This window comes from Conger conger, chromosome 9 (genome assembly GCF_963514075.1).
Source record: "Conger conger chromosome 9, fConCon1.1, whole genome shotgun sequence".
NCBI lineage: Eukaryota > Metazoa > Chordata > Actinopteri > Anguilliformes > Congridae > Conger > Conger conger.
The window spans coordinates 28,212,631-28,270,379 of record NC_083768.1 but is presented as its reverse complement, the minus strand read 5'-3'; the positions used below and the strand labels follow the sequence as shown (position 1 = coordinate 28,270,379).

General features: G+C 41.2%; 3 protein-coding genes across 8 annotated transcripts; 2 read left to right on the top strand and 1 right to left on the bottom strand.

Annotated features, from left to right (window-relative positions):
• Positions 1 to 1,305: 1,305 nt before the first annotated feature.
• atg9b (autophagy related 9B) lies at positions 1,306 to 32,105 on the bottom strand. Of its 5 annotated transcripts, XM_061255491.1 has the most exons (17): positions 31,925 to 32,105; positions 27,280 to 27,318; positions 25,292 to 25,454; positions 23,624 to 23,769; positions 22,588 to 22,631; positions 21,625 to 21,689; positions 19,891 to 20,061; positions 12,750 to 12,891; positions 11,690 to 12,438; positions 10,923 to 11,076; positions 10,115 to 10,294; positions 9,142 to 9,390; positions 8,160 to 8,389; positions 7,550 to 7,652; positions 6,801 to 6,885; positions 6,330 to 6,498; positions 1,306 to 4,957 (listed from the first exon to the last, which is right to left on the bottom strand). In XM_061255491.1, exons 4-16 carry the CDS (start codon positions 23,730 to 23,732, stop codon positions 6,350 to 6,352), a joined length of 2,430 nt encoding a protein of 809 aa, XP_061111475.1. In that variant the 5' UTR covers positions 23,733 to 23,769; positions 25,292 to 25,454; positions 27,280 to 27,318; positions 31,925 to 32,105; the 3' UTR covers positions 1,306 to 4,957; positions 6,330 to 6,349. The 5 variants fall into 5 exon arrangements, with proteins under 5 accessions (XP_061111475.1, XP_061111473.1, XP_061111474.1 ...); XM_061255489.1 differs by lacking the exon at positions 25,292 to 25,454; XM_061255490.1 differs by lacking the exons at positions 25,292 to 25,454; positions 31,925 to 32,105 and adding an exon at positions 29,377 to 29,401.
• Positions 32,106 to 32,517: 412 nt separating this feature from the next.
• Positions 32,518 to 44,411, top strand: abcb8 (ATP-binding cassette, sub-family B (MDR/TAP), member 8). Its single transcript, XM_061254506.1, has 16 exons — positions 32,518 to 32,732; positions 33,112 to 33,454; positions 34,235 to 34,390; positions 34,641 to 34,735; positions 35,364 to 35,469; positions 36,255 to 36,416; positions 36,980 to 37,065; positions 37,499 to 37,596; positions 37,751 to 37,856; positions 39,619 to 39,652; positions 39,855 to 39,991; positions 40,359 to 40,453; positions 41,276 to 41,409; positions 42,053 to 42,200; positions 42,628 to 42,878; positions 43,640 to 44,411. Exons 1-16 carry the CDS (start codon positions 32,623 to 32,625, stop codon positions 43,721 to 43,723), a joined length of 2,145 nt encoding a protein of 714 aa, XP_061110490.1. The 5' UTR covers positions 32,518 to 32,622; the 3' UTR covers positions 43,724 to 44,411.
• Positions 44,412 to 44,934: 523 nt separating this feature from the next.
• Positions 44,935 to 57,318, top strand: cdk5 (cyclin dependent kinase 5). Of its 2 annotated transcripts, none has more exons than XM_061255306.1 (12): positions 44,935 to 45,081; positions 46,489 to 46,577; positions 46,677 to 46,744; positions 46,847 to 46,907; positions 47,773 to 47,829; positions 48,243 to 48,338; positions 49,690 to 49,764; positions 50,580 to 50,676; positions 51,419 to 51,490; positions 51,719 to 51,777; positions 53,794 to 53,874; positions 54,923 to 57,318. In XM_061255306.1, the coding sequence occupies exons 1-12, from the start codon at positions 45,045 to 45,047 to the stop codon at positions 55,007 to 55,009; spliced, it is 879 nt and encodes a 292-aa protein (XP_061111290.1). In that variant the 5' UTR covers positions 44,935 to 45,044; the 3' UTR covers positions 55,010 to 57,318. The 2 variants fall into 2 exon arrangements, with proteins under 2 accessions (XP_061111290.1, XP_061111289.1); XM_061255305.1 differs by lacking the exon at positions 44,935 to 45,081 and adding an exon at positions 46,271 to 46,373.
• Positions 57,319 to 57,749: the final 431 nt, after the last annotated feature.

The window sequence follows — 57,749 nt, the reverse complement described above, 5'->3', positions numbered from 1 at the left end:
GGTGGCACCCAGACTGCATAAGAGCAGAGAGAAGAAAAGGAATCACTAATCAAGCCCCGCACACGAGAGGAGCACCGCGCTTGATTCTGGCTGCCAATCACTGAACTGTGCCGTTTTTTTCTTTCATTAGACACAGAATAAGCCTATTTTGCACATTTTGCACAAATTTGATTGTGAATAAATACATTTACGTTGATCTTATGTCTGTGGTGTTGCCTGAATTCAGTAGAATTTGATGGAATGTTACGGGAGCAAGTTTGATAGACGGTAATTTGGAGACATGAAAAGTTTTTGCAACCATTCTAAAATAAAAATGTTCAATTTGAAGAAATGAAAGAACATGATTTGCAAGCATTTACAGATTTACAAGGAAAATGAAAACCCAAACCAGAACAACAAAAGCAAATCTTTAAATTTTTTTTATTTTAAACCAAATACAATATCTTTCAACACACTACATCCATTAAATACACACACAAAAGGATTTTGCTTTTTTTCCCTGTTAACCAACAGAAAACTCAATTGTAAGATGTTTCATAAAGCTGTCCTTGCATGAAACCAGTGTAAACCAAGCAGAACCCGCTGAACAGAGTCCTGCAATGGCATGGTTTGTTTTCAGCAGGTATTTCTTAAATAAACAAAAAATATATATATATTAAAAATAAATATGAATTCCCAAGCACTTAGCACCTTGGACCAGTCGTCTTGCTTTTTAAACTGGTTTATAGTGGATAAGAAGATATCGGAGTGGGTACAGGTAATGGGCAGGGTGGTACATTAGGATTAGGATTCACCTTTTGCTCATATACAAACACAGAGTTGAAGAGTGTGCAAAAGGGGGGCGTGCGTCAGTGGAGAGGCCATGGGACATAATGAGAGAGGACTTTTTTATGAAGGGATTAACAGTATTTTTATTAAGAGTGACCATGACAAAGGCAAGCTAGGCTCTCCTGACTTCTTGCTACAGGAGCTGTGCCCAAAGTGTAATGAGAGATTTTGATGTTGTGAGCCAACTGTGCAGCTGTTTGACGTGGGAAGAACACAGAAGCCTTGCCCTTGCCATGTCCCTATTAATATAACATTTGCTGAGCGTAATAGAGACATGTGTTATAGAGAGAAGCCCCTCCCACCCAAACACACACACACCTGGTACCACAACACATAGTTGCACACGCACACGCACACACACACACACACACTTACACTTACTAGAAAAGCCGCAAAATAAAAAAAAAATACAAAAACGGCTTGCATGTGCTATTTTCTTTTGTTACAATAACCCCCCCCCCCCCCCCCAACCACACACGCACACACACGCCAACAAAAAAAGTAAAATGCGAAACGCACTTAAAAACTGCAAATTGTTAGAGCATTCACAGGTTTATGAATCATAAGATGGAAGCTATTCTAGTCCCTAAGGCATTCAGAAAAAAGACTTCAAGCAGGAAAACACAGATTGACTCCACAGTACACGTTCTGAAGTACAGGGCTGCAGGCAAGGCTGTCAATCTCATCTGGGGAACAAACAGGACATTTTCTTTTTTGAAGGGGGACACTAAAAGAACCAGATGTTTTCCCAAAGTTGGGCGTGCCCCCCCCCCGCCCCTGTCCCCCCTGGGACCTACAGTACATCCTTCGCTGCAGGCAGGGAACCAGCCACATATCAGACACAAGGACTATGCTTTAGCTGCCTTTACCCATTCCAATGACCCACTGCTTCTGGAATTAATACACTTAATGCAAATGAATATCAATAGCAATACCCATCAACAGAGGAGCATATTATTTCGATGTAGTGTTGCGTGAAGGTTTATTGTCATTTTTGACCCTACATCCTGAAAAGACAACACTGTGTGGTTTTTACATTTTTTATATGTAGTCAGGGGTATTGCTCACCCCAGCTGGAGTTCTACGTACTCCACAAAAACCTCCAATGCACAATGCAGACTCTTGTTACTTGATTACTTCTTTTTTTTCTCAGTGCAAAACGCTCTGTAAGTGTTAGCTTAACACACAGTAAGCTCTATCTTAAACTCTCCTTACTACAGAAACCCAAACAAAAAAAATCTGTACAGTTCTATGTGGTTTACAGGCAGGTTATACATTCAGTATTATGTACAAACATTGTAATTAACACTTGCTATAGCTTCATAAAAAATAGAAAATGAAAGGGGATCATTTGTACAATGATAATGTTAACATTAGGAGAGATAATCACGATTTGTGTTGATCATCCATTTCTATTTTGTATTGCTTTACGACTGATAAAATGCATACAAGGATAGCTGGAAGGAAAATGCTTGTTACGTTGTTTGGGTCAGGGGATATGGGGTATGAGTGTGCGTACAAGAGGCGTCCATGGTATTTATGCCATACCAAATCATAAAGCATGAGCGCACAAATTGCCAAGTAGTTTGACTCATAACATAGATTATTTTGTAACATATAACAGTAATTAAATCCATCCGTATATGTTTACATATTTATACGTTTACATTGCCGATCAGGTTGTGAAATCTCAATAAAAAGATTCACCTTTCAGGCTTGTCTTTTTGTCATAATTGTTGGATTGCATTAATCGTTTTTGGTATAAATACATTAAGTTTAAATGAATGAACAAATGGGGCATATACATACATTGTGAAATATAAATAGAAAAATATAAATTTCAGTGGATGCCAATCATTGAGTTGAAAAATTTTGTTTCCTGGAGATTTTTCTTTCAATGTAAAGGATTAGCCATTTCTCTGAACTAAGAATAAATGGCAGAACAAATACTCCAGTAACAAAATCTGCAGGCTCAAAAGATACATAAATATAACATGCATGAACACAAATTCCTGGATTCTTCAGTTTTTATAGGGGGAAGCATAACACCTGCCAGATTTCTTTTGTTTAAATATGTTAATGAAAGCCATTGCAATAAAAATGGTTGCTAAAAATGAGAATTAGTCAAGCTTTCAAAGACACATAGGCCTATATGCTGTCAATTAATTTAATTAATGATTAACTTACATGAAAGCACCAGGAAACATTACAAACATGGACTAGGTTCCCGTATTTGTGTATTTTGGGAGAAGGGGGGGTTGTCTGTTTTGAAAGGGAAAACAAATTAAGTCAAGTCACAGACAGAAGATTATATCAAATCATCTGATAAACATGCGGTGTGTGACAAGACGGTTTTAAAAAGTACAAATATGCGTAATCACCCGGCATGACCATGTTGTGAAACACAGCCTCCGTAAGCAGTCAACTTGCCAACTGTGCTGTAATTGAACAGACATAAGGATTAAAGCAGAATAAATAAAACATACAAAAATAGAAATAATACCTTTGGCATTAATTACTTTACATACAAGCCACCCAGTGCGGGTAACCATGACGACCACCCTGTGGTCACCACCCTGTGACCACATGGTGAAGAAACTGAATGAACGACACCAGTCCTAATTCCATCATAACTTCCATCAGCCCAAGCCTGAAGAAGCAGTTGGAGGATTTTGTTCCAAGCTACTTTTACAAAAACCAAAAACATGAATGATGCATACTTAGAACAAGCAAAAAACAAAAAAATAAAACAAAAAAAACCCAAATCAAATCAACTTTCAAGAAGTAACACTGAAAATCTTGAATCAAAGTTATACCTACTCTCTATAATGACATTGCCATTAGCAGCAACTTCAGCAACCCCGATGGACAACACTGTCCAGTAGGCATCTGTCTAATCTAAAACACCCCCCAATCTGGCCCAACGAGGCCTTTGTCACACAGATACGTATCAGCCTCTCCATAGCTTTCTGTTGAGGTGGTGGAACTCAGCTAGAGGCATCCTGAAAGAAGAGGGAGAACGCAGGAAAAACAGACTTCAAGAGCCACTGCTCAAATGACGACATCGTGGAAATGCAGTGAAATGTCTACGTTTCTTCAATGGTTTGAACAGTTCAATTTCCTTGTGGTCCATTTCTGATGACTGTTCTTACTTTTTTGATTTTAGGTAGCACCTTGACTTGTCATCAGTAGAGAAGTTTAGGGTTCAAAGAATAGAAGTGGACTGATGATGGAAAAAGTTGATATCGATAATTCGGTTTCTGCTGGTGTCCTGACTGAGGGCGGTCGGCAAAATGCGCCAAAATTCTTCCAACACCAGGCAGCACGACGGTACTTGGCGTAAATTAAATGCAGTGTTTGATGAAAGGAACTTTGCTTACCCCTACTGGTGAACACAGAATGTACCTCAGACCACAAGCGCAGAGTAACCATGCAAAAACAAGCTTTTTGTGGAAGACGTTCTAGTGAGCGTCGTGCAGCTTCCTGCCTGGCAGTCTTGCGAGCGAGGATGTCCGCAAGACTCGTCAAGAACGGTGCGGGATAACCAAACTGAGCTCTCTCAACTGGGCAGATGTGCTCTCTTCCACCGATTCAACCGTCCACCCATCCCAAGAACTAACCAGAAGCAGTGAGAGACCGCCACGCATCCTTTCAGCAAGCTGGGGAAAAGGATATCATCTGCTGCGGCCAACAGCCGCCACACAGAGAGAGCACGATTGATCACAGCGTGCGGCCACACCGTCTGGATCGATTGGCTTCGCTTGCATCCATCGCTCAGTGCCAGATAAAAGAGCAGCGGTCTGCTGCTATACGCCGCTCACACGGGGCTGCAGTGCTTCTGAAGCGCTCGGCGGTTCCATCACAAACACGGGGAAGAAACCAAAGCAAAAAAAGTGGGGAGGGGGCAGGAAGACGTGTGGAGCCCCCGCAGCCCCCCGCTCAGCCTCCGGGACGGGGGTGACGTGGCGTGAGGAGGAGGCTGGGTTGGGCTGGGGTCTCCTGCAACCGCACACTGCACTCTTAACAGACTTGTCCGAAAGCCAACACTGGTAAGGTTCGAACAGATGATCTAAGGCCACGACGTTCAAGAAAAAAAAGAAAAAAAAAAAAGAAAAAAACTTATAAAAACCTGCGGACAAAAGAGAGATATGGTTCAGAATTTTAAAAAATGTTGTTATACAGGCAAGCTACAATGTCATCGAACTGGGGGATTATAAATCAGTAATTCAATATACTTGACTTTAACATGAGTGGTTATTTTTCATTAGTATACTGTTGTGCTCAGCATCTCAGTAGTTGGTGGCTGCGTACAATAATATACACTCAGTGAGCACTTTATTAGGTATTTATTAGACAAGTTTTTTTTTGACTCATTAAGTCTTCTACTGCTGTAGCCTATCCACTTAGAGGTTTGATGCTTTGTGTGTTCAGAGATACTCTTCTGCATACCACTGTTGTAATGTGTGGTTATTTACGTTACTGTCACCTTCTGCCCACAGAACTGCTGCTCACTGGATGTTTCTTGTTTTTCGCACTATTCTCTGCAAACTCTAGAGATGGTTGTGCATGAAAATCCCAGGAGATCAACAGTTTCTGAGATACTCAAACCACCCTGTCTGGCGCCAACAATCATTCCACAGTAAAAGTCACTTAGATCACATTTTTCCCCATTCTGATGGTTGATATGAACATTAACTGAAGCTCCTGACCCGTGTCTGCATGAATGTATTCACTGAAGTGCAGCCACACAATTGGCCGATTAGAAAACCACATGAATAAGTAGGTGTATCTAATAAAGTGCTCAGTCAGTGGATACAACATACAGGGGCGGATTGTCTCCTGCTTAGTCTAATCAACTGTATGTCGCTCTGGATAAGAGCGTCTGCCAAATGCCAATAATGTAATGTAATGTAATGTAATATTTTTCCAACCATTCAATAGATGCATTTTGATTATAGTCCACCAGGGGTCTCTGTAACCACAGGATTGGTATTCAGTCACTAAGCTTTCTTTCTATCTTGTGACGAATTATGTTAGGATGAATGAGGATGAGTCTCATTAATGATTCCAAGTATATCCTACTGCTTAGCCAGGATACAGAGAACTTGGGATGAGATCAGATCACCAGATCTTTCAGCCTGACATTATGAAACAGTACCTCAGTAGAACGCTTCTGAAGATGTAAATCCTTCAAATTACAAAAAATTACCAGAAAATTACCATCCTCAAAAAGACACAGTATAATCACAGCTGCATTTAGCACAGGGCTGATAATGGTATGAAAACAAACAGCAAATGAGTTCTGATCAGATGCATCACTTGAGAGGCAACATATCAGAAGTTGAGGTGACAGCCCTTCCTGTTATAAACAATGTAGCGCTGGAAACATTATTCCATTCCTGACCAAAGGAAACCAACACAATCAACCAAAACTTTACAACCTGCTGACAGGACACTGTGGAAAAGGCATATTAATGAAACACTGATCTCTCAGCACATACCCCAGGATGTTTAAGGCACTTCAACCACTGCTCCCTGCGTTCTGGTGTGGTGGAGACTGACTGTTGATCTCCTCTTCCTCCTCTTCCTCCTCCTCCTCTTCTTCTGTCCATCCTCTCAGGGGGGTGGGGACAGAGTGGCTACCCGTATGGAAGGGGTGCAGCTGAGCACCTGCGGGCGTGGCAGAAGGGAGGAAGTCAAGATCCGAGAGAGAAAAAATCTTCATGGTGACTTCTTCTGGATCTCATCAACATGCTCTGAGTTTTCAGTTTCACTAACATTGTCCAGCACAGCTGGATCTAATATAGCATGGACATAATACTGCACAGCTGTGCTAATAAAACAGACACTATATTGTTAAGTTTTACACAGCTAGTTGCACCTTCTTTGGGGACTGTGAAGCCTTGTTTGACCAACATTAGTAAGATGCTCTTTTCAGGGAAGGGGGGGGGGGGGGTGACTGGGTCACTGACCTGGATGGCTGCTCAGGTCCCTCATTGGCACAGGAGCCTGCCACTGTCCTGGAGCGCGCTGGGGCAGGGAGCTCTGCTGGTGGACCTGAGAGAGACCCGCACACGGGCAGCTAAGCTACAGTATCAAGGGTTGTGTAGTTCACAACTTTAGGTTTTGCTCGATGAGCTCAGACTCCCAGAAACCCCCAGTCCATACCATTACAACAATGACATGGTTTATTTATTTACAATTTAACCTTGGGATTCTCCCCAATCTCAGCTCAGCTACACTAAGGCCCAGGTCATCTTCGGTGCAGAGCAAATACTAAAATACATGCATAAAAAAATATGGCTAGACTGGCAATAAAATAGATTATTTTAATGACTTTTCTTCATACACAGGTCAGTGTGTGTTTTTTTTTCCTTCTCAATTAAAACTGCTCAAACATGTTGATCTTTGGGCACATTTTTCCTGCATTTTATGGTTTGCATGTCACATATATAAAAAAAACACACAAAAGGGAAAAATAATCTGAAAATGAAAATAAATATTTAAGCCCCATAAACTTTAAGCACACAAGTAGATGGCATGTACATTCGTAGTGTTACCTCGCTTCCTCAGTGTAGATGCTGTGTAAAATCCTCATGCAGTCATCTCACGCGTGCAAACAGCACACAGGCCTGCTGACCTCATGCACGTACATGTCCTGTAAATGCAACCTGGGTGCTCGTGGCATTCACTGCACTGCTCGGCCCTCACGTTTGCTCACCTCGTGCATGTAAATGGCGTGGAGGCTCATCTCAGCCGAGGCGAACTCCGAGTGCAGGGCGGAACTCGTCTGACTGCGGATCCGTGAGTCACTCACGCACATGCTGACCGAAAACAACAAACACCGCGTTTAAGGCTGTCAATCAAAGAACTGTTCAGCAGATACACGTTTAGACAGAACACTTTACATCTGCGCAGAGCATTTTAACCCTAAGAACTGCCTTCAATGATCCACATATGTGAACAGCAGACCAACTAGCTTGACTAACTAACCAGACTACCTGGTTGATAATAATAGTTTGGTTCGACTTTTACCATTAGGTTGCAGAATGAACGGTTTAATTGTAAAGGCTAATGCCTTTAGCCACAGGCTCCTTGGTAATCAAAGTCCAAATCCAGGTTGTAAGCTGGTATTTGGTGCAGAAAGCAGAGCAGCTTTCTGGTATTTTGAAAACCGCTATGATTTTAGCGACTACATTCTGATTTTAGCGACTTGAAACTGACTGCTTCATTAATTTCCTACAGGATCTCTGCTCTTGCCGACTGGCGCCATCACCAGTAGTGACTGCGTTAGTGCGCTCAGTTAAGAATGACAGGCACGTTGCGGGTACCTGTCCACCACGGTGCGGTCGCTGCAGTACATGGGGCTCTGGGAGTGGTTGGCCGGGAGGGAGCCGTGGGGGCGGGCGCGGCCGGGCAGCTGAGAGCCCGACAGGGAGGCCAGGACGCTGGCGGCGGCCGAGGCGGCCGTGCTGGGGGCGATGAAGCGGCGGTCACGCCCCGGCAGGCCTGACGCAGTCAGCACAGGGTGAGCCAGCACGCTCGCCAGGAGGCCGTCTGGCTGCACGCACACACCCACACAGACAGGGGTAAACACACGCGTGGACAAATGCAGGTACAATCACATTCAGATGCTGGTTACAGTGTCCGGTACGGGTCTGTACTTGATGATAAAGGTGAATTATAAAAACGTTCTTTGTTTTTTTTTTATGAGAAACTTTTAATGCCTGCTTCACTCACAATGACAGCAGATATTTCTGGAAACCAAAATGTTTTTTCAAACCACCTAATTATGTCCCTTCTACAAACTTGGCAGATATTTCACTGTGTCTCATGTGAGTAACACCTCGGGTTGGCTGTCAAATTCTGTCAAAAAAAGTGACACTACAAAGACTGGCTGCAATTCAATCAACGCTCGTCCTTAACTTTGACTAATAATTAAAAGCGAGAATTATTTTTTATCTTAAAAGCGTGAGGATTTCAGCAATCACGGGAACTAACTTGCCAGACAGAGTCTGTGCAAAAAAAAAAAGTGTAATGAATGATTGTGCTTAACTGCATGTCAAATTTAAGAGCAAGTGTGGCATGAATGCAGCATTCGCTTTGGAACCCAAGAGGAGCTCCATCAATCACAGAGTAAGTTCTTAATAAGAAACAGAACAACAGCGATGCTGATTGGTAGACCATTTCTGGCTAGTACTTCCGGGATCCCTCGGCAGCAGCCAGAAAGTATGCACCAATTACCACTGCCCTTGTTCCACCTGCCTTTACCATCGTGTTGTGCGATTGGCTGAAGTGGAAAGGGCGACTCACGCCGGCGGTGGCGGACTCGTTGGACAGCAGCGAGGTGCAGAGGGGGGCCTCGGACAGCAGCATCTGAGGGGAGGGCCCTCCCACCGCGTCCTGCTGCACCTTCTCCTTCAGGTGGCTGATGAAGACGGAGCTCTCCTGCGGGGGCTGCCAGCGCGGGTTCTTGATGGTGAAGTGCATGAGGGAGAGCTCCGTCTTGCCGTTCTCCGCCTGCTGGTAGACGGACGCCTCCGTCTGGCCCTCTGACATCCACTGAGGTGAGGGGGAGAGACTGGCGTTAAATCGAGCACCATTAGGGACGCTGAGGTGTGAGCTCGCCTGACGTGTTCCTGCCATTCTGACTCTGGGTAAGGCAAAGACTGCTGCGGGAGAAGGGTGTGCATATGTGCTTTTTGTGGAACTTACTCACAATTTACTAACAAAATGACATTTGTGGCTTAAGTGTTGTTTGTCTCCTGGCTTCAACGGTAGATTTGGAAGGAGGCAGGTACTTAAAATGACATTTGTGACACTTTACTGCCCTCTCAGCTCTGGTTGGAAGGAGGTGTAGGTGAGAGAAGTGTGTGTGTGCATGTGTGTGTGTGTGTGTGTGTGTGTGTGTGTGTGTGTGTGTGTGTGTGTGTGTGTGTGTGGACGTACGTTGTGATGGTTGGTGCCTTATATGCACCACACAGTGCATATAAGGAGCCTGTGCACACCACACAGACACTGTGTTCATATCTTCACAGAAAATCAGATCAGCATTTCATTTGTATTGCAGTCCCAAATGCTCTTACAACCCTACTGTGCAACATAAGCACAGGGAAACACCAGTATATGGATCAGTGCTCTGCAGAACTTAGTGAATTCAAAATGCAAAGTGGCAGCACTTCCATTGAGGTTAAAAGCAAACATTTCACAGACCAGCTTCATCTGTTTTCGCCTCTATTAGGCAAACAGCATCAGCTCATGCAGGAAGACTAGCGAAGAACACCACCTGGGGGTTGCCGTGGCGACGGATGTCCATCTGGGCAAAGGAGCAAATGTCACCCACTCCCAGCACCTCCACGGTGAAGTTCCTGAAGAAGTCGATGATCTCCAGGGACTTGTTCCGCAGGAGGAAGATGAGGATGAAGGGTGTGACGATGGGACTCAACAGCTCTTCCAGAATGAAGACCTGAGTGCCCACAAGTGTTCAAAAACGTCACACCCCAACTCAAACCCTACCAGGCAACACACTCTATAACTCCCAATAATAATAACAACCCATATATAGACATGGTGCCAAGTCTGTTAAAGAGGATCTTATTGATCTTGTTCTGGATCATGGATCTTTTTATTTGACAAAGGGATTTTGCATGCTTGTTACCTCATTTTTTATCAAAATCTAAATCAATTTCTCATTGGTAATCTTGTTTTTGACTCTTGAATATATTTGTTATTGCTAACATAACCTGTCAATTTGGTTTATAAACTAAACTTAAAGCCACAAACACCAAAGAACAACCAAGTAAGATAGAATACTACAAGCTGGGGCAGCAGAAACCAACATGGTGTAGGAAAATGTACTTGTGTATGTACGTCACAGAAATTGGCTACAAAGAAACCAGAAATGCGCATTAGTGGTGGATATGTGATCTGAGGATCTCACAGCCGATGACATCAGCCCTGGACTCGAGAATCAATTTCCCACAGTGAGATGAGCTGCTTCTTTTCGGGAAGTGCCACGTGGTTCAGCAGGGTTTTGGCACGGGCCTCTGCTCTGACCGCACGGGTGACTCACCAGTCGAACGGGTGTCTCTTACCGCTTTGTACTGGAAGAGCTGCGCCATCTCGTCTCTGGTCTCGCTCTTGTTGGCGTTGCCCTTCCAGTGGTCTGGCATGTAATGGATGTGCGCAAGCACACACTGCAGGAGCTGCTCCGGACACCACACCATGTGTTCGTCCGGGATGAAGGACCTGGGACACACACGCACATATGCACGATGACCAACCTACTTGGGGTCTATTATGTCAGCAATTATTTTTGCAGAGATGAGGGTCATTCCATGTCAACTCAACCAACTTGTGCACAATCTTAATGTTGTGTGTGTTGGTAGGTATCAAGGTGAAATGAAAACACCTTAATTTTGACCTTATAAACTAGTGTTTTTTTAAAAACGAGACACCAGATCTATGATCTACAGCCAAAATACCAGTTTCAAGGAATTTAGGCCTAATTTTTAAAGGGCGCTAACACGAAAACTGTTTGACTGATTGACCTCAAATTTTGATTGAGTATTTTAATTTCACCTTGATACCCACCAACACACAAAAAATTAAGAAAATTGGAGACGGTATGTGGTGCAAGTTGGTTCAGTCAGCATGGAATGACCCCGGTGGAATAGGCAATCTCATAACAGTAAATGACTTAAAAACACAGACGGAACATGGCGACAGAGCTTGCCGAACAGCATTAGACATGCCAGACACAGATAAAACCTTCCCAGAATCCCTGGGCTGCCAAAACACAAACATTCGGGATCACCTCTGCTTCCCTCATTGGTGTGAATCGCCCCCCTCCCCATCTCACCTGGTGATGGTGATGACCACGCCCAGGACGGTGATGGCGGTCAGGATGTGCTGCACGGTCAGCACGTCCTCATCATACACGGTCAGGGCGATGAGCACGGCCAGCACTGAGCCGGAGAAGAAGGCCACGTTCTTGGCCATCACAGCCAGCAGTGGCGAGGTGAAGGAGTTCATGTACTTGGAGACGGGCTTGTAGCCGCGGCCCAGCCGCCCGTGCAGCTCATGGTCCAGCTCGTTGAAGTGCCGCAGGTAGAGGCGTCCGTACAGCGACCAGCGCCGTGCCCCCAGGCTGCCCGGCTCCCGCCGGATCACCTCCGTGTAGCTGAAGAAGGCATACAGCACCTGCCACACCAGGATGAAGGGGCAGAGCAGCAGGTTGGCCAGGCCCATGAGGAGAATGACCCGGCTCAGCTGCTGGGCGAGCTCCAGCCGGTTCCCAGCCCGCTTGTACCTGGGGTGCAGGTTCCACTTGTTCTGGAAGAGCGAGCCAGGCCCCCAGAACAGGATGAGCTCAAAGTTGTACTTGAGGCCCTGCGTGAGGAACACCACGTCGCCCAACAGCGGGACCTGCAGCTGCACCGGCAGCAGGGACTTGTTGACCATGGCCACCATGTAGTTCTTGAAGCGCAGGATGCGGTGGTAGATGTCCAGCTCTGTCAGCTCCTTCTTGTGGATGCACATCTGCTGCTCGCGCTGCAGGCTGATCAGGCGGCCCTGCACCTCCTGCCAGGTGAAGTTGCACAGCTCGTCCTGCGGGGGGAACGTGAGGGGAGGCAGGTTAGCTCTGGTCAAGACCACCACATCAGCTCAAGGCCAAATCACCATAAATCATGAGCATGACTGCTAATGCTCCATGCTGAGACACTGATGTAAAAGCAGCAGCACTGGATAATATATTCAAAATCCTGGTGAAAGGCATGTTGAATGCATGTCAGAATTATCGTGGTAATATCTATAACAAAGTACATATCTACAACCCAACTGAGCACATCGGGGGGAGTCAGAGGCTGTCCACCGCCTGTCTCATTACCTGCAGCGCGGAGATAGCCGAATGGACTTACCATCCGTATCTTCAGGGCTTTGATGTAAAACTGGCGGATCTCCCAATAGCTAAGAATATTGCAGAAGACTTTGATGAGCCGGTAAACCCAGAAGGTGCCAGCCATTATGAGGAGGAAGATAATCCAGCTGTTCTCCTGGATCCTGGGAGAGAGAAGGAGCACAAGGAAGGAGAAGTAAGTTTCTTTCTTGATGGCCATTGCCAAGATTGCTTTTTATAAAAAAATAAAAAATAAAATACAGTTTTGTGATACAGTTTCATCGAATGTTTGAGATCTCTCCACAAATTTTCTAAAATATTGAAGTCAGGGGACTGTGGTGGTCATCCCAAAACCTTTCCATCTTTCCTGCAGGCACTTCATTGAAGGCCCAACAAGTAAATCACCTGGGTCTGGGCCTTAGTAATCACCTTTTCCTTTTTGTTTACAATTTATAAACAGTAAAAAATGAAAATAAATAGTTCAGGTTTGCAAATACAGATTAATTGTAACAGACATTTAAACCAGGGGTGCCCAAATTTTTGCACCCCACTGGATATACTATAATGGTGCATCACATTACATTTCAGCAGTACTGCCCCACAATGAGAAGCTGAAATTGACCCCTTAAACAGATACTGCCATTAGACTTGTTGTTTTCAGTCGGACCCGCAAATAGAGCAGTCAAGAATGACATAGTGATGAGACCCAACCAAGAGCCAGCAAACAAAACAAAAACAAGCAAACACACCTCCGGCCGCAGTGACCTCGCAGCACAGACACACAGCGCTCGGTTCAGTGGGGGGCGGGAGGGGCAGGAGCCACTGACAGGTGCCTAGTCATCACTGAGCGTATGTACTGGGAAGTGCAATTTAAACAGAAAGGAGAACCCAGCAGGCTCCCTCATCGGGGCCTAACGGTTGCACTGAAGCCTAAGCTAAAGAAGCAGTAGCTTCACCCATGCATCTGTCCACCCCGAGGCTCTACTTGAATGCTACATTAAGCCTGCTACAGGCCGAGCAAGCCGGTGCGCTCAGGTGCTTTTCCTCAGTACCTCCCCTAACGCTAATCGTGTCTGACAGGAGAAATGCTCAGCGTAAACTTTGGACAGCATATTAGCAGAAATAAAGTTAAAGTCTTAAAACAATATAGGGAAAAACAACTGAACAATTGACCATAGAATATATACAGTGCAGTCTGTATGGTTTGGTTTAGTGCAATTTCTCAGCTGCTTCTGAATTGCCAGGTGAATTCAATCACTTCCCAGGTGCAGGTATAAGAAAGCTTTTAGCATCTAGTCTTGATTCTAGGCTTTTGATCGCCTTTAGTCTGTTCTTGGCATTGTCAACATGGGGCTCAGATTTGTGCCAATGAGAGCCAAGGAATGAACAGTCAACTGCTCCTTTTGCTAGTTTTAGAGTTTCACGATTGGACTGAATTAACACCTTTGCTTGGGGTGATTCCTTTTCCCCTTTGTAGTCGAATTACAACCATTTTTCCTTAATTCCATCTTTCCTCCTGCACTGTCCAAAACCATGAATCAGTGTTTCGATATCCTCTATCCATTCTAAAGGTAGACAGAGAAAAGGGTTCTCAGATCACAGGCACGTCATTACAAATCAGTGGGAAGGACATACCTTGCATTCATTCATGTGATTTGTGATTTTTCAGGGTCTACCTAAATTATTCTTACATACAAATTGCTTACATTCAGCTACCCATTTGCCCGAGGCTCAGACAAATAATTTTCCCCAGACAAGACTAAATTCATTTATAGCACCAGTTACATGATAGCTGTGTGGTAAAATATGATTATATATTAAATGTACAGCCCCAGGTGGTGTGATTGAGCTGCGCATATTAAAGAGAGGCAAAATAAAGCTTCCTGGAATTTCCTTTTAAGCCCTCTCGGAAAAAGCCAGGGATTTAACTCTTTCAGGAGTAAGATCACGAAAGATCCTTAACTGAACATTCTAATGTAACAATCATTGCTGCTAAGCAATGGAGTTTGAGAACAACAATTTAGAATTTAGAAAAAGCATTAAAAAAAACCTATGCTTCAATGGGTAAAAAAATTTCATGCGTGAATTATCACAAGGCAGTGTGCTCGTTGTTTTCATAGGGAAAAAGGCAGCGATGGTCTCAGGGCGGGACTCTGCACTCATCAGGCATCTTCCTCCAGGTGAAGCTTTCCAGAGCCTGCGTGCTGACGATGTGGTCGATGAGCACAAGCTGTGGGCCCTTTACTGCTGGTAACAAGCTCTCTTCTCATTAGGGTCCCTCCTGTGTCTCAGACAGGCGAGGAAAAGCAGCCCTGCGGCATTCTGGGAGATCGCTCAGCTGTCAGGAAGCCGCGCTCGCTGAACCCTCAGATTTATTCAGAGAACATGACGACAGCTGCCATGGCAATAAGACTGGAAATAATTAGACCAGTGCCCTATTCCAACATCAGATAATTTGTACATGTACAGTACAGTACTGGCAACAGTTTTCTGAATTCCAACAACTGAGGACTTGAACCATCCGGCTGACCATGAGAAGTGATCAAAGATTGCACAGCCTATGAAGGGTGAGCTAAACCCTAGAATGGACAGAGAGAGCCACCACCCAGACCAAAAAAGGCCACTCTCCAGATTGTTTACAGCATATGGGCTTCAGTTGCGCAATGAGTCCTCCTGCATAACAGAGGATCCCCCCTCTCCCCACCTCAGCTATCCAATTTCAAAACCCTGAAATCCACAGAAAATTGCTCTGCAAAACCCAGCACACATAACACAGGTTTAAAGTGTGACCATTCATCAATTCTGTCAACCAGGGATGCCCAATCCTGTTCCTGGAGATCTACCACCCTGTAGGTTTTCATTTCAACTCTAATTTGGCACACTTGATTCTACTATTTAGCAGCCCAATGAGATCTCTAGCTGTTGAATGAGTTTAATGAGCTTGGTTAGCGTTGGAGTGAAAACCTAGATCTCCAGGAACATGCCCACCTGTAGATGTACAACCTTATCTGTTTGAAGTGTCAGATTTGGAAAAGCCATTCGTTTCAATTGGTTAGACAGAAACTTTTAAATCCCACGGTGCTTGGAGGCAAGGTCCCTTTTTCTGGGCTCCAATTTCCAATCCAGACAAGATGATTTAATGCTAGAGTCCTACTTTCATCGTGAGAGGTTTAGTGGTGTTTAGGACTCGCGATGGCGTTGGCCCCTCCGCCCCTCCGTTCGGTCACACCGTAACCGCTGCTATCCGTTACTTTGGTGCTCCTCCTTAGCATCACCTGACTGACACATGGCATTAAGGAGGGAGTGTCGCAACCCAAGTGTTTACAGTATGAATGATTAGTTTCAGCCACGTGGCTGCTTTCGACCTGTTTGGGCTGCCATGACCCATCTGCCTGAACAGAAGCGCAGGCTCCTGATGAGACCCTGTACAGGTGGTTTGCGGCTTCACCGTCCCTGTGGCACTTTTGTTAGACTGAATGCAACCGTTTCTTTGTTTAAAATAAATGTGGCCATACACACCCAACAGAGATAAGAAGCTTCTCTTAGAGGCTGTGACTTTCCTTCAGTCGCACAGCTCCGAATGATGCCTTAACCAGCATTAAGAAATTCACTTTGAAAAAAATATGAGCTTTCTATATTTAAAATTTTGTCTTGGATACAGTGTGCACAAAATAGGATGTGCCAAATGATAGCTATATTTAGCCATGAGTAGTCTACTTGTGGAATGGATGCAGCTTAAATAAAATATAATGAATATAATGAAAAATGAATAATAAATATAATAAATTAAATAAGTCCTTGCCTCATGTTTATTATGACTTACTGTTTAATTGAAAAGATGTAACATATGAACACTGAATAAAATTAAAATGCTTGTGTGTATATGCCTCAGAGCTTACAGACAATAAGTGCTCTCGGTGCTGCCTCTCGGCAGAATGTAGGAGAACCTATATTTTCGGGCTATTCTTTTATTTGCAATATTAATAATGCTAGAATGTCACCATTGCAAAAAGGCCTTATATGTTCTGCATGATGGGAATATCCTACAGTATCTGGCTCTAAAACTCCACCAACTGTCAGAGTTAATAATGATTCTCTCTCTATACTGGACTGAGGGGACACTTCCTACGGGAAAGCACATCTTTTACAACAGCAAATAAGATGCATAGAAAGTTCAAGTTCACTAAAATGGTAATACCTTACAAATTCCCTTGTGGAATTTTCAATACTGTTTTTACCCCTAGAAAACATAATTTAATCTGGAGACACACATGGCAAAAGAAAAGACTAAAGCAAAGGCTTAATTACCGTTAAACACAAAATTATTGTGACAGTGACTCAAAATAGGTTGTTCTGGTCAAATTAGGTTCAATTAGGTTAAATTCAGACCTTCATATTTAATTTGAGGGCATCCACATAGCCTAATGTGTGTAGGAATTACAGCCCTTTTTATAAAAGTGAATTGTGTCACTGTCCCATAATCTGCTGAAATTCACTTTAGGCCCCTTGAACATATAAAGCTTGCTTTCATAAAGGTACCTCTGACTGCCATCAGAACATGACATTTCAGATGGGATCTCTAATCCCTGCTGGTTTCATTCCAGTGCACCTGGCGCATGGTCAAATGCACACAGGCCACCCCTCGTTGAGCAATATACTCTATTTAAGAAACCTGTAATTGCAAACTAAGGACTTTAACATGTGGTTTCAGCATCATCAGAGGTCATGTTGGCAAAACAACGAAACAGGACCACCAACAACACTTTTCAGTCAGCGACAACTATACCAACAACACAAGCCACAAAGAATGACTTGAATTATTTACTCACATACCTCAGAGTGAACCAATGAAATTAGTTTCTTCTTCAAAATCATCCAATTGTCTTTGAGACCCCCATACACACAAAACCACTGAAGGAGCTATTTTTCACATAACTAATTCTTCACTGTTATCAGGCTACGCTCAAACATCTTTTAAACCCTTATGGGTGGATGCAACATACATAAACGGTACATAAACAGATGGATGCGACGTCAGCGTTACCGTTGAAATTTCTTTCTATAGGTTTTCTATAGGCCGCATTTGTCCATAATGGGTTAAGATTGCAGAAATCAAGCCACTACTCAAGATTTTGGATCCTAACAACCTGGCTAATCATTTCAATCCCCCCATTATTATCAGATACTTGAGAAATATGTAGGTTACTAGCTCTCATTTTTTTACTGGCTGACAACATACACTGAGTGAGCACTGTATTAGGTAGGCCTGTACACAAGCACTGAGACAGCCCCCTTCTTAGTAATGAAAGACTTGTTTCTCTCCCTGATTTGTATCTCTATTCTTTTCCTACTTGATATAAGTGCTGCCATGGATACTATAGACCACATTCTCCTCTGAAGGCTAGAAAAATCAGTTGGTCTCACTGGGCAAGCTCTTAGGGGATTTAAATCCAGTCTTATAAATCTGTTTGTTAGGGTACAGAATAAGTCCACTGAGTATTCTAGGGTAAGCTCTGGTGTACCACAAGTATCTGTTTTGGGTCCTTGGGCACATTATAAAGCAGACATTAACAACCACTGCTATGCAGATGGCTGCTATGCAGCCAAACTAGAGGCATATCTTAATGACATAAAGTCTTGGATGACCCAACATCCTCTTCCTGAATTCAGATAAGACTGAGATATTCGTAGTAGGTCCCAAATCTCTAAGAGTTTCCATTAAGTTTCGATGGCTTTTCTGTCTCTGCAAATGCAGCTGCAGAAAACAGTGGTGTAACAACTGATTCTGATCTCTCCTTTCAGATCTCTTTCCTTTCACCAAAATGAATAATATCATGACCTTGTTCCACCTGAGGAATGTATCTAAAGGAAGATGTTGTTCCAGGAGGCAAAAAAAATGAAGAATGCGTTTGTGACCTCTCAGCAGGATTATGCGCATGTTTTATTGTCTGGTTGTTCCGTCCTGAAACATGTTCAGCAAAGGATGATCAGTTTCAGGACTTGATTCAATTAGCTCAATCATATCTAAATCTGACATTTGTATACACACCAACAACAGCAAGTGTAACCAAAAGATTTGTGTGTACTCAAGTACTAGAGTGAATTAGTATAGTAGAGCTGTCAGAAAACTAAAGCTAAGATAACTGGTTGGAAAAAAAACTCCTTAAGACAGCATTAGCCATACAGTTAAACTCATACACAAAACCAGTCTACACATTAAATTTTAGGGAATTTTCAGCCTACATACGTGGTTAGATTTACATTGAAAAAATACCCTTACAGGGCTTGAACGCACCAAACATTTGCAAACCAGGCTTGCAAAATCAACTGTTTTGCCTTTCCCTCGCTTTCACTTTCAAATACCAGTGGAATTCTTCGACAGAGCCTCTCTGATTTCAAGCTCCGACAACACACAAAGCATGCTGATTGGTGATGGCCATATAAAAGAAGAAGAAAGGTGTTTTTTCTTTTTCAAAGTTCTCTTTGAAAAAGGGCCTCTATTGCGGCCCCTCAGAGTCCCTGTGTGTTTTGAGCCTGCAGGGCCTACAAAAGTGGTTGGCCACAAACAGACTCCTTTCACTGGGCTCCAATGCTGAATCCTCTTGTAAGGACATACTGTGCCGAATTCTTTCACTCCACTCCCTTTGCATATAAAAAATATACAAACGTAAAGAATCTTAATTTTGAGCTTGTCACTCATAAATTCTCAGTGCCTTTAAGCGATACAGGTAATGTATTATTCAAGCATGCCCTATCACAGCTAAGGAAAGCAGCACTTTAAATGAAAATTCTGAAAATGGGTATGTATATACAGAGAGCTCCATAAGTCTTTGGACAAATTCAGAGTTTTTCTTAATTTTGCTCAGTCCTCCACAATTTTAGATCTGTAATCAAACATTTCACAGAGGGTTAAAGTACAGATTTTCATATTTATGCATTATATAGCTTCACCATGTAGAAAAGTACTTTCTTACACATACTGTAGCCTTCCATTTCAGGTCACCCTATATTTGGGTCAAATGGCTTCGCAGGATTCTGATTCAGTATCTAGTGATTATTCTAGGCTTTTCATTGGCTTTTTTCGTCAACATGAGGATCAGAGCTGGGCCAATGAAAGTCAAGGAAGCCATTATGAGGCTGGAAGCTGAGTGGGACGCTCTTACCTCTCAGTGCACTGTTGGCTGGGCAGGATGGCATCGGGGAGGGTCACTTTGTTCCTGTCCAGCGGGTTTTGGCTGTGCGTGGTGTGGTTCACTGCCCGGTTGGCGAAGAGGATGTCGTACTCCACGCAGTTGAAGAGGAATGTGGTGAAAGTGACCACGAACAGGAACTGCCTGTGTGGGGGGCAGGGTGGGAAGCCATCGTCAGTGAAGCCCAACTGAATGACAGGTTGTCTGTTGCTTGATTTCTTTGTCTGTTGCTTTTTAAATATCCTTGCCCGCTTTGGGTTTTCTTAAAAACTCACTTTGTTGCTTTCCTTTTGTTTTGATATGATTTTTCTAAAGACTTGTTTTTCATTTGTTTAATCATCTGTTTGCACACCTTTGTTTAAAGTTATGCTTAATTTAATTTAGAATTGTTGTCTAGTTTGCTTGTTTTTGTTAAAATTATTATTTTGTGTTATTGAGTGTGTTTTAAAAAAGATTTTAAATTGTAAAAGAAATTATAAAAACCATTAAAAACCACTTTGTCTGTTGCTTGTTTTACGCAGCTTTGTAATATTTCCCAGTGGATGACCTACGGCTTATGTGCGGGGTGTGAGCAGGAAAAATATAATGTAAAAGCAAGTATTTTCCATTGTTTAATAAGCACTTTTAAATTATTTATATGATATAACAATGAATACCATTCATTTTCTCAGTAATGGTAAGGAAGGACATTTTGGCTGGCAATATACAGTTTTGAACACCTGGTGCCCATATCATTGTGTGCGATGGTTAGAGTAACGAGTTACCACGCACACTCAGGACAGCAACCCAAGAGGGCAGCTTCAATTCATTCTAATGACCAGGGTTTCCGAGGAGATCTGTGTCCTGAGTGTGATTGCTAGTCTTTGAATTGGGCGGCAACAGTATAGAATTTTCAAATAACCAATCATGGGCCAAAAGAAGGTCTGAGTCAGACCGTGCAAATTTCAGGAAGGGTGCTACTGTAGACAGTCAGAAGAGCTCATTACGGTAAATTACTGTATTCACTGTCAGACACATTTGTCCTTGTTTTGCCATTGGTGTAAAGCTTTCTCCAACTGTGACCAATGTTTATATATTAAACAGTTCTAAACATCAAAGAGTACGACTATTTCTTTTTTCGGTTATCATTAATAGAATTACAAAAAATACAATTTACTGTGTGGGACTGGTGCAATAACACTGAACTTTAAGGCCTGGTTGGACAATAAATGCAGAGACCTGTTCAACCTGGGCAGAGAGAAAACCTATTCGCTCATCAACCAACACGGTTTATATTCACTCGGTCACCTGTACTGTGTGACCTGAACTGCTTGGACGCCAAGTACTACAGCAGGTTCAATAGTGAATCCTCCTAAGGACAAACTATTAGTGCAAAGCCCTTCCCGGGCCAATTACAGAGGCCAATACAGTGACTGCTTTTAAATGAGTATGCAAGACCAAACTTCATAGCTGCGCTTATAACACCTTTAAAGTCTTGACATACCTTAGCTCACTGCAATAATTACTCAAGACATTGACTTCAATGTATTTCTTCACAGTTACTATTACTAGTTACTATTTTTGCCATTTATATTTTATATTTTGGGTTTTTTGAATCACCTTTCTGTGATGTGCTTTGAGAACCACAAATAAAAGTGCAATACAAATAAAGTATATTAATATTATTAAGCAATAGAGAAAATGAAGAACAGATAGATCAATACTTACACCAGTTCGAAGAACTCGGACAGCATCATGCAGGCAAAGCCATTCTTCTGGTGGAAATGGTAGATGTGGGAATGAGAATTAAGGAAACCCCATAGACACTCTCTAGTGAGATGGTTATCAGTCCATAACATTATACATTGGAACACATATATATATTGGAAACTCAAGTCCACAGGGCCTAATTCTAGACATACAAGTGTCTAGAATTAGTGATTATTCATGTTTTCAGAACAAAGACTTTTAGACTTTACACATGTTTTCAAAGTGGCTAATCGAAATGGAGTCCAGATGACAACCATAATGCATTCTTTCCTTAACTCTGAGAGACACAATCAAGTTCTTGAGTCTTACTTTCCGAAAGCCTTGGGGCAGAACATTAACACTCGCTTAAAGTTATCACAGAAAAATAAAGGACAAATCATGCTGTGGATAGATAATGACTCGCTCTGTTCAACAGATAACATTTGGGATTTCAGGACATAAATGGCTTTTTCCAGCAACACCGCGGTTTATAGATTAGGTCTCCCTGGTACGAATGCTTCAGGGCTGACACGCTTTCTTTCCCTCGGAGCACCCTAATACTCTAAAATTTAAAGGAAAAAAGTTATCCGAGATGCATCTACTTTCAAATGAATCAAATAGCCTCTTGTCTTCCAGAGACAGATTAAATGGCTGGCAGAGGGAAGGCATGGCGCTAAATCTCATTCCTCTCGGAAATGGCTTTCAATTACAGCTCCTCCCGCCCCGACACAACGTCGTGTCACGCGCTAATCGAAATGTCACCACAGCCAAATCCACCACCTTCCATGGAAATAAAGCGCTTTTCCCAGGCAAATAATACGGCAGCGTTTAATACATTTAAACCTGTGTTTCTGATGCCGTAGGCAGCGACAAGCAGCGAGAGCCGATCAAATTAACTGAACGTTATTCTGAGAAACGGGCCGATATGACACAAAAGGATATTCTCGTGAAGAAGTTGTCCAAATTCTTGATGTGATGCCATGAATCTGTAAGGAAGAATAATGGTGTTAATTTCAGACTTGAGAACTTCCTTATTAAACTGCGTTTATACTTAATGGTAAATAATGTGAAGCATTACTTTTGGGTGCTATAAGTTTAGCATTAATTGAAGAAAAAGTTAGTAAAAGGAAAACATTTGAATCACTGAAAGTGTAGGGAAAAACAGTGGAGCAGGTGAAAACCAGACTACATCTGAAGGCTCTGACTGTCTGGACTTAGGGCTTGCGTTTGTGAACACACTGCATTCCCTATGAACACAATTAAAGGTCTGGACAACAGCCAGGGACTTAACTCCGGGATTTAGATCCAAATAACCAATGATCAGGACACCAAACGCACATACAAGCACACGCACCACCCTCACACGCACACAGAGCCTGTTTTGCATTGTCATTCATTGTTCATATTGCACAAATCCCTTTAAAGAGAATTCACTTAATATGCATGAGACATGACACTAAAAAACTTGGCCATATATGATTACATCTGAGCAACGCTGCGTTTAAAAGAAATGTGTCCAGACTGCCACTCCACAGAAAATCACAGGCTTTCTTTGCACTGGTGGAACAGGAAAAGACAGTGGGGGAGGGGGGTGTTGAAAATAAAAAACATTAGGACATTAGCCTTAGACAAGAAATGAGGCCTGTTAGCCTAATGTTCCCCAGGTTTGCTCAGATTGAAATCCCTTGTTGTGTGAAATGAGGAGAAAGTGTCTGAGATGGTAGCCTTCAGGTTTAAATCCCTCGCTATGTGAAATGAGGAGAAAGTGTGTGAGAAGGAGCTCTCAGGTTTAAGTCCCTCACTGTGCGAAATGAGGAGAAAGTTTCTGAGAAGGAGCTCTCAGGTTTAAGTCCCTCACTGTGTGAAATGAGGAGAAGGTTTCTGAGAAGGAGCTCTCAGGTTTAAGTCCCTCACTGTGTGAAATGAGGAGAACGTGTGTGAGAAGCAGCATGAGTGCTCAGGTTTCATTTCCCGCTACCTCTCAGGCCCTCCGGCACGTGCACCAACAGGTCCTCCTCCCCGGGCGGCGAGTCCTCCTCGAAGTCCTCGATCCGCTGGTACTCCTGGTAAGCTTCAAAGTTGGCCATCGCGCTTCACATTCTCCCCTGCGCCGAGCCACTGACCCTGTGGGAACGAGACATTACATTACATTACATTACATTACATGGCATTTAGCAGACACTCTTATCCAGAGCGACGTACAACAAAGTGCAAATCAAACACAAGAACAAGTGCAACGAGGATCTGAGAGGACAGTACAGTTCCGAGTCCTAGTGTAAACATACAGAAAATCAGAACACTTGAAGAGTACAATCAACTTTCAAACTAGCATACCACAGTTGGCAGCTAGAATACAACAATACAACAGCCAATAAAAAACAACAATACCTATACAAGTAACAATATCTACACAATCCATACATAAGTGCCATTGCAGTCTAAGGCTAATCATGGTGGTGAGTTGGGGAGGGAAAGGTGTAGCCTGAAGAGATGGGTCTTCAGTCTGCGCTTGACGGAGGTCAGAGACTCTGCTGTTCAGACATCCACCGGGAGGTCATTCCACCACTTTGGGACCAGGACAGACAGCAGTCGTGAGCGTGAAGTGCAGGTGTGGGGAGGAGGAGGCGCCAGACGGCACGAAGTGGCAGAATGGAGGGGTCTTGTTGGTGTATAGGTCTTGATAAGGGATTGAATATATACAGGGGCTGATCGTTTAACTGCCTGGTATGCGAGCACCAAAGTTTTTGATCAGACAAGTAAGATGGCATCAAAACATGGTGCCATTGACGAGCTTAATATAATATTACACTGTACAGCAGCACACAGTACTTGTCAGTCACGCCTGTGTGTGGGCCCACACATTGGTTCAGATTGCATATTTAGGGAAAAACAGTCCCAAAACTGAACAGTGTAGTAAATGTAACACTCTCCGTAGCTACTGTAATGCTTGACCTGGGGCGAAGCATCGACGCGGAGGGGAGGCGGGTGGAGGAATACAGTTTCAAGGGTGTCTGTAATTTGGTTATCGGGTTACAGGGCCATGGCATGTTGTGCTTGAAGAGCAGCTGTCCAGGTCACAGCCCGAAGCTTTTATGCATGCCACTGAGAACCCGGAACCACAGCTTTCAAACTGCACTGCATTATGAATGAAAACAGGGCCAATCCGAAGGCCAAGAACAGGCCATGTGACCTATTCTGGCCACTCTCATTGTGTTGCCTTTTTTGTGATTTTTTTGTGCTACATAATGAGATTTGTACTTTCTTGGCTCTCTGATGCGAACAACCCGACTCTGCAGGACGTGCTGGTAGAAATGTGAAGGCGCTTGGTTTGATTGAGAGAGAAAATTGTCTTCCTTAGGTGCAAGTAAACTTATGTACAGATGAGAGAGTGAGAGAGTGAGAGATTGAGAGAAAGTGAGAGAGAGAGAGAGATAATATTCCAGGCTTAAAACATTTTAAACACACAACCTCATCCCTAATAAACAAATTGTATGAATGTTGAAATCAAGATGCAAGTAGGCCGATTCCACATCGCGACACAGGAGGATGGGAGCGAGAAACCTGGAGGCACACTCGGCTTCTTGAATGGATATAGGTCAATATTAAAAGAGTAATGCAGGGTCAGTCAGATGACTAGCTTTCTCACCGCAAACACACAGAAGCTCTGTACTCCTGAAACCAGTCTGAGCTGAAATTCCAATGTTGGATTCATAAGCTTTGATTTGTCCAGGGCAACACTATGGAGGGCTGCTGGTCGATGGATCTCTTTTCCTCAAACTGGAATAGGTTCTCTGAGTGGGCATCATTTCCTGTTATCACGACACCAAGAGACAACTCTGAGCAGCTGCCAGAAGCACAATGCATTATGGACTACATAAACCTAGTGCATACTTGAAACCGACAGGTTCAGGATAGCACTTCAAAATTTCTGTAGGTGACTTGAACACTGCATATGTGAAGCCTGAAAAGGACGTTGAGGTGTGTCCTGCTCAATAACGCTGTGTGGTTGTAGTCGTTAGCAATTCTTCTTTGAATTCTTGGTTTAGAACAGGCCCCAAGCAAAATCCTTCCACGTCCAAACAGATGTGACGATGATCAGACCTCAACAAGTTCGGAAGTGAACAAACCACCACAGAATAACACCCCTTCTTATTTTACATATCTAACATATTACAATGTTTATGATGCACAGTAGTACAGTAATCCTTCAAAAAGAAAATGTATAATCTGGATTTATTGCAGTGCTACCTAATCCCATAATACATGACATGTGACCTAAGAACAAAATATTGTGCCTGAGAAAAACGTCTTATGTAATCATGCCTCCACACTCTGCTTCACCCAGTACAGATACCCTTTTCACTAAACCGAAAGCCAGCAGTTAGGCCTACCTCTGGTTATGCAAGTGTTCTTACACAGCAGATATACAACATGGACCTGACCCCCGCTACATATACCCTATCCTCAGCACTTTTGAACCTCACACACAGACAACACAACATATCCCAATACATCTTATACAATGGCCGAATACTCAATTCTGATTGGCTGGGAGGTGTACATTATTTTTCCATAAATGACTTTGAAGTGCAGGCAATAGCATAATAATGGTTCTAAATTAATTAGAAATTAATGGTCTGACTCAATATAAGGAATGTGAACAAAAAAAATAAAAATTCTGTAAATGGCAGTGTTAAAGAATGTGACCAGCCACTGCCAACTTGAGCATAATCAGCTTGTTGTCCATGAATGACTGAAGAAACTAGCTAGGCTAGTTACAGTATAGCTTGATTTAGGGTTGCCATCCATGCAGTAAAATACTGAATCGTAAAGGAGAAGAGGCATTCTGAAATTGCTCTCAAACAGGACACATTTGTTACGTATCACTGAAAAAGATTGAGTTCATAGCTTAACCTCCGTTTTGAGTATTCGTGATAACAAGCTCAGCTTTGCCTCAGGCAATTCACTACCACTGCATCGGGTATGCAAGCCGCACAATGCTCAGCCCCTTGGTCATTATCCCATAATTAACTAATGCCATAAATGAAATACAGATCACCACGAAAGCTAATTCATGATGGAGCCAACACTACACACTACATTTAAGAGTGCTTCTTTGTTATTAATATGCCATACAGTGCATTAAAGGGCATGTTTCATATTTCATCTGCTTATTAGAAGCTCATTCATTATACTGGAGAAAAGGGGAAGGCCCCAATTTGGCAGGCACCATAAAATATGAACCCTAAATTTCACAGAAATAATGTAGATATAAGAGTAGTGCACATAATTTAGTTTTAATCCCTTAATGAAAATACACAATTGTTGTTGCCTCTACACATCATTAAAATGACAGACTATTAACAGTAGGGTCCATGTAATGTGACCAGCATGCATTAATTACAGCTTGACAGAAGCAAACAGAATTTCAACTCCCCAAGACCTACATCAACAGAGTCAGCCTCCTTTGTCTTTTAAATCCGCGAATGCAAACTATGCAAAGTTTTACCGGGTGGATTACAGCTCAGCTGTGGGAAGAACTTGGGACACGTAAAGACAAGTTGCGACAGACTGCAGGAGGTGCAGCCGGCATCGCCCTGGTGAATTGTAGGACGGGCTAAGATAATTACCCACCGTGTCAGCTGTGGCGGCAGCCAGCCAGGTGCAGGGAATCTGCCAAGCCAGAAGTTCACAAGTTCACCATTTCACACTTACACCTACACCTACACGGCAATCCATCCTTTAACTAAGTGGTCTCGTACACGCAGGTTTTCATTCCAAACAGTTAATGTTGCCTTAATAGATTGCGATTACGAATTGAACTGCATTAAAGCACAGAATATAAGCATCAGTTCTTATTTATATATAACACAAATAACACATTCCCTTTATATACATTATGTTAAAATTCCGAAAATAATTGAACCAATTTTATGATCAAGATCTGAGGCTGGACTAAAAAACAGCATACACACGGCCCTCCATGGCTCAGAGTTTGAGACCACTTGCTGAGAATTACAACCTATATTACATTTCATCAGGAGTTTGCCAAAACCTTGCCTGGGAGGTGCCAAACCAGGCCTAAATACACCTATTCTCCAATTAGACAGCATTAACTTGACAGTACGCATCCCATCAATATAACACCATCCTGGAATGCTGATGGAGGACTGTGAACAACTCAGCCTATGACTTGAAGCTCAGTTAAATGAGTTGTGAAAGTGCAGTCTTCGATATTTTGCAGGGAGTAGGATTTGCAGGATTTTTTTAAATTGAAAATCCTTTCCCCTGGGACTGTGTTCCAGTCATAGACACCACAGGGGCAGGGCGAGGCATTTTCCTCCTCACAGTAAATGCCAGGATCAGCCCAGGGCTGAGTCAGTTCAGTCAGAGCTGGATTTTAAAAACAAGGGGCACTTCAAGCAGGACAAAGAAGGGGGAAAAAAGGAAAACTAAACTGCAACTGATGGCAAGTGTGGGATGCTGTTGTGCTTCACACTGGTCTTCAGAGGGCCGCTAACAATAACATCTTTGTCCCGTGGAGTCAAAATGGAAACAAAAATAAAATAAAATGTGGGTTGACGTGTTCTTCACTGATGTCCCTCAGGATCGTATTGTTTACAGCCTTCAGAATAACTTGGGGCAGTCCGACTAGCCGGGTGCTGAGGAGACAACTCAAACTGCTAGCCAGTGAAGCAATCAAAGCGTTAACATTTCATACAGTAATGCCTATAGTCACACCTATAGAGGAAACTAGAAATGCATAGCTGGCTAAGTTTCAGCTAGCATACCACAATATATGCCCGAGGGGAATCTAGCAATCTTCTAGACCTAGTAACCTACAAACCCAGGGATCCATCTTATAATTATCACCACTTCATTTCAAAGAAGCTCTTATCCAGAGTGACTTGCAAGGCTAGCATGCCATGGTGTATTAAACTATCACAGCAGAAACTTGAAAGGTATAGCTTAGTGACCTTGAATTATAGTAAAGGGGCATTAACATACCAATGGTGTGTATAAATCCCCTCTGACAGTAAAGTAGTATGCTAAAGTGAAAGGCACCCCAAAGGCACAGCAAAGAGACTATTTATACAATCGAGTGTCTAATTGAGACATTTATCAGCAATAAATAAGCAATTTCATTTAACATGCGAGTGTCAGTTGTAAGCATCACTGGTAATCATTGACTGCGTATAATTAGCACCGATTGCTTCATCAATTTAAGATTATTGAGGCGGTGCAAAAGCAGTAATTGTTTGAGAAGGGGCTTGACAAAGAGGCTATCACAACCTCTAGCTGGCGGAGGACAGAAGAACCATGTGAGAAAACAAGGAGACAAACTGGCGGCCCTACTCGTGAGAGCAATCTTAACTTGCATCATCCAGTTATAACGGTTAGACATCTATTGTCATCATGTCGCTCAATGCGGGGGAATACTGGAGACGCGGTGTTACACTGTTTAGCTCCGGATCAGTGCAAGCAATGTGTACCAATCCTTCATTCTACTTTCACTTGTAGCTGCGGGCTATATCTGTATTTTATGGTCATTTATTGTAGTGACTACAGGTCCCCTAAGACCTCTCAGGCCAGCCTGAATCGTGGTTTGAGGCGACTGTAGGCAATGTCTGTTGTCTGGGAACATGATGTGTCTCTCCCCAGGCCATCTCCGCTCTCCAGCCCACCGCTGACACAGCGCTCATCCGCTCCTTTCTGTCGATCGCGGCTCACCTTTAAAACCCTGTCTGTACTGTGGATCACGCCATATCCCTCCTGGCCAACCTCTCCCATTTTAGTGCTGCAGGCGGCACATGGATAGCTTTGTTCTGTCCCTCTCATCGGACCTACTTGCCATCAGCTGGGCTAAAGCAAGGACTGAGTCAGGCAAAAACACCTGGCTTTATGTCTGCAGCCGAAAAGGCTTCATGTATGCTGCCAAAAGGCCTAAAGAGATGACCAGCGTTATCCCAAAAATGTAAACTCGCCATTCTTAAATACAATTCTCAAATCAGCATGCACAGCTATATGACCTAAGAAGTTCCTTGACCCAGGACAGCTCTGTAAAAGTAAGCTATCTAATAGCAATTCATATATATAAATTGGTATGAATTAACTTCCCTGAAAAGTAATTTGACTGGGTGACTAACAAGTCATACTTTTTAGATATTCAGCCATTTGAAACACACCAAAACAACGCACATCACTCTAAAAACAACACCTTCTCTGAGGTGGTAATAAATAATGTCATCTTAGGTTTTGTTTATTACATTACCTTGTGGTCCCTACATATCACAAGGGAGTCGGCTGTAAACTGGTTGTAATCACAGATCACGGCTAAGACAACTACACACATGAGTCAGGTGCAGGCAGCTGCTGTGTGAGATGGTGCTGTCTACCCATTCATTGCCGTTAGCCGTTAAAGGCCTAGCCAGACAAAGGCTGTCTTCCATGGCCATATAGTTAATGTCTTGTTGTGGCTCAAGTCAAAAGGCAACCTGCATGAGACGGGCCAACCCTGACGTCACTGCCCATATCTTTTTAGGTAGATGGCCTTGTTAGTACTCCAAGTTCCTATGTCATGAAAGCAATTGGCAGGCATTTGCTTCTAGCTGGGTCAAATTATTGACCAACCTTTTCCTCTGGTCTGTTTACTACTCAAGGATGAAAGAAGATGACTTGGCACCATGTTAGATTTTAGAATATCTAAGGCCTTTGGCCTTCCTTACATACAAGCCAAAATAGGGGTACCATTCTTAGGGCTGCAAAGCAAGCAGTTAATTCGCTAATGTGTCATTACCATTCTCTGGTCAAAAAGAAGACCTTAGAAAAGTCACTAACTAAGGTTTACTCTATATTATTACACTCCAGTTTCACCTTAACAAAAATAAGTTATATAGGATATCGCAGACAATGCCATATATTACAGCTTAACTAGCATTCTATAAAATGGTCTCTCAGAATTAGCCAAATTAAGCCTCAACCAAAGTGCGACAGCTTTTTCTTAACTGATGTATGAACAGTTTCAAAAGCCCAGTGACCCACTTGAAAAAACAAACAAGGATAAATATCCAAAGCTCAATTATTCTACGATCTCATGCAGTGCGCCCGACCACCTGCTCTTTTAAGTATCCTCTGTAAACAACTCTCTTCGGTTCACATCGGCAAGTTACTTAACTGGAGGTGTTGGCGTCGAACTTTCTTAAAACATAAACAACAAGCCAATTTTTTTTTTTTTGCCTTATACACCTGCAACTCTGTCTTATGACATGAAGTAAATTATGTAGCTAACGTAACGCACTCCAAACATCCAAACAAGAATGTTATCCCACATAGACAATATTTCTGGCTAACTCGCAGCTGGTGTGCACAGTGCTAGCTACAGCCAACATAACATCCTCACTTCGTACCACAACTAGTTAACTTAGCTATCCACGCAACGTAAACGTAACCAGTCAGTTTTGTGAAAGTAACTATCAGGTATACTTTACTAACAGGCTTTAACTTAATTTAAGTTATCTAAGTTAGTTGGCTAGTCCTGGTTAAGTGAAAGGCATTGCAAATAATCTTATCTAATTTTGTCTAACATAGCTAACGTTAACGTGTTGGCTATCTAACTATGTCCAATGTAGTTAGCAAAGTTGGATTTAACATCAGGTTAAAACAGACCTGAATGAGTGACAAGCTGACATTAACATCTGACGACCATTAGAAATTATAGCATCAGCCAATTCGCTATCATGGTTAGCTTGCTTGACATATGTCAAATGTAGCCAGATGGCCGAATAGCCAAGTTACAGCTAGCGAGCTAAACCGCTTAGCTAACAGTTCACAAAGGAAACAAAGTACAGCAGGTTAGCTCGCTAGCCAAACGTAGCTAACGTTAGTGGCTAGCCACGCATGTATAGCTAGCTAACGTTCATTATTCATTTAAGTAACGTTAACTTCCTCATTTAAGTAAAAGATATCTGGCAAACAATGTGCAAACTTGGCAAGCAAGTCAATAACGTTTTCTAAGAAGCAGCTAGCTTAGCAATGGTTACATCATAAGCAGAGCGATAGTCATAGCTAGCTAGCTCAGCAGGCAAGTCATAGACTGCTAGCTAGCTTATAGCCAAGTAGGTAGCGAGGGAAAGCTGCAGCTAACCAACACTTGTTAAAGTTTGATTACGTTTCACAGCGAGCTATAGTTAGTTCGTACATCCTTAGCCAGGTAAACAATGTGGCTAACTGTTTAGCTTCTCAGCTGGCTAACAGAAATAGCATGTGCTGAGTTGCTTACCTCCCACTTTATTACCCTCTCTCCTTATGGTGTGCCTGAAGTGGTATTGTTTCTTTCTCATTCCATTCGTGAGACGTATTGTACTTATAGTTGTGTCAGTCGAAAAAAAAAAAAAAAACTTCAGTCGAGAAGATAGTTATGTATCCAGCAGGATTCCTGTTCTTTCAAGTACTTCCAAAGGCTAGCACGATTAGTGTTTGTCTGTCTACTGCAGCACAAATGTCAACAAAACACCTTCTGACGTCACTACCCTATAACCTTTGAACTGACTGATTGCATTTTCTTTAAAGTATCATTTGTACATAAAAAATTCTAAATACATACATAAAAATAATAATAGAGATATACAATCTTATGACCAGTAATTTAATCATACACTTGATAAAGCAACATTTTCATTTTTTAAAATAGTACTGTAAATTCAGTTCTATGACTTTTTTCATCTGGAGTAACGTTAACGCGCAAGTTAGTTAAAATTTTAAATCCGCCAGTTGAGTTAAATCTTAACGTAGTTGTACATTATTTAATGAAAATAAAATGTTTAGACAAATAATACTGTTCAGAGGTGCATTATGGGTCGTTTTTAAGATGGCTGCGCCCATGATGATTTGGATACCCTTCTGAGTGTCGAGCATATTTATTCATTTTAGTAATATATATAGATATAAATATTTTCTGAATTACGTATCGTTTTAAACATGCTTTTCTTTGTACTTAGCACTAGTAGCTTGAAATGCAGTACCAGGGCGCCGTTGCGCTGCTTCAATTCTCGGCTAATAAAAGCAGGAGATTTAAGCAGGAACAAACGGTAGGAGTTTGAGTAATTATCGCAAGGGAATTGTGAAAGAAATAGTTATCTAAATAGTTTAACTATTCCATAACTAACTAACTAACTAACTAACTAACTAAATGAAATTAAGTACACTGGCTTCATAGTTGGCTAAAGATAGGGTGCACTTGGATATGTGTTCTTAAATTATAAATTATAATCTCAGATGAAGGTGATTGGTTGTGTCAATTTCACTGCAAAGGCAAGTGTGCACATGCATTGAAATAGAATAGGTGAATAACTGAATTGAGATTACTTTCAGTGCATAGTTGACCCTTAACCTGTATTATCAATCCATCTGGGATCCATTTTTCTGTGAAATTGAAAAATTATTATTATGTGTCTTGATAAATTTCAGACCAATTACACACTGGACTCAAGTTTACAATGCACGTAGCTCTGCCAGCAAGACCAGCGATGCCATTGTCCGTCTCTGGGGTCAGGTGCAGAGAGCACTCAGACAATCTACCGGACGAGCCTCCAAATTCTCAAGGGTCACACTGGGATTTGTTGTAGGACCTGCTGCCCTAACTGTCACCACTCGGCTGTTCTCCAGCGTTGCCTACTGCCAGGCAGACCTCAATAACAATGACCCAGTACAAGTAGAAGACAAATCTAAAGAGTCTCCACCAGAGTTCAACTGGGCTCTTCTATGGGAGTTTGTCAGGCCCCAAATCTTTGCTCTTATAGGTGCAATTGTGGTAAGTGACAGGCTAATCAATACTCACTGCCTTCTATAGATTAGTACAAACAAGGCATAATTACTGCATAATAGCAGGAGCCAACACACATTGACAGCAGATGTATTATATTGAAGGTCTTATTTCATAAAGACCTAAAATAAAAATAAAAGATTCTGCAGAACTGTTCCATACCAGTGTTTGACCACATTATGCTGAGTTACAATATAGCTTCTTGAGATGCTGGAGTGTACTCGCCAACATTTTTACATGGTTGGTAAAGTTTGGGCAACATAAGAATTTTGGCTAGGGCACTCTGAAACTTACTGAACTTCCAGCTGATCTTTAATGAGAAGATCCTTTACTGGAACTTACACCAGATCTGTGAGCTAAATCCAAGTTATTTACCTTAATTTATATCACTGTTGTGTTTAATGTTTAAGATATGTTTGAGCTCATTATTACTATAGTGTGTTCAAATGCCACAGGTATGGTGGTCTTTGCTTTTGTACGTAGAGCCACCTGAACCTGAGGCATCAGGTATGCAGCACAGTAAAGTAGAGGAATTGGCTTGTAACCACAAGAGTCAAGGCTCAGGTGAGCCAGAGTTGTCATACCCACAAGTTTACCATTAAGAAATGTAAAAGAATATCATGAAATATTTCATAAAATATCCTGCTGTATTTATAGTAGTAAACATCTATTACTCTGTCAAATGACTGTAAATCACCTATCAAAATGGTATGTGCTATGGACATGAACGATAATAATAACAGTCAATTATGTGTTTATGTATTATAGCTTGCTTTCGGGGCAGCCTTCCTGAACATTCACATCCCTTTGATGCTGGGTGAATTGGTGAATGTGGTGGCCCAGTACATGAGAGAGCATGCTGGGAACTACGTCCGAGAGGTTAAAGGGCCTGCCGTAAAACTTCTGGGACTCTACGGGTTACAGGTAAGCTGCAGTGGCACAGTGACAAAAAAACATATGCCTCTGTCATTCTGAGCAAATTGGGATGCGAGAATGCATTGGTGAGCCAGCAAAATAATACATTTTGTTGATTTACTTTTTATCTGAACAAGTCTGGCTCATCTCATCTGACAAATAACAGTGTCCCATGAGTCCGATGAGTCAGACAGGGTGAAATTAGAATTTGTCGCCAAGCAGCAACATCCCATTTTTCCATTATCTCTCTTGTCTACAGGGCTTGTTGACCAGTGGTTACATAATCCTTCTCTCCAGGGTAGGAGAGAGAGTTGCGGCGGACATGAGAAAAAGCCTCTTCCTTTCCTTGCTCAGGTTGTTTTTTTAAGAGTACTATTGTGTCTGTGTTAAATTTTAATATTTTAAACTGTGTGGCGGTACAGCATATAACAGTTTGGTTATCAACTTTGGTTCTTTTGATAAACACGTAATGTGCATATATCTGAACTCTATGATGCTATTGAGCCAGGTCTTGTATGGTACAAATAAATGCATGAAAGTAATACCTTAGAACAGGGATTCTAAGCTATTTTGCTTCAGCCAACCTCTTAATAAATTAAGGTTGTTGCACGTGTTTTCATGTTCGTCAATGGTTTTAACAAAATGTTGGTTTGGCTCATTACCATTTGCTTTGTCTTTGAATTATTCATTTTCCACAGTGTTTTACTTTCAATGGTCAGGTCCACATTTTAGGCAACAGAGCCCCCTGCTTTCCCCTGTTAGGCTATCCTTTGCCTACTGCAGAACATTACAGAAAATGAAGATCACAATTCTGTCAGTATTCTGTGTGGATATGCTATAACTGTCTAATTTTATGGTCGACATTAGAATGAGCTTTATTAAAATGTATTTTGTTTTTAATGGTTATGGTACATGTACTGTGGGCATTCACATCATATGGAGGGGGCAAAGATCCCACTGACACTCTTGATGTCTTTGGTAGGCAAGATGTTGCGTTCTTTGATGCCCACAAGACTGGACTGCTGGTGAACCGCTTGACTGCTGATATTCAGGAGTTTAAGTCTTCATTTAAACTGGTTGTTTCTCAGGTACGGCGATGGCTTATAATATCTGTCTGAGCGGAAGATCAAATCTAGAAAGGCTTTCAGATTTATAGTACCCATAGCCTCCCATTCATTTTTGTGGTGAAACGCAGGTTTAAACTAGGCCTAGATGAGATGGCATCCATTAAGAATTATTATGATGGTGCCCAGTCAATATCAGTTTTCATATAAAGGTTGGATGGTTATACTCTTGATTTATGCATTACTAACAATGCAACTAGCTAACAGCCTATAGCCTATACCTACACTCAGCAGGTGTAATCACACAGTCACTCACTGATGGTAAAACATATTTTCTGCACACAGCATCGCTAACGGCATGGCATTTTGCAACTCGGTAATCAAGTAGAGGAAGAATACACAGAGTTCTATGGGCAGGTTCTCCAGCATAGCAATGTCACATGGTTTGTGATGTGAATTAAGAACAATCCATAGGAATAGTTAGCTAACATTTTCATAAATGTAACTAATTTCCTTAAATTTACCTGACATAAGTACCCTTATGCAGACTGCAACTGTAATTAAGGTTGAGAAGGATAAGAAATGTTTTGCCCTGCTTACCAAGATGCCAGTGCAAGATATTAAGAACTATGAACACCATGATCCTAGGAGGTACTTAGTTGCAATCTCGGTAATTTCCATCGATTAGCGACCGATGATGGAGTGGGCCGTTACATTGAGAGTGTGGGTGTTCCATAAATGGGTCCATTGGATGTTTTCTGTGGCTCAGCTGTGAACTCACGGCTGTGTTCCTCCGACAACCTCTGCAGGGTTTGCGAAGCATCACCCAGACGGTGGGATGCTTCGTGTCACTCTACCTCATCTCTCCGAAGCTCACTGGCCTGATGGTGGTGGTCATGCCCTGCCTGGTGGGGACAGGGGCTCTCATTGGCTCCTTCCTGCGGCGGCTCTCCCGGAAGGCTCAGGAGCAGGTGATCACAGGGCTGTATGTGGTGCTTCTGCGGGAGAAGTTCCCCTGAAGCCAGTGACATCATTCTCAAACCCAAATTCATTTTGACCTCAAAGTTCTTTGAAATGCATTTGACAACACACGACACTAGAACATATTGCATGGGGAGACCATTTCAGTCTCAAGGACCTAAATGATTGGTTTAGAAATGCTATTATTTGGTAAATTTGTTCCAAAGTACAATTTATGAATTATGGAGAAATGTATCTATTGTTAAAAGGGGTATAATGTTGGTGCTAAACTTTATCCATTTAGTGTTCAGCGAATGGTAGCATTATTGTTAAATTTTAGTCCTTGAGGATTAAACTTGCCTATGCTGTTATAATGTATTGTGTGTCTGTGCATCTTACCAACAAATGCCATTAACCAAATTAGAAGCAAATAATCAGCAACAAGAGTATGTCAATGCATTTGCTATAGTGATAGAGATAGCATGTAACTGAAGAATCAGTGGTTGAGGAAGCTTTGTTGTGCATTCTGTGATGCTGACCTATGCCTGGTTGTGTCTGTGTGGCTGAACTGTAGGTTGCCATAGCCACAGGAGTGGCAGACGAGGCACTGGGCAATGTACGTACAGTGAGAGCCTTCGCCATGGAGGACCGGGAGATGCAGTAAGAGATTTGCTCCTTCACTATACTGCGTTATCTACAGTCTTTGGGCCTCACGGAAACTATACCTTCTCAGTTATATATCTTCTACCCTTGAGCCCATGTGAGATGTTTCTGATACACAGCTCTCTCTTGGATTCATTACATGCGTTTCCCACTGGAAAGTGAACAAAGTAGTATCTTGACAGGTTGTCTACAGGAAAATCTCATATAATTCTCAAGCTGCGCCTAAAGCAATATAGGCCTCACAAGATTATCTTGGGCGCCACATTTAAAAAGTGGCACAAGCCAAAACGTCTCAAAAAGAAGAAATACTCAGACACTGAGATCAAACGCAAAAAGTCTTCATATTTTATTCACTTGTGCTGTAGTGAATACATTTGTGCAACCAATCCAGCACAAAGACAAGCCGTAACTTGTGGGGTTTCTTTTGCAGGATGTATTCCTCTGAGGTGAATAAGTCATGTGACCTGAATGAAACTCTCGGAACAGGAATTGCAGTTTTCCAAGGCCTGTCTAACATTGCACTTAACTGTGAGTGAGCGTGAAGATGATGCAACCAAAAAAAGATAATATTTCCCTTCAAGCACAACAAACTCTAAAAAAACATCAAGCTAGCCATCAATAACTTGTTTCTGAAAATAAATTAAAAAAAAATAATAATAATTTTAACATTTCTTTTTTTCAGGCATTGTGTTGGGCACCATTTTTGCCGGAGGACACTTGATGGCTGGCAATGAGCTGTCTCCCGGGGACCTCATGTCTTTTATGGTGGCTTCACAAACCGTGCAGAGGTGAGCTGTCTCCACCACAGCCCAGACAGTCAGACTTTTTGAATGAAAATGTTTTTGTCATATTATCCATCGTCTTGCTCAGTCACTTGTATCTTCCGTCTACTACGGTCTTGTATGGGCATCATTACCTACAATCGTTGTGTTCTGTAGGAGATGTAGACTATAATATAATTGAGTCATACTTCTTGCAAAAGTAGTATTGCATAATATAGAGTCAATCCCTGCTATAACGTAATACGTGGGGTCCAAAATATTCAGTCACATTATTGCAAGGTTAAAAGTTATAAGGCCAAACTCAAAGTAAACATACACATGAGATATACAGTGAGCTTCAGAATTAACTAAACTAAAAAGATTATACAGTTATTGACATAAATGTTCCAACATGCGTAAAGCAGTGTGCTTTATTAATGATAAAAAATTGGGACATGAGAGTAAATATATTGACTCTTTTTTCTCCATTTTTGTTAAGGGTGCTAATAATTCTGGAGCCCAGTGTATTTACTTCATTTATTCAATTTTTGATATGAAAAACATTAAGCATATGACTGATGTTTAACTTTATACATTAATACGTATAAACAGAAATGAACCATTTTGGAAATAGACAGGTTATTGCAAACTAAATGTCATGAAGCATATGACTGATGTTTAACTTTATACATTCATACATATAAACAGGAATTAACCATTTTGGAAATAGACAGGTTATTGCAAACTAAATGTCATGCAGCATATGACTGATGTTTAACTTTATGCGTTAAATGTGTTGGAAATGGGCCAATTATTACAAACAAAATGTACATGGGACAAATATAACTACACAGTATATAAAACCTTTCTTTGGTTTCCAGTACCAAAATATACTGCAGCACCAATTACTATACTAAAAGGGCGATGTTGGGTGCATTGTAGAAACTTTTACCCCAATAATAAACTTCCTAATCTTGACTCATCAAACAATGTATAAATATTAAGATTTTACTGTCCTAAGAAGTCAAAGATACTGAATCAAATTTTTGGATATGATTTAGATTTTTATTTATTTTACTATTAGTTTGAAAAGTGTGCACATTTTGAGGACTTCCAATGCAGTAAGGAAACATTGTTTGAGCTTTTGGGGTGGCATTAGTGTTTTCTGTTATGGCAGATTTTTTTCAGGGGCAGAGGGGGAAATGGATGGAAAGAGCAGGGAAGAGGTCTGAGCTGGCAACCGTGTTCCTACTGACACGCCTTAGCTACCCTGTAGGTAGAGCTGTTCCTAAAGCAAGCTCAAAGCCAACCAGTATGCGCTGCTGCTGTTAAATCAAAACCATGAGGTGACATTACACTTTATGCTGTGTGCTTTAACCACTTCTCTGCTTTGCCTGAGACTTTAGGAATAAATGTGTGTGATTTTTGTTTTATATGTAGATGATGGACAACATGTCAGGCTAAGTTGTAACTAACATGGACTAATGTCTCGGCATCAGGATGAATGGAAATGCAGGAAACAATGTATATGTGCGATAAGGACACCCTTACATATACAGTACATGTTTTCATGAATGTACACTTTTGTGTACAAATATGGTTAACCTTTTTGGTATGGATAAACAATAAGCCCAGTGTAACAACAGTGTAAATTATAGTGCAGTTTGACAAATTTAGCAAGCTCCTCTTTTAGCGAGAGCTTTTAAGGAGCTGATTAGGCTGTGAGCCAATGCATTAGTATGATTCATCAATTTAAGTAAAGCAATGAATACATTCCTTCTTTCCACAGGTCCATGGCCAGTATTTCTATCCTGTTTGGACAAGTAAGTGAGAACAACTGCCCAATTGTCCCCCCCAGACTCATATACCGAATTCTGGTGAAATGTCCAAAAATCAACAGCAGACCAATAATCAAAACATTGCTTTTATCAGTTGTGCTGAAGTTTTTACATTTTTTTTTAAAGATATTCAGCTTTGAAAATGTGTTACAGTCCTGCAGCTGTGTAAGGTCTACCTCTTCTTCAGATGGTTAGAGGCCTCAGTGCTGGGGCCCGTGTGTTTGAATACCTGTCCTTGGAGCCTACCATTCCAATTTCGGGGGGAGGCAGGATTCCCTTCGACTCCTTAATTGGCAGAGTGGACTTCATGAACATCTCCTTCAGGTAAGTCCTCTCCAGCACTTATATCATGTCCAAGGAAGTGGTTTGAAAAACGTATCTTCTCATGAGCAAACCTCCAAACAATGTGTTCCGTTTATCAGTTGATTTACGATATTGTTTAAAAACGACATAACGTAGAGATACTCTATTGTTGGCACACAGGAGCTCGATGACGTCAGCACACTGTTGTATTTTTTTAACAATATCATAAATCTGGCGAGAATTTTTTTAAAAACATTTTTATACAATATATACACTATAAGATGATCTTCCTCTGTCTTCATCTTCCTGCTGTTGGAAAAATGGTAATGACGTTGTTGACATTATATGCAATTGATATATAAAACAATTAGCTATTTATTTTATTCAGTTACCCAACAAGGCCTGGGCATCACATTTTGAAGAACTTCAGCCTCACCTTGCCTCCTTGTAAGACCGTTGCCATCGTTGGGGCATCTGGAGGAGGTAAATGTTAATTATTAACACATTCTTCAAGGAATATTTTAACATGGTTAATGGCACAAAACATAAAAAGAGTTGCTTACTCATTTTACACATTTCTGTTAAAGCAAAAGTAATAGAAGCAGAACCACAGAACAATAATAATAATTTGTTAGAATGTTCAATTGCATTGCTCTAGCTGTATTTTTATAAAGGCTCTCATTTTATAGCTATACATAATTTTTAATGATGCTTTCTGAAGGACACAGCAACATAACCTTTAGTTGATACTGCTAGCCAAAAGGGTACCTGTCTCATGTTCTCAAAAAGGAATGTATTAGACACTGCATGTTAATTTGATAAATAACATGGTCATTGTGGGTTGATTACAGAAAAAATGAAAGAAAAATACTAAGCATGTAGCAACCTGTGCATTCAAAGCAAGCTATTGATGGTTCTTGAAGTATCATAAAAGACAGAGAAGAGAAATGTTGAAAGTGGATGAGCAATCTGATGGCTTCTGACTACCCAGCTCAACTTAACTGCCTCTAGCACTATTAATTAACAAATTAATTAGTCAAACATTGAAGTGCACATTAAATAATGTTTTATTGAACATGACAAGGTACAAAAGGGGAGATCATTTATATTTGTATTATGAAAGTGATTGTTCAAATAAAAACGTGTAAAACATGCATTCCGTGCTTTTCTTTTTTTGTGACTTTTTTTTTTTCCTGCTATTGCTTGTTTGCTTACTGTGGAAGTTAAGCTCAGCAGGACATTAAGAGACCTGACCTTTGAAGGAGTCAATCATTTCTGCATTTCCAACCCTCTCACGTTGTCCAGGTAAATCCACTGTGGCCGCCTTGCTGGAACGCTTCTACGACCCCGGCAGTGGGGTGGTAATGCTGGACGGGCTGGATGTTCGAACCCTTGACCCCTCCTGGCTCAGAGGGAAGGTCATTGGGTTCATCAACCAGGTGTGTGACACCCGAGAGGATGAATGTCTCACGCTGCTCTGCTTCTCATTTCACATTCAGATTCAAAGTTTGTCTTGTTGCCCTTTGAGGAGAGAAACTTGATCACTGTTCCTTATGTAAGACTGCAGACTCAGAGATGAGCAGCACATCCCAGCAGCACAGAGAAAAAAAAGTGTGAAATGTGCAGCGAAGGCATCCTCTGATGCACTCGCCTGTGAACCGGCAGATATTTTCCAGAACTTTCTGACTGAAAATAATTAATTTCTTGTGGATGCCTGGTGCATGATAGGAGAGGCTCTGGGCCTGACTGATTTAAACCCGCTCCTCCCCTTGCAGGGAAAAGCCTGTTTCACTCTGTAGTTAATGACATAGTCCAGACTCCAACTAGTCATACAAAGGCTATATGTAGACTCAGCCTGTACTCATGGGAAGCAGTCATGAGTGTTTTTGTTTTTGAAGTTGGGCAGGCTAAGGAAAAATATTCTCCTTGTATGAACATCACAATAGAACAGCCTAGTCTGACTATTATTAGTGCTGTCAGAAATCAGCGTAACTTGTTGCTTCAGACCTGACCATGCAATTTAAGTCACCCAATTTTATAATCAGAAATGCAAAGCAGCCTCAGAACTGTTCTGTTCCACAGGAGCCAGTCCTGTTCAGCACGTCCGTGATGGAGAACATTCGTTTCGGCAAGCCGGAGGCGACTGACGCTGAGGTCATCACTGCCGCTAAGCATGCCAACGCACACCAATTCATCACTGGCTTTCCCGACGGTTACAACACCATGGTCGGTAAGTACAGTCAAGCAGGCAGAATGGCCACCAGGAATTAAACAAAATGCGGAAGCATCTTCATGTGGTTTGGCTTTACTGCACGCAGCTGATTTTCTGAAGGGCTGACTTTGCAGCATTTTTTGTTAGTACTGTAACCTTACAGCTTTTGCCTTTACCATTACCAATTTTCCCAAGTGTTTCTAATTATGATATGGAACCTCTAGCATTAGCAATAATACAAAGGTATGACGGGTATTTTGTCTGTGTGTGGCATAAATAAATGTCTGGAAGAAAATATAGTTTCAGTCTATACTCTTTACTTTCTTCTTGAGATGACTTGAACTATTGGTGCATAAATGAATGTTTAGTTTTAATTGATCTGTGAAAATAGTCCAGAATTTGCCTACCTGCCTTTCACTCAGACCTGCCCCTGATCTTCCCCCAGGCGAGCGTGGGGTAACTCTTTCAGGAGGCCAGAAGCAGCGCATCGCCATCGCCCGGGCCCTGATCAAGAACCCCAGAATCCTGGTTCTGGATGAGGCCACCAGTGCCCTGGATGCCGAGTCGGAGCGGGTAGTGCAGGAGGCCCTGGACCGGGCGAGCACGGGCCGCACTGTCCTCATCATCGCCCACCGCCTCAGCACCATCATGGGGGCTGATCTCATCTGCGTGATCAGCAACGGCCGTATCGCAGAGGTGAGTGAGCGGGGCTCCAGCTGTTCACTGCTTTAGCTAAATGGTTACCATTTATATAGCACTGTACAAAGCGCTGTACAATTGATGATTCTCATTCACCCATTCACACACACACTCACACACCAATGGCACCAACCTGCTCGTCGGGAGCAATTGGGGGTTAGGTGTCTTGCGCAGGGACACTTAAACACAAACCCAGGGTGGGAATCGAACCGGCAACCCTCCGACTGTCAGACAACTGCTCTTACCACCTGAGCTAATGTCGCCCCCAAGCTCTCACCAAGACATAAAAACCTTGAAGACCCGATTCATCACTGCCCTCAAATAATGATAATCCTGTACCATCAATTCATCTCATTGCTGCATTTGCAGAAATACTGGCTTGTGATGCCGGCAGGTAATTTGACCACATTGTTCTGATGAAGACCGTTGTGATTCAAACGACCACCTTTCAAGTGACCTTACGTTTAGGCAAGTTAACTCGAAAGGCAGGGTCTCTCAAAATAGTAAATTCACAGAGACAAAAATTAATACATTTCAGTTGTCAAACAAACAAAAATACAGTCATCATTTGATGTGGCCACTGTTTAGCAAATGAAAAGGTTCCTATTAATAAATATGAATGTCTTCTGTAACATAACACAATTCTGCTTTGCCTGAGTTCTTTCAATATTTTTATTGAATAATATGTGAACTGTGAATTGTCCCGCTGTAAACTTTGGCCTTTGACAGAACTCAATGTTCTTTTTGTCTCCAATCAGGCTGGAACACACGTGGATCTTCTGAATAAAGGAGGTCTCTATGCAGATCTAATCCAGAGACAGAGAACAGAGGAGGAAAAATAAACACACCACCTTACTACAAATACTGTGGACTGTTGTCAGTCAAGAGCAGAATCACTCCCAGTATTAATCATGACCAAAGTAATAGTTTAGCCGAGCCAACAGGGCAGTTTATTACAATAATACATTTTAGTTGAGTCTCAGAATATATATTTAATCAAATTACTGTTCTATTCATTTGTGAATATAGATATTATTTTAATGAATTGGTCAGTGACTGAGGATTGTTCAAATACATAAAAGTATCTGTATGTTTTACCAACATAATTTTTACTTGGAAGTTGCCTTTAGTTTACAGTGTGTGAGTTTTTCGTTGACAGGTTGGGAAGTAATTACTTAACAGTAAATAAAGAATATAGCAATGATGTGAATGAATAATTGTGAATGAATAAATAATCATGGCTTGTATTTTTGCTGGAAAATGATGTAATAGAAAATCAACTTAGTTTCAGGAATGAATTACATAAGTAATTTATGGTAAATGTGCTAATTTATGTAACAAACACTCAAAGCATTAATTCATTTGCATTATAGTGGTGCTCTGTATGGATGGTTAAATGTATCTCTCTGGAATTAGCTATCTAAATTAAAAGTAGTGACTAATATTTTATGTTTTAAATACTGTAATTGGAACTAATTTTTAATGCATTGCAGAAGGTCTGAAATGTTAAATAAATATTTCTATATTTAATGTGCTTCATTTTAGAGATTTTTCGCATAAATGTACTGACAAAGTGTTTTATATCAATAATCAATAGCAAGTACGATGTTACATGTTTGATATGGACACGTTTATTCTTTCTGATTGCTGTAAGCACCTCAGATCATTTATATGATGATGTGTTCATTCATTGGAGGCAAAATCTGATATAGCATAGCTCTTGTATACTACATAATTCCTTTACATTTCTTTTCACTGGATTACTTCAGTCTGATTTGGCTCAGTAGATCCTGCAGCTCTCCAGGGTAAGTATAGCAGACCTCTGGTATATGCTCTGTGCATTATTATTAAATTGTTTTTCGGATGTTGTTTTTAGCCATTGAATTCCATGGCTTTAAGCAAGCAATGAGCCATGTGACGTAGAGAAAGAATTGTATTATTATTTTCCCTTTTTGGGTAAATTATGCTTTGGAATGCTTGACTCATTGTGGACCTTTGCTGTCATTTAGCGCTGAGCCGCTGACTACGTCATTCAACAAATGTAGCAGTACTATATTCGGCCAATAGGTGGCCCAGTGTATTGCATTGTACGTTTAGAATATTATATCCTAATATCCTAAGATTAAAAAACAGTAGCTAGCTCGCTAGCTGCGGTAGTAAAACATGCAGAAATATGAAAAGCTTGAGAAGATTGGGGAGGGTAAGTGTGTTGCTGGCTAATTAATTAATTTTATTTATTTTTTTCGTTTGTTGTATGGGAGGAGGGGATGTATTTAGTCACAGTTGTGACGGGAGCTAACTTAGCTGTATCTCTGGCCTACTTTAACTCCGCAAGCCTCGGGTTTCGAGTGCAAAGCTACGGTGTGCTATGATTCCTTGACGCCTCATTCAGTTGTCTGCTGGGCAGCTCATTAGCCAATTTGGCGGCGGCCCAAATATGCACGTTCACATTATTACCTTTCCGAAAATCGCAGATGCGAAAAGATTTTAGGGAACAAGCTAGGTGCAAGAAACCACGTAACTTAGTGTAGCTGTAAGTTACTGCCAGGTGCATTGTTTACGTTAAGGCTATATCGCTAGCCTAGCTAGAAGGATAACTTCATTTAGAGAGCTAATTTAGGTACAAGCGAAGGCTGGTTACCTTGCTAGATAGCGGGAGCTAACGTTACTAACCGAGTACCGACAGCCGTGTACTGAGAAAGTAAATCTCTGATGTGCTCCTCCTAGATAACGTTAGCCAGCACACCCGAAATAAAACCAACGTCTCTGTTCACAAGAGACACAAGAAAAGGCGAGTGTAGCTATCTAGCTACTTAGCCATGTCAGCTAACTAACGTAGCAGATACGAGCTAGGCTAATTTGTACCATTAACTTGCAAAGTTAGCTAGTTAGTCTGGTGTTAACTAACTGGTGTAAACGTTCTACGGGTTTAGGAATTAATATAAATATCCTCATCTTAGGTCGCCAAGTTATTTATATTATATTTATAATAAGACTAAACTGTGTTGATCAATATTATTCTGTACGTTATTTCATGGAATAGTTAGCTAGACGGCTAGCTAGCTGGCTACCCAGCGAAATAAATCCCACTTAGTCTAGATCACGGTAACTAACGATCGGCAAAATTAGCTGATTAGATGGTCGTATTGTCACAGGTCACAGGTCGCTTGAAAGCAGATTTGACAGAGATTCACATACTGCATTCATATAACTAGATATAATAATGGCATGTCATTGGTAAGTTAGATAATATTTCAAATGAACTTTCGTAGGCATTTTGTGCATACGTTAACTGTCCTGATCTTTCTTTGTCAACCAATGCAATGGCCTCAGCGAATTTACATGGGTTGAATAGTTGCCACCGTTTGCTAATCTAGTTGATGACTAGGCATGGCGTGCATTTCTCAATGTTTTAACTGGTGTCACTGAATATTTATATGCACAATATCATGCTGCATGAATATTGCGTTGGTTGTCTTCAAATTAATCACGGTGGGCTAACTCGCTAGAGAGCGAATTGGCAACGAAAAACGTAGACATGGCCACCACATACATTTTTCATTTAATTACATTTGATTTTACGATCCTATGTTTTGTCTTCATACAGGTACCTACGGAACAGTCTTCAAAGCCAAAAACAGAGAAACCCATGAAATTGTAGCTCTCAAGAGAGTGAGATTAGACGATGACGACGAGGTATGTGGTAATAGTTTTGCAAGATAAAAAGAAACGACGTGACTTAAATAAGCAATCAAACGTTTGTATTCACATTACCACCTGGCTTCTCTTTTTCAGGGTGTTCCAAGTTCAGCGTTGCGGGAAATCTGCTTATTGAAAGAACTTAAGCATAAAAATATAGTCAGGTACGTTTGTATAGGCTGCTTTCATACATAGTATAGTAAATAGTTTCAAATAGGCGTGTAGAGGGGTACTGAAGCTGATGAAGAGTTTGTCTTTTTCCCCAGGTTGCATGATGTTCTACACAGCGATAAGAAGTTGACGTTAGTGTTTGAGTACTGCGATCAGGTAAGGAGTCTAGTAGGGGGCCTGGCCATCTGTTTGATTGCATGTGATCCCTTGTGATCTCCTCTTCCCAGTGTCTAATCAGTACCTGTAGGAGATATTGGCAAAACAATCTGCGCAGATACTGAGTAAAGCTTCATGCCTACACAACCATTGCAGTTTTGAACTGAAGATGCTAACCTGCACTCACTTCTCTGGTGATGGCCATGCTGCTCAAATTCATTTGGACTGACAGAGGCTATTGCAGTGCTATATCGATATGATCTGGCATTTGCCCACTTTAATTTGAGCAATACATTACAAGCCCATTGCAGTGATGCAGATGAGGGCGGTTTTTTTCTAGTTTAGTGGCTAGGGCACTGTTCTTGGAACGAGTGGCATAGGTTCAAATATCCAGCTAGCGCAGTATTCTTATACAGTACCATTTCGTTTTTATAGACCTTTGTAATTCATTTGCATTGCTTCATGTAGCCTAATGGGTAATATACTGTGGTTTAGTGGGTAGAGACCTGCATAACTATTACGAGAATGCTGCAGGTAAAAAAATCCTAATGGGGCAGTGTTGTTGTACCCTTAAGCAATGCATTTAGCTTTGATTGCTTTATTAAGTATCCTAGTGTGTAAGTGGAATGCACAATATAATACACAGAAACCATATAATTCAAAGTGGATTAGTGCATTTGCTGAGCTGATGAAAATAAAATAAAATGCATATTATCTGGCACAGTATGTCAGTTATGCAAGCTTATGTTGCATGTCACATGTTGTTGAACAGAAAACCATTTCATTGTAGTCATTTATTTTGATTAATGTATCCCAGAAAAAACAAATGATCTGAATCTACGGGGACTTCTCATTATTTCAACAGGATTTGAAGAAATACTTTGACAGCTGCAATGGTGACTTGGATCCTGAAACAGTGAAGGTGAGTCAGATTCCACTTGCCCTCATTGTCACTTCCGCTTTTGAATATTTTAAACAAGACCACTGTACTAGGTCTGTCAGATTATGGGTTTCTCATATCTACAATTCTATTGCCTTCCAAACTATTTTGTCTTTGATCTATGAAGAGGCTGTTTCGCTCCAGTGTTCAGAGATGAAGCTCATTACATGTGCATTTTCACTGACACCAAGCCTAATCCACAAGAAAGCCAAGGCAACTGTAAAATGAACCAACTGAACAGTGACAAATATGAATATGATGAATGGGACAGCATTGCCTTTATCAGTAAATGGGATTCTCTATGGAGTCACTGGGATAAGGAGACTGTATTGAGCTCAGTACAGTAATTGACTGGTCCTTTCCTTTACTCGCGTCTTCTCCCTCTCTCTCTGCAGTCATTCATGTACCAGCTGTTGAAAGGATTGGGCTTCTGTCACAGTCGGAATGTTCTACACAGGGATCTTAAACCTCAGAACCTCCTCATCAACCGAGTGAGTGGAGAGGAGACTTGTTATGTATTCATTTTGTAAATTAATTATTATTTCACGTGGGTTTCCTCCGGGTACTCCGGTTTCCTCCCACAGTCCAAATACATGCAGGTTAGGCTGATTGGAGAGTCTAAATTGCCTGTGGGTATGAGTGTGTGAGTGAATGGTGTGTGTGCCCTGCGATGGACTGGCGACCAGTCCAGGGTGTATTCCTGCCTTTCGCCCAATGTATGCTGGGATAGGCTCCAGCCCCCATGCGACCCTTTTCAGGATAAGTGGGTTAAGATAATGGATGGCATTCCAGTGAGTGCCTAGCTTATATTTCTCATTGGAAAGCAAACCACAACCTTTCTAAGTTGTTCAGTGCATTTGATCCATCCACAGAGACCCGGCTGCCACCACCATCTAAAGAAGCGTAATAAGCGCTGTGTTGTTTTGTGTGTCCCAGAGTTACCTTCCATAGTTTAAAACGTCTGAGCACACTAGCAAGAATAAAGCAACTGTGGTAATGCAACCCTAGCTAATCCTGAGGTAATGATCCTAAATTTCATAATTGGGTCAATGTTCCAAATCTTGATTCCAGTTTTGCAGAAAGAAAAACATACAGTGGGTGTAAGTAAAATCACCAGTGTTGTTGTGTACAGTCAGTTAGCCCATTTTTCCAGGTTAATTGGTGGGGGAAATAAAAACTTGAATGCCCACACCAGCTCTCTTGGACTGGAATTGGCCACGGCTGATTTAAAGCTTTCACTGTGGATCCAGGCGTCATTGCGCTGATTTAATCCAGTGGTGCAGTGCGTTAAGGAGGGCTTCATGACAAACCTTAAGGAAGAACTCTTTTGACTTTTCACTACGGTCATTTCCATTACAGTTTGTATCTAGGTAAATTACGGAGAGAGCCTGCAGCAGTAAATCCAATCATTTCTTGGCATTAATCATGCTGTCAGAGCCCTCGTAACTGAGTCCTGCTTATTATCAGTTTAATTAAACATAAACATTAAATGGGAATCAAAGAACTATGAAAGAGAATTGTTCATTTCACTGGTGCTCGAGAGAGAATACTATGTCTGGGCACAAGTTCCCGAATCATTATGCTACATTGCCTATATTAAGATAGAAAGGGAAATAATTAATACTATATTAACCATGAATGATCAGGACATGAGAGTTGAAACTGGAGGGCAGTGCAGCAGTGTTCAGCTTGAGGTTGTGTAACTCTGTTAAATCCTGTGCCAGTTTTCCAGCTCATTCGCACTCGGAAGCTGGCCAGTCAGGGCTTTGAGAGCCTGCCCCTCTGTTCTCGGCCATCGCTAACGCTTTCCTCTGTGGTTGTGCCATCGCTTTTCTCTCTCAGAACGGCGAACTGAAGCTGGCCGATTTTGGGCTGGCTCGGGCTTTTGGCATTCCGGTGAGGTGTTACTCCGCTGAGGTAAGTCCCACAGAGTGTCCCTGGCAACTTGCTGTCGGTAACGTAAAAGTAAAAGTAAAAAAAGTAAAAGTAAAAAATACTGATAAAATTAGAAAATGCTGATGGGAAAGCTGCATTTACGGGACGGAAACCAGTCCATAAACAGCCCGTAGCCTATTTGGCTGCTTACGGATGTGTGTTAATGTCGGAAAAAGACCTGTGCATGGATGTGTTCTTGTCCAGACACGTGACATGAATTCACAGGCAATGTCATCTGTTTTTTTTGGTCCATGGATTAATTGGAAATATGAGTGCAAAAAACTTTGATCCCCGGAATTGTACAGAAGATTCTAGAAATACACGTGCCACTTTTTACAGTTTACAATTGTTAATGGTTCAATTCAATAGCTATAGGCTATATGTATGCAGCTGACAGCACTCTTTAGTGAACACTTTGCTGATGTGGCAATGTTCAGAAAATATCGGTTTGGTCTACTGCACTGTACAGTATAGATTTTTTTGGTTTAAGGGTCTGCACTGAGGGAATAACATGGGATAGGCCAATTCATATGATTATCTGTGGCAAATACGTTTAAAACGATCAAACGAGTCGAGTTTGAATAAACAAGTTTGATTGAGATCAGTTTTCTCCTCTATTCATTCATGTTTTGCTTAGCCGAACATTGCAGTTTCCCGAACCAGCATCATTCCCATGGTGTTTGGATAAATGAGGTTGTACTGTAATATATTGTGTGACCAGAACAAAGGGCTCCACCACCAGGTTTTTTGTGGCGACGGGGCTCATAAAGAATTAATTTTTTGGTTCTCTCCCGTAGGTGGTGACGTTGTGGTACAGGCCACCGGATGTGCTGTTTGGCGCCAAGCTGTACTCTACCTCTATTGACATGTGGTCTGCAGGCTGCATATTTGCAGGTACTTTCTCAACATGTTCCTCTGAGCATAGTACAGATCCTATTCTTTACTGTGGTGAATATTGTTTATTTTGTAATAAAGTTTACTATTTATTATATAATGCATGCAATTCTATGTATTATTTCTGAAAAGTAATACAGTATATTTCTGAACATAATAACTTATGTTGATTATGTGTCTTTTACTTGGCTGTAATGAATTGCTTGTACTTTATTGCAACTTGCAGTTTTGCTTTCAAATTTTCAGTGATCAATTGGACATTTGGAAATTTTAGTGTGGAAGAGGATAATTTTATTATATTTTTCACCTGCTTCATCTATATGGGGCAGAGCTTGGGTATTATATTTGTATGGGAAACCAGGTTGTTGCTGGACGTTCAGCCAGTAGAGGTCAGCCCCCTCAACCAGGTAAATGCAGTAGTCCAGTGCAGATTTAAAAACTTCTCTTCCCTAGCCTTCTCTTCTCCCTGGGTCATCTCTGAAAAATAAACTTGAGTTAAACTTCCTGGTTAAATAATGGTGAAGTAAGAAAAGAAATCAAGGATAAAAGCGTACCGTTGCTTTGCATTTTACAAGCTTGCTTTATTGCAGTGTGGTGAGGCAGTTGGCCTTTTTTGGTCTTGTCAGTTTACCCAACAGTGTCTTGATGCTGAACATCACTTGGATGGGTGATGGGACGTGTAACTATGGTCTTATCGCTAACCAGAATGCACTAATAGTATTTATTCGCTTTTTATAAATAGAGTTGGCAAATGCTGGAAGACCCCTGTTTCCAGGAAATGATGTCGATGACCAGTTGAAGAGGATCTTCCGATATCCTTTGAATTGTTCATAATTGAAATGGGCCTTCCCCACAGCCAGGCCATCTTCAATCTAAAATACATAATTATTTAGCTATTATAACCATGGAAATTGATTAGTCATGGTGTTAGTCAGTATGTATAATCTTAGTTATATTGGTAAAAATACACACGGATATATCAAATATAAATCATCCACACCGTTTTAACCCCAGCAGATGTTTCCTTAATGCTATGCTACATTGTTGGGAACACCAACAGAGGAGCAGTGGCAGACTATGACCAAACTCCCTGATTATAAGGTATCAGTAGTATGACTATGATGGTGGCTGTTGTCAGTCTGTTGCTCATATCCCATTAGTCTATTTATAATCGAATTCCAGGGCTTTGCAGTAATAACATTTTACATTATGCAGGATATGACATCAAAATCATGAAAGAATTGGAGTGTTGGGGCGATAGATGTAGCTCACTGTATACTGAGATTTATATTTATAAGGAATGATTCCATCATTGAACCTGTATTCATGTTTAGGTGTTTAGTGAATTTCTTTGTGTTTCAAAACAGATTTTAAGCCCACCCTGCGTAGCTTTTGAAATGGAAACTATTAAAGAGTTCCCAAATGCACCATTGAAGCACACATTAAGGATATTGGGAAATATGAAAAAAGGAGGGAAAGCATTGTACTGTAAAGTGATCATTTCTTAAAATTGTATTTCAGTTTTGGTGTACTTTTCTTTCTGTTCAGCCAGATTTTGTGTGAAGGATGTGTGTATGCTTGAATGTCCCCATATCCACCACTGTAAAGTCTGGATCATTTATTAAAAAGAAACCCCAGACAGTGAAATATCACTTTAAAGTAGCTGAATATTATGGTACAGTACAGATGATTGGTGTTTATTTGTAGGTCAACATTTAAATAGGAGCTAAATTTACAGAGAACCCCCCAAAAAAAGAACTCATCTTGCTTTCGGGCAATCATGCTTGGAAGATAGCAGCTGTAGCAGAGATCATAAAAGTCCTAATGCGTTCTTCTATCGGAAGTATGTGTCATATTTCAGAAATGAGCACTTGGGCTGCCATTGGCTATATTTTCATTTTTATGAAGTATATCTTTAATGAACTTCACATATCTTCTGCCAGAAGTAATATATACTATTATGGTGAAGACTGATATCAGCACATTCAGTAATACAATATATGGTTTCAGGCTTCAAGTCAGCCATATCAGAGTTCACCATGTTCTCAGATTTGAGGGAGGAATTTAAACAAATAGAACTAATTGTAAGTCTTTGCAGTTTGTTTTAGCCAAACTTGCCTGGTTATGTAAGTGTACGAAAAAGCTAATTGGAAAAGTGTTTCATGTACAAATACAAATTAAAACTCTGTTGGGAAAAAGATAGATTGCATTATAATTGGGCCATCAGTTTCTCCTTGTTTTCCTGCATTGTACTTCAGTCCTCTGCCAGCTAGAGGTCACGATCACCTCTTTATCAAGCCCCTTCTCAAACATTTATCTCATTTGTACCTCCTCAAGAATCTTAAGTTGATAAATAATTGCCACTCATTAAGCACAGATGATGATTGACAGTAATGTTTATACATTACATTCTAAATTCAGTTTGATTACTTACTGTTGTGGACATGCTGCAGTATTTTTCAATGTTGTACTGGGGCATGTTTGCATTAGAAACAGTGGGAAATGTCCACATTAAAATCAAAGCAATCATATAACATTTCATTTGCACAAAAAAGCTTAAGAAAAAAAAGGATATATTTTTTTACTAATCATGTTCTTCAGTCAAGACTTGAAGTAGAATCAGATGTCTTCATTTTCTTTTTACTGACGCCATCCTCGGTACTGGTTCTGGGGAGCCACAGATTCTGCTGGTTCAGACCCAAGAAACCTGAGTTAACTGTGTAATGCATGCCTTTAACTGATCAATTTCTGTGCTACTGAGTAAGAAAGAAAGCCAGCATAGCTCTGAGGACTGCAGGCTCAAAGACAAGCTTTTGAAAGCATCCATGTTCACTTTCCTTCCTGAAACCCCCCATATTAGATCAACTAGTTATTTATATAACTGTCCCAATTAGAAACGCAGTTGAATGATTAGTCACTTGTCTATGCCATTGGAGTGCCCTGCAGGTCTCATGGTGGAGACGAACCACCCTTATTATCAATGTATCACCATTCATCTGTTTGCATTCAGAGGCTTAAATTGGGCAGAGGGAGGCCTCCAGTTTGCCTTTAATTGCTGTGCACTGTTATGGCAGACCTTTCCTCTAGAGTGTGATGCTTTTCTCTCTCTGCTCCCAGCCGTACCCCATGTATCCAGCCACGACTTCGCTGGTGAATGTTGTTCCTAAGCTGAGTGCCACCGGGCGCGACCTGCTGCAGGTGGGTGTTAAAGCACCACAGGCAAATTCACATACAAACAAGCTGTTGCTCCTGTCACTATTTTTATCAACCTGTCTGCTCCATTTTCTACAGCAGTTTAATCATTATCAACTTTCAGAGCAGTGTGCGATATCAACCCTTTCTATTTATGCTGTTAATTAGCTCAATATGTAGCCAATATGCAGTTAATTCAAAGATGAGAAATTGTGCTGCAGGAACACAATTACTTAAATGTAATATTATATTCTCATCTACTTGGTAGTATTTAAACAAAAATTCCATGGCATGTTGTCAGAAATTACATGCTTTTGGTTGTTCCAAGTATTGTGGGATTGCATTTGAACAGGAAGCCATTTTGTTCTGGGGTTGTCTTTCAATCAGAAAAGTGCTGTTTGGTGGCTTATATGGTGAATTTATAATTTGGCATTCAATTTGGCTAGCAACATTACAATCAGAAGTGGGTTTGACTGCACCACTGGGATTTGCCTAATTTTTCCCAATAGTTCTTTGGTCTTTGATCATCAAAATGTGGTGTAGGAAATCCTGGTCTTGGACTATCAGTGACGCTTCTGGTTTTTGTTCCACCCAAGCTGGATCAGAAGAATTTTATTGGGGATTCAAAATCTGAGCAATCCCAATAAACGTACATGCACCAAAACGTTTTCAGAGGTGCCGGGCAATAAAGTTCAATAAAAAAAAACAAAGAATGCCTGCACACTCCATAATAACTGCCAGTCGTGATTTATTTTAATGTTGTGAAAGACCAAACATGTCTATTGAAGCATGAAAATAAAATAATGGGAGCTATTAAGTCGAGTGCAGGCATTCTTAGGTGTTTTTATTAAAAGTCTGAGCCTGAATGATGAAACTCTGAGTGCCTCCAGCACATGGTCACCTGATTAATGAAAATGACTCTGATTGTGGAGTTGTTGGTTTTGATGGAGCAGAAACTAGGCCTATCTTTGGCACTCCTGGTCCAGGACCCTGATCCAGCTCATCCATTCACATTCTTCATGTTGCGCTCACCTTGAATCTCGTGTTTCATCAGAACCTGTTGAAGTGCAATCCAGTCCAGCGAATCTCGGCAGAGGAAGCCTTGCAGCACCCCTACTTTGCCGACTTCTGTCCCCCGTAGACGTCTGGCAGCCTCCGCCAGCAGGACTCCGCAGCCACGGTCCTCTTTCGACCTCCAACCAAACGGTCACAACCCAAAGAGGGTACTACTTCCCCCTCTCTTTACGCATCCCAGTGCATCAGGAACGCAGTCATTTTCAGACAGTCATCTCTTACATCATCTTACAGTCTACTACTTGCATCAGGGGGGCTTTTGCTTTATTGTGAAGGTAACCGATGTCAGCCCCCAACACAACACGGGCCCGCCTTCAACACAACACGGCTTATAGCAATAAGTAAAGCCTGGCCTAGCGGGGGCTCCAAATCGCCTTAATGATGACAACCCAGTTCCAACTCTGAGCCATTTCTGTCTCCACAAGGGTGAACTTAGATTAAATCAGACATTTTAAATCTTTGATGAAACCCCTGCCGAGGAAATGTCTGGCAATTTACGTGCTGTGCTTTTTTTATTTTTACATCTTATCATTTAGGTTAGACAGCAGAAGATGGTAATGAACTAAACTTCTCACACTGATAATAAAAAAGCAGTTTAGAAGCACAATGCTGCATGCTGTTGTTGGAGCTTCATCTGCTCCAGAAGCCAATTCCAGCCAAAACTGCAACCGTAACTCCAGAATGGGAATTTGGAATCATTATAGCTTTCAGCATGGTACCGTACAAATTTATCTTTTACCACTTCCTAAAATGCATTTGAGATTTGTATAATTTAAAGGAAAAATATGTTATTTATCTTGACGTATTGTAATTATACAGGCCTCCTTGTTGTAACCCATTCTTTAATTGTAATGCACTTTCAGTATCTTAAGGGCAACAGTTGTAGCTTTTTCTCCTCTTTATTTTAAATGGCTTGTTCATATTCATAAGTCAGTTGAACACTGTAAGTGGAGGTGTCTCACTCACCCACTGTTGGTATTGAATATTTCTTTGAAGAGTGGACCATAATTATTTCAGATGTTTTTGGTTTTTTTGTATTATGATTTCTCTTTGTTGTTACTGTTATCTTGTATTATTGAATTGGTGTCTTTATTGACATGAAACTGCTACCACAATGGATGAAAATATTAATTGCTTCTCATTTCCATTAATGCAAAAGAAGTAACGTTTTATGATGCATTTAAGCACATTTGAAAACAATCAGTCCTACAAATTCAGAGTATGTAATATCTTGAGTACCAAACATTCTGTGGCAGCAAAAGTTCACTAACGGGTATTTTATTTTTGGTGCGTATCTCGTGTGAATGAATCAGTGTTACCATTTTATCCCTACTATAAAGTAATTCATAAAGCAACCTGTTACTTAATACAGAATTAGCTATTCATGTTTGTTATGAAAGGGCCATTTTTTGGTCATCAAATATTCACCAGTATGCTTCGTCCACATCTGCAATATTGTTTCAAAAATAGTCTACTGACAATGATTCCACTCATTTAGAACTTAGGTATGTGACTGACTGCCTGCCTGCATTGATTCTCAGATGCAGAGTAGATACAAATGCTTTGAGAGTAGACCAATTCATTTTTCAAAATGGCTACTTCCTAATTGCACCTGGCAATTAAGTTTTTTTTGTATTTATTATTATTTTTAAACCATGTATTAAATCTATTGGAAAGCCATTATGTACAAAATTACAAATCTGGTAAGCACTACAGTTGGCCAACACAACAATATATATATATATAATTGTAAGTATTTTATAATTCTAATTAGCAAATCGGTCATACAGCTGTTTCACATTATGGGACTACATGAAGGTTCCTACAGAATGTTTTGAGTTAAACTACTGTATTGTATCCTCAGTCAGCATGCAAGTTGCTAGCAGACCAGGTACCTTCTGTGGTAGTTCCTGAGCTAAGCCAAACCACGGACATGCTTTTGAATTTGGATTCTATTTTGTGCTGTGGAAGACGTTGAACCCTTGGATTTTAACAAACCCGGCATCATATTAGAATAATTCAGATCTGACTGCTTATAGTAAATCATGAGTTGATTGGATAGGAACACTTTGTGGAGTTGCGACACTATAATTTATGGTACATGTCTTGTATTTGAAGCATTGATTGATTATTTGACAAGTGGACTATTGGTCCATGAAAGTATATCTTTCCTGGCTGTGAGAAAATAGAAAATCCAGTTCTGACGTGTAGGACTTTTTCTATTTTATGACACATCAATGAAACTTTGGAATGAAGGTAAATATTTCTTTCTGTTATAAACCAGTTTGTTTCTCACTGTCAGTGATTGCATTTCTGTGGTCGATGCATAACCATTGTACTTTGTTGAATATTTAATAAATTAGAGACAAACTCCAAGCCGTTGTAGTTTCAGCACTGTTTGTCAAAACCCCCTTGATTGTATTTTTGCTGAGCCCATAACCTGCAGATCAGTATCATGTCCACAGAAGCAACAGAAGGAAGGCTTCCTCTTGCTTCGTTGTGCTATGCTGACCTTGTATGAAGAAATGCTAGACACGTGGCTAAGAGAAGGGTTCTTTATTTGATGTATATGTTAGGTCTTAATTCATTCACAAAATATGCAGGTAGTTATTTACTGAATATATTTATACAGTAAATGGAGCCAGATGAACCAAGTCTTAGTCCTGTAGGTAGTACAGTATCTATCCATGGCAATTTATTAAATGGACAGAAATGAACAGGATTTGAAAAAAATACAAATGAAGGCCCCATATGCAGCAAAGGGAATTCATTAATGCATTTCTGATCTGACTGCTTAAAAACAAACT

Excerpts from the sequence above, each read along its gene's own strand:
- abcb8 (XM_061254506.1), top strand. The coding sequence starts at position 32,623 with ATGCTTTTCTTTGTACTTAGCACTAGTAGCTTGAAATGCAGTACCAGG. Across the intron at positions 34,736-35,363 it reads CTCTTCCTTTCCTTGCTCAG|GCAAGATGTTGCGTTCTTTG; the intron begins GTTGTTTTTTTA and ends TGTCTTTGGTAG. Across the intron at positions 37,857-39,618 it reads GCTTCACAAACCGTGCAGAG|GTCCATGGCCAGTATTTCTA; the intron begins GTGAGCTGTCTC and ends TTCTTTCCACAG.
- atg9b (XM_061255491.1), bottom strand. The coding sequence starts at position 23,732 with ATGGCCAACTTTGAAGCTTACCAGGAGTACCAGCGGATCGAGGACTTC. Across the intron at positions 10,295-10,922 it reads AGCTCTTCCAGTACAAAGCG|GTCTTCATTCTGGAAGAGCT; the intron begins GTAAGAGACACC and ends GTGGGCACTCAG. Across the intron at positions 8,390-9,141 it reads ACGAGTCCGCCACCGCCGGC|CCAGACGGCCTCCTGGCGAG; the intron begins GTGAGTCGCCCT and ends GTGTGCGTGCAG.
- cdk5 (XM_061255305.1), top strand. The coding sequence starts at position 46,319 with ATGCACAATATCATGCTGCATGAATATTGCGTTGGTTGTCTTCAAATT. Across the intron at positions 49,765-50,579 it reads TGAGGTGTTACTCCGCTGAG|GTGGTGACGTTGTGGTACAG; the intron begins GTAAGTCCCACA and ends TCTCTCCCGTAG. Across the intron at positions 53,875-54,922 it reads CCGGGCGCGACCTGCTGCAG|AACCTGTTGAAGTGCAATCC; the intron begins GTGGGTGTTAAA and ends GTGTTTCATCAG.